The following is a 65993-nucleotide window of genomic DNA, read 5'->3' on the forward strand; positions in this document are numbered from 1 at the left end:
TTGTTTCTATCTACTGACAAGGGCAATAGAAAGTAAATCTACCCTTCCTACAAAGGAATAACATTCATTCATTCATTCATTCATTCATTCATTCATTCATTCATTCATTCATTCATTCATTCATTCATTCATTGCAAACTGAACCTTTGTAAAAACACCCGTCTTTTTAAGCAAGAGTGGAGCAGGCTAAAATGATGGAATATTAAAAAGAGGTCAACCTGATCATTCCCAAAGTTTGCTGTGATAAGCCATCCAGAAAGATGAATAGTTTTTAATAGTGTATTATTCATTCCTTCTGAGGTGGGTAAAATGAGGACCCAGATTGTTGGGGGCAATATGCTGATTCTGTAAACCGCTTAGTGTTGTGGTTAGCTCTGGCCCAGCTCCTGCCCCAAGGACTGTGGATGTGGGGGAGACATCCACATGCCACAGGCTTGTTTTGCTCCCGGTGGAATCTGATGATGAAGGCTCCTCTGACCAAGAAGACATGAGTGACAGGGAGGAGGAGAGTGTGGCAAACGGCTCAGAAGGAGATCAATTATCTCTCTCCTCCTTGGATTCGGAACAAGAGTTAATGATACAGCCACGCATGCGGAGAGCGATGCATAGGTAGCAACAACTGAGAGAGTATTATCAAAGAAAATGAAGCCACCTGTGGTTGGGTGGGGCTGCTATAAAGAGCAGCGTGTGGGTTTGGCCATTGTAGAGGATTATCTGATCGTTGTGTTTCGTGCCTGCCTTGCTTACTTCGACCTTGATGTGTTGCTTTTTCCTCGCTTTGAAACTAAAGCAGAGCAAAGGGTGTTTCACTTTGTGAAAGAAGAAGGACTGTGAATTGCCTCACAGCTGCAGGCTAAGTATCTCAGAACTGATAAGGGACTTGTACCAATTACCAGTTTGTTTGGAGACGAGTGCTCTTTGCTATACAAAAAGAGGGCTTAGTTTAAGTGAATTTTCAGGAGGATTCTACCAGAGAGCCCGACAGAACACTTAGAGAGGGCTGTAAAAGCACTATGAAGTAGTATAGAAGTCTAAATGCTATTTGCTATTGCTATTATGGTTGGTCACACAGTCAGCCAGATGTTTTATACTGGATTTGGGGGTTTTATCCACCTATTGAGTAGGGTACTTCCCAAGAACCTGGGATTAGCAGATGTGGATGTTTGATGGTGCTAAAGGTAGTAGTGATGTTAAAATCATTGCAGGCTGTAAGCTGTTCCAAATAAGGTTTTTCTTTTGCAATTGACTGATAGTGATTTTGTCAATGCTGGTGGTGTTCAAACTGTGCTCCAGATGTTTTGAGATTGACCCGAGGTGCCTATTATTATTATTATTATACTGTATTTGCTTTTGTTTGACCACAGTTGTTCTAATTATTATTATTCAAAAAATACAGCAAACCAAGCAGCAGCTTTTGTATTTTCTGAAACAGATTCACTGAAAGATTGATTTTACCTGAGAACCATAACCTTGATGGGATGAACCACTCTGCAAAGAAACAAAAAAAAATTGTCGTAAAAAAAATTACACAAAATTCTTAGTAGAAATAAAACAAGCCAATATGTTCTGTCCTTACCTGGCTACTTCCAAAACTTTGCTGAGATGATGATCCAACCTATGGGAGAAACGACAAGTGAAAGTAAATATGGAATTTTCAACTCCTACCCTCAAAATGTTGCTACTGAGCACTGTGCACCAAGACAACTAGACACAAGAATAAGTTTTTTCCCCAAATGCCATCACTCTACTAAACAAATAATTCTCTCAACACTGTCAAACTTTTGACTAAGTCTGCACTTCTATTTCTACTAGTTTTTTCTTGTCATTCCTATCATCCTTTTCCTCCCACTTTGGATTGTATGACTGTAACTTGTTGCTTGTATCCTAAGATTTTTATTAATATTGATTATTTCTTCATTGCTTATTTGACCCCTATGACAATCATTAAGTGTTGTATCACATGATTCTTCACAAATGTATCTTTTTCTTTTATGTACTGAGAGCATATGCACCAAGACAAATTACTTGTGTATCCAATCACACTTGGCCAATAAATAATTCTATTACCGGTATGTGAGTACCAAGGATTATACACTATATCTTTCTAATGAAGATGTGCCTATATTTGGCTAGGAAGTCTTAAAACAAAGTTAAATTCAGCCAATTGAGTATGGGCTGCTTTTTATTAACATCATAAGAAAAGGATGGACAATTTTGGATTCTTTGCCCAAAATATTAAAAATAGCAGAGATAGCACTAAATGAATTTGTTTTCCGCCACTTGAACAAGACAGTTATATCATAATATTCAAGCAGAGCACAATTGGTATCTAATTTGATAAGTTATCCTGTCAAATAACTTTTACACTCTTAACTTTAACTTATTTCTTCATATTGCAAAAAGTATTCTTTCTCCTGTAAACAACTTGCATTAAATAAATGTCTCTTCCTCTTTCATGACTGCATTTTTAAAAGCGAGACTGTTGGTACAGTAGCTGCTAATATTTGACCAATGATTTCCAAACTGTCTTTGTAAGCATCGCCTGCCATATTGTCTGAGCATGAAGCTATGGTTTCTCCCAGAGTGAGGGACATTTAAATAGAGTAAACATTGTTTCAAATTAGCTGGAATTATCCCATGGACAGGACATTTCCAATGGATGTTTTTGTGTAAATGATAAACCAAGATTGCTGTTTTGTTCAGATCTGTCCTATGCAAAAATTACTATGCACATAGCCTAAAATGCTAACTTGGGAAGGGAGGGGGAAATATTTGGAGCATATGGAAACTTTATTCCAAAATTTATATTAACGTCAATCCTTTATTAGGATTTTGTGATTTTTCTTGTGGCCCCAAAGGATATCTTTCTTTTTTTCCTAGTCTTAGGTTATTTATTGAACATATTGTATTAACTATATAGGTTTATCTGTCCACAGATGGCTGACTGGGACACTATTACAATGAAAATTTATGCATGTAGATGATTTATATCTTCTTCGGAGCATCCAAAGTTTTAAAAACTTATTTACTGTGAAACAGGTTCAAAGAAAGAATGTTTCTCCTGAGGTTTTTTTTAAAAAAATTGTGCAATCAATCTTGTTTTATTTACATATCAGATGTTGCTGTTTTCTGCTGAAATTTTCTCATGCTTTTCTACTGGGTTTCTCTTTGCCTTTTCCCACTTACATTTTTACATTTCTCTTCAGTAGAAACAGTACATCTTTTGACTATATTAAAAGCCAATGCTCTGAAAGCAACTGAAGTATTTTAAATGTAAAAGATCCTTTACAAGTTTTCTAATCCATTTAACCGTCCATGACATTACATAGGAAAGAACAATTTTAGGGGAACATTCTGTCAAATAAGAAATAGTTTTGGAGGGCGTAAAGACAAATATGGGAACACAGTGGCAATATCCAGCCAGAGCCCTTTTCTTTTTACTTAATATATTTTCCTGTATAATTTCACATAATAATAAAAAAATCCAATCAACACAGTTCTCAAATGTTAGAGCATAGAATTTTACATGAGCCCGTAATGTGGCCAAATGCAGAACTGTTTAAGTTCAAAGGAAAATAGTGCCCTTATTTTGTCTTTAGCATTTTTCCTTGCCCCCCCAAAAAGGACTGTTAATCAGTTAAAATATTGGGAATATTTCATCTAAAGCAATTTCTCAAGCACACGTTAGCAATGCCACCTCCTGTTCACTAACAGACTGGTGCTGCTTTTTGGATGTTTAAGCACTAGATGTCACAATGATAATTATAGAGAAGAAAATCCAGTAGTTCAAAAATCAACTGCTACTGAATCCATGTTCAGCTTGTGGCTGGTTTCTCAAGGGAAAACAATTGGCAGTTAAGGAAATTAGAAGCACATCTTCAATGAGTTTGGAGCAGGAATGGGCACTAGGTACCTTCTGACATCAAAATATATAACAAGTATTTGAAGGACCACAATTTCCTCTTAATGTTAAATAAATCTTACCGGCTTACAAGGATTCCTGCCAGGGGTATTTTCCTGTGGAGAAAAAATTTAAATAAACAACTTATTAATTGACTATCAATTAATTAAAATACAGTATTAGTATTTACAAATTTAATTAATTAAAATATTAGTATTTGCACATCTATCTGTCTGTCAATCTGTCTGTCTGTCTGTCTGTCTGTCTGTCTGTCTGTCTATCTATCTATCTATCTATCTATCTATCTATCTATCTATCTATCTATCTATCTATCTATCTACAGTTTAAGTTGAGGTGGGGAATTGCCTCAACTAAAGAAAAGACATTGCAATCATAATCAGAAACAGGAGTTCTTCAGCCCATAGATGGATTCTATGGATTCATGATTCAAAATTGTTTATACAACTTTCTTTTGAATATGATGAATTTCCACACATTACAATAATCAGAATAGATAAAACAGTCATTCATTGGATTATGGAAATAAACAGCTGGCCCTGAAGAATAGTTTAATATAATGCAAACAAGTCAGAGCAAGTTTTAAAATTCTCTTTTCTTCTTCTAATGTGGCTGGGGGGACAAAAATGAAAACCTTGCTTCTCCTTTTAAAATTAATTGTTGCTTGTGATATCATTCAAACCTAACAATTCTGTTAGCTAATTATACATTAAAGGAAGCTATTTTTTTTATTAGTCAAACATATTTCAAAGAAAATATGTATAATTTTGCTGGCCTCCTTGCAGCCATATTGGATGAGTAGGACAGGAGAGTAGATTTACTCTCTTTTCCAATTTATACAACCATGTCTTAAGATTATATGCAAGCTTTCCCAATGTCAAATTAAACTCCAGCTATTACGTTAAAATTGTATTTTCCAGAAAGTTGGGTAGGGTGGAAAGTCCTCTCTAGGAGGACATAAGAAATACTTTAGCAGGTTGTATTTGTGAGGAAAGATACTAACCTGACCACAAGGTTTGCTGCCAAATGTAGATGACGATCCAGTAGAGGGTCTCCCGCCATCAACTATAATCGAGGTTCCACTACTGCTAGCAGAAGAAGGTCTACCGCCACTAACTATAACTGAAGTTCCACTGCCACCAACTGAAGTAGAAGGTCTACCACCACCAACTATAATCGTTTCACTCTAATGAAAAAAAGACAATAATAGAACGTCTAAGGACATCATTTTTGTATGAAAATGAACATATTTCTTAAAATAACCCCAACGTCTACAAATACTGGTGTGAAAAAGGCATTGTCATAGACTATACAAAGACAAAGGAGGAGAAAATTAGCCTTCCAATTGCTAAAAGTTAAAAAAAAGTTAGCAAATAGAAAATATCATAAAATTGTTGAGTTCAAGAAGGACATTATATGTAGATGTTTTGGAGATGGATGGGTAGATGGTAGGGAGGGTGGGTGGATAGATGATAGAATGATAGATGATAGATAATTGTTCTGTCTGGGTTTTCCCAGACCTCCACACCCACTGAAAAATAGCCAGACACTCTGGTAAAATCCAAAAGTAATTTATAGCAGGAAAAAATAAGCACAAAGGAAAACCTGTCTTCACAGCAGACAGGTTACAATACTTTACAACAGGGTCCTGATGTCCAGTCAATTCCAAAAGCTTCTTGCTGGCACCCCCCCCCCCAAGGTTTCAAGAGTCCAAGGCACAAACCAGGATTGTAGCCACCAAAGTTCACAAACAGGTCTCACGAATCTCCAAGATAAAACTCCACAAGCCAGGAAGGGTGGGGCCGCCTTTTATCCTTTCCCAAGCACCACACCCAAACCCAGCTGCGACCCCTAATGCTGGAAATATCTGGCCAATTGCGTTCTTCTCTCGTTAGCTCTCCTCTGTCGCATATCTATGAAGTCACTAGCATCTTCCCCCAGGGAATCCAGGCTGCTTGCTGGGGAGAGCTCCCCCTGGTGGAACTCTGGCTGTCCTTCATCTTCAGCCTGGGATTCAGCTTCTTCATCAGTCTGCCCCTCCTGGTCCTCAGCCTCTGAGCCGGACACCGACAGCAAATCAGCCATTCCTGGAGGGGTCCCAGGCTGAACCACAACAGATAATAGACAGACAGACAGACAGACAGACACCAAAATATGGTCTCTTTTGAACAAAAATCTGAGTTGAAATGGACTCTGCAAGACTCCAGATATCTTCAGGGATCATTTAGATCAGTGTTTCCCAACCTTGGCAACTTGAAGATATTTGGACTTCAACTCCCAGAATTCCCCAGCCAGCATTCGCTGGCTGGGGAATTCTGGGAGTTGAAGTCCAAATATCTTCAAGTTGCCAAGGTTGGGAAACACTGATAGACAACTAACTTCTGCAGGCTTATCTGTGACAGTGAAGAAGTTCCCGTTACTAGTGCTCCCGGTGCACTCCCAGTGACCAGCGCGGAAGCAAAATAATGCAAAAAATCGGCGAAATCTCATGTGCGCAAGCATCCTCATGTGAGATTTCGCTTCCTGCACATGCTCAGAAGCTGAATCTCATGCGGGCGCACGCATGCACATGTCGGGGACATGGAGATGCCTGTGCACCTCCATTTTTCTAACCAGAACTGTGTACTGGACCATCCATGCAGCAGCCCACTATTGATTCTGTGAGCTAAATAAGGGATCACAAACAAAATTAGTGCCATATCCATGAAAGCTCTTGTCAATCCTATTGCTGGTTTGCATTTGACAAGTTCTCCGGAGAAAACAATTTTGCTTAGTATTTGGAGCAAGTAAAGGATTTAAAACATCCTTCTCTGCACTTATTCTTCCAAGTGAGAATTTGATAGCATAAATCAAAATTTTTAAATACATCTGGCAGTGGAATCCCAGCAGCCTTACCTACATACATGGATAGAAATCTCTGTTGATTGCTTATGTGAAGAAATTATGTATGGGGAGGTTTTATGTTTGGTATGTATGTGTTGTATGGTTTTAATTGCTGGGGTTTTATATATCTTTTTCTTTTAATATTAGATTTGTTCACTGTTATATTGTTTTTTATTATTGTGAGCCGCCCCGAGTCTTCGGAGAGGGGTGACATACAAATCTAATAAATAATAATAATAATAACAATAATTATTATTATTATTATTATTATTGTTGTTGTTATTATTATTATTATTATTATTATTATTATTATTATTATTAATTCCTTTCCATATTTATCTTTGCTCTCCCAGAAAAGGGGGTGAATTTTTATCGGAAGGAAGTGTATCACAGGTTCCTCCCACCAGACTAAAAAAAGTTTCAGAGATTTTCAGAAGTATATATTGAGGAATAATGCTCAAATTGTAGATCATATTTTGACTGGCTGAAAGTTGAGGGCATATACTGGTCCAGTATCCTGATTTTATCAATATAAACAATGCTGTACTTTAATGGTTAGATAATCTTGGTATTTGAATATAGATTTTTAAAACATTTATATTTTATTGTGTTTTACTGATCTAGGTGTTGTGAGTTTGGATTGAAGTGTTGATCAGGAGATGGACTTGACATCCATTGGCACTATTAGGGTCTGGGCCATCTTGTAGATTTGTGGCCCGCAGTAGATGAGGAAGAGAACCCTCTTCCTGTTGTCGACGAAATCTTGGAAGTTGTTTGCCTCTAGGAACATTGGAAAACAAGACATATAGGTGTGCTATTCTTCAGTTTTGGGGTCAAAGAAGGCTGGAGATGGAGATGTCTGGGTGTTCATTTTTCAAGGTTGGCCAGGCAAGTCAAGGTTTGCTGGAAAGATGGCAGTGGATGCCACGAGGTGCCTTTGTTCTGTGGTTCTTCTTCCAACACCTTCATCACCAGTGTTAGATTTGCACATAAATGACAAGGCAGGTCATAGCAATAGTTCAGCACCTTTATTAACTCTAAGCTGAAGCTAATACAGACTGCTGGCAGGCTGCAGGGAAGCCGCTTTTAAGGGCTTCCCTGAAGACTGCTAGCCACTGGCAGGAATTTAAAACTCCTGCTCCTAGATTAGCCAATCAGCGGCCAGTATGCAAATATTCCTATGTCCATCCATAACACTAGGTGATATGTGAATATGTTTTGATACTATGCCTATGATATGCCATATGCCAGGGGTCCCTAACCCTGGTCCATGGACCCACCGGTCCACAGCATTCTAGCCACTCTTTGGTGCAAAAAAGCAAAGCCCCATCTGTGAGATGTAGGTAGCATATGAAACCATGCCCTGTGGTCCATGAAAAAATCTTTCTACACAAAACCAGTAAAAACTCCAAGTGAAGCCAACAGGACTCATGTATGATAAAAGAAAATTTACCTGAGAGACAGAAGAACCACCACTCTGAGATGAAGAAGACTGTATTATCTGTTAAGAAAGTGGAAATTTATTTTGGAATTATAGATCCAAAGCTTGGAACATTGATATGAAAATTAAAATGGATGTACTGAATATGGACAGGAACAGAAACGATAATTCCTCAGAATTAGAAAGATTTTCAATCTTGGGATCCTTATGTGCATTATTTTGCATTGTTATATTTGCATTGTTTTCCATGGTCAAACGTTGACCATGGAACATCAGTCTTTCCATTATGCTGGTAATGAAGAGATTGATTTTCCATGGTCAACGTTTTGTCATGTGTTAAAAATAAGGCTGAATTTGCTGTTTCTCCTTCTGCGTTATTCTCTTTCCATACCTTTTTTTATATTAAAACAACACTTTTTTAAAAGGTGCACAAAAGATACACACTGGATAGTGTGTATCAAATACCAAATGACCCAAAAGGAGTAAAAATAGTTTTAGTTTTGAGAATATATTTACCACTTTGCAGGCTTGGCTGTTGTAGGAAGAAGAGGTCTGTTTATTAAAAGGAAAAAGAAAAAAAGAGAATTATTTGGAAATGAAATGATGGAATTATTAGAAGTCAGATAGTATGTTGGATAACCATCTGTCTGAAGTAGTGTAGGGTTTCCTGCCTACACTAGGGGGTTGAACTAGAAGACCTCCAAGGTCCCTTCCAACTCTGTTACTGTTATTATTATTTGCAGTAGTACTTCTACCTCTGTCATTTGTACTTCTATAACTGTCTGGTTTGGTTCTGCAACCCAACAAGACCGACACAGACTTCAGAGGATAGTCAGAACTGCAGGAAAAACAATTGCTGCCAATCTGCCTTCCATTGAGGACCTGTACACTGCACGAGTCAAAAAGAGGTCCGTGAAAATATTTACTCTACTAAACAAATAATTCCCTCAACACTGTCAAACCTTTTACTAACTCTGCTCTTCTATTTCTACTAGTTTTTTCTCATCATTCCTATCATCCTTTTCCTCCCATTTAGGACTGTATGACAGTAACTTGTTGCTTGTATCCTAAGATTTTTTATTAATATTGATTATTTCTTCATTGCTTATTTGACCCCTATGACAATCATTAAGTATTGTACCACATGATTCTTGACAAATCTATAGTTTCTTTTATGTACACTGAGAGCATATGCACCAAGACAAATTCCTTGTGTGTCCCAATCATACTTGGCCAATTAAGAATTCTATTCTATTCTGTTCTGTTCTGATCTAATCTGATATGCCAGAGGTGCACAGAATGTTATTACCTTTGTGCCAAAGTGATACCTATTAATCTACTTGCATTTGAATGCTTTCAAACTGCTAGGTGGAAAGGAGCTTGGTCAGGAATGGGAGCTCACCCTATTGTGCGGCACTCACGTCTTGAGCCTCGGTTGTCCACTTTGCAGCCAACAAGCCCCAAGCCATCGTATCCCCAAAGTATATGTATGTTTTAATATTTCATATTTTTTGTGGAATCCTCTCAGTAATGTTTTACAGCTGCAGTAGTCCAACATTTCTGTTTTGTTACACAGATGTTCTGTTGACAAGTTAATTTTTGAATATCCTATCCAATAGTTAAACACATCTTCCCTATTAGCTTGGCTTTTAATGGGGAGCCCAATTATCCTTGATTTAGTATCCTTTGGAATATTGCAGGATGCTAATGTTCAGTAGCCTCCATATCGCTTCCTGGTGTTACCACCTTCACCACTAGCTATAATTCGGCAAGGAAAAGTAGACAGTTTTGCCTCTAATCATGCTTTCTTCATCTACTAAAACAAGGAAAAGTAGCTGCCTGTCTTCCTTACCCATATATTAATGTTATCCTAGAGAGACTACTTCCTGCTTGTGGATCTAATCACAGTCTATAAATAAATAGTTCAAAGCTGAGCTTAATTGCATGTTGCCATTTGTTGCCACATCAGCTGCACCTAAGTCCAGATGGACCATCTAACTAAGCCTCAAAGCAAGAATTTTGGAAAATTAATCCTGGCTCAAAGTTTTTGAGGGTGGGAGTACCCTTGGACCTAGTTTAGACCAACACTTTAACTATTACATTGCACTCATTCTTTAGTAATAGCTAGTTAGACATTTGACTCTAGACCAGTGATTCCCAACCTTTTTTTGTCCATGCCCCACCTAAGCATCTCTACAATCCTCATGCCCCCCCCCATGTCTTATAAGTCTTACTACTCAAAAACTGAACGCCTACTCATGTGGAGGAAGCCTAAAAAGGCCATTAATGTGGTTTAAACAAGGTTCCAGTTGCCCCTATTAAAAATCAAATTGTCCCCCTGTGGGGCATGGGCCCCATGTTGGGAACCAGGGATCTAGACTTAGCTGTCCAGCCTGGCAGCGATTTATCCTCCTCTAATTTGTCAACTCATCCTTCAAAATTAGAGGGATACCCATAAAACTACACTGATTCAGTGATGCTGACAGCAAAAGAGTGCTTACCTTATCACAAACTTTCATAGGTTCTCCACTCTAGGGAAACATAACAGAAGCCATTTTAAAAACAAAAAAGTATTTCACGTAGAGGTAGTCCTCAACTCACAACAGTTCATTTAGTGACCATTTAAAGTTACAACATCACTAAAAAAGTGACTTATGACTTTCCCCCGCACACATATAACCACTGCAGCATCCCCATGGCTGCATAATTGGAATTCGGATGCTTAGCAAGTGGTTCATATTTATGACATGTGCAGTGTCCTGGGGTCATGTGATCTGCTTTTGTGACCTTCTGACAAGCAAAGTCAATGAAGAAGCCAGATGCTCTTATCAACCATGCTACTAACTTAACATGTAATGATTGACTTAACAACAAATGGCAAGAAAAATTCATAAAATGAGGCAAAACGCATTTAACAAATGTTTCACTTAGCAACAAAATTTTTGGGGTCAATTGTGGGTGTAACACGAGGACTATCTGTCGATATGTTACAAATAATATATTAGAAGAATATATTTAAAAAGGGAAGGGAAAGAAGAGTTGAATTATTATAGGGTAGGGGATAAATTCTATAATTGGCTAAAACAGAGAAATGTCCAACCAAGTGAAGTAAAACAAAGGGCTTAAAAAGATTAATAATGGATTTTTAAATTTTTATTCTGGTTTTTCTTTGATTCTTTTTATGAACATTAACAAAACAATGCAAAAATGTATATATCTCTGTCTGAGCTTCTGATAGAAACTGGGATGTAGATTTTTGGTGTGTGTTTCCTGTGTGTTTTGTTTTAAAAATAAGAAGAATATGATGGAAGATCATCTGATACAGTATGTAATTGTGATTGCTTTTCCTGTTAATCAAACCTAATCTCTTGAACATAAACTTTAACTGGGTCTATTATGTTCAGTGTAATTAAGAAGCTTAATAGAGAAGCAAGGGAGGTCTTTTCATGTTAAAAAAAAAAAATTCTGTGAAAGGACTCCACAGCGGCGCTGCAAGCAAAGGGAGGTCTTTTCATGTAAAAATAATTTTTTTAAATTTTTACATGAAAAGACCTCCCTTGCTTGCGGCGCCGCAAGCGAAAGGAGTTGGGGAATCCCACCGGCAGGTTGCTAAGGACGCCAAGGTGATCACTTCCTGGATTCCGGGGGCGGCAACTTGGCATCCTTAGCAACCTGCCGGTATACGTGATGTCAAAGCTCCGCCCCCGGAATCTCTGTGGGATTCCCCAGCTCTTTTTGCTTGTGGCGCCAGAAGCACAGGGAGGTCTTTTCATGTAAAAATTATTTTTTTTATTTTTACGTGAAAGGACGCCGCAGCGGCGCTGCAAGCAAAGGGAGGTCCTTTCACATAAAAATAAACATTTTATTTTTACATGAAAGGACCTCCCTTTGCTTGCGGCGCCACTGCGGCATCCTTTTGGGATTGTTTTATGAATTTTTTAATTTAAAATTGTAATTAGATTGGTGGGAATTGGATTTGTTACTATGTACTGTTTTTATTATTGTTGTGAGCCACCCCAAGTTTCTGGAGAGGGGCAGCATATAAATCCAATAAATCTAACCTAATCTAATCTTTTTGTAAAAATAAAAATAAATAAAAATAAAAAATCTGTAAAAATAAAAAACTATGGGATTCCGGGGGCGGAGCTTTGACGTCACGTATACTGGCAGGTTGCTAAGGACGCCAAGATGATCACTTCCTGGATTCCAGGGGTGGCACTAGAATAATGGAGGGAGGATGGAATCCAGGAAGTGATCACCTTGGCGTAATGTCAAAGCTGCACCCACGGAATCTCTTCGTGAGATTCCCCAGCTCCTTTTGTCCCTCCCTCCCAGCCTCCTGACCAGCCGACAGCTCCTCGGTGATCGCCTTCCTCCGCCACCACCGGCGTCCGGCTCCTCCTCCTCTTCTCAGCAGATGAGGAGGAGACAGTGGCACTTCGCAGTGCTCGGCACGAATGCCGAACCAGAGCACGATTTTTTTAAAAAATTCGGATTCAGGTCCGGTGTGCCGAACACTGCAAAATTCGGTACGAACCCGAATTGTGCAGGTTCGGTTTGCCCAACACTAACTATGATTTATTTTAATGATTTATTAAACAAGTTCTGCTGACCTGAACCACATATTCTGGAAGCCCAAGCCAGGTGACATTACGATTTAGAATGTGAATTTACTTGATGTATAATATTTGTGGTGAAAAGAGAGTCATGATATATTTTTGAAAATAGGATTTGCAGGTTAGTGATCCAAGGGACATTAGCAGGAGACATAATTTTTATGATTTTATCAACTGAAGGATTGAATACAAATAAATAATAGTTACCTGAATTGTGATACGGATATCACTTTGAGGATGTGAACCCTGTAGAAGAAATTTTACATACCATTAGTTGTAGAACTGCAACTATTTTATAGAGTTTAATCAACTCTTCCCAGCCCTCAATTTTTGCAATTACCAATTAGGATACCTAAGGGTTGTAGGATTCTAACAAACCTCTGAATTTTTTACTATTTAACCACAAAATTTGTCATTGCTAAATGTAAACAAATAAGTATATTTTCCTAAATGCAGATATTAATTTTAGAACATCACCCAGAAGATGAGTAGTAATTTTTAACACTAACCTGCCAAATTTATGACTTAATCAATCAAATAGTGTTAGACTCCCCACCCACCCACATTTGGTCTTTAAAAGTGGCATTTATCTCTATTCCAGCAATCCATTTTTACAGTTTTATCGAAAATTCCAGTAACTTGGAAAGACAATTGTTAGTCTCTGTTTGGGGTATCTTAGACTGCGAAGACCTACATTCACAAGTGTACAAAATTAAGATCAGAATAATCAAAACTGATCTAAATCTAGAGCCCCCAATTGACTAGACCTGCAATCAATATTTGAGATGTGAAAACATCAGTCAATCAGGACTTCACCTCACTTACAAATAGGAATTTATCAGGGGGTTGAGTTTATCTTAAGAGTCAATGTCACTTGATATAACAAGTAGGTCCTCTCTCAAATGAATGAATGAATGAATAAATGAATGAATGAATGAATGAATGAACAAACAAACAAGCAAACAAATAATTTCTTTGCTGCACCAGGTGCTGTTCAGCTACTGTCCCTGTAAAATATATTATCTGAGAGTAGAGCAAGCCAGCATATAGTTATTTATTTTATTTATTTATTTTGTCAAGCACATATTGGTAAGATACATAGATATAACATTGTTTATATCTATAAGATGGGTATTGATGAAAGGGAACATTAGGACAGGGATGGTAAGCATGTCAGTAAACCTCTTACTGGCCCCTTAGAAATGGGGTGAGGTCAACAGTAGGTAGGGAAGTGGGGAATTGTAGCAGGCAATCTTTATTTATTTTATTTTTAAAATTTTTGTATTTGTCATACAAATATAGTATGACAAATATTGTACCGTGCTTCCCCAAAAATAAGACACTGTCTTATATTAATTTTTGCTCCAAAAGTTGTGCTACGTCTTATTTTCGGGGGGTGCCTTATATTTCTCAAATAAGACAAATTCACAGGCAGAAAAGCTGACACCCCCAAAGAAAGTGTACCGTACAGTACACTGATTACGATACGGTACCTGTCAGTATGGCACCCACACACACAAATGACGGCACTTATATGGTACAACAGTATACTCCCGCTATTGCAGCTTCCGGCCACCAGAGGAACTACAGTCTACGCACTGTAGTGGAGACTGTAATGGCGGTGAGACAGCAGCAGACTGTACAAAGCGATGGAAGGGGCCAGCTGGGGATGCCACATTATTATGAACAGCTTTGAATGGTACCATATGTTTTTCCACCATAACGTATGTAAACTTCACTATGTCTTATTTTCAGGGGGTGCCTTATATTAGCAAATTCTGCAAAACCTCTGACATGCCTTACTTTAGGGGTACGTCTTATTTTCAGGGAAACAGGGTAGTATGTTTAACATAATATAAGGATAAAGTAGAGAGAGAAAAGATAAAAACACATTAGGACAGGAACGGTAGGCACAAAGATGCACTTATGCACGCCCCTTACAGACCTATTAGAAAATGGGAGAGGTCTATTGTAGATAATGTAAGGTTGAAGATGTGAAAAGAAAAGATGATCCTAAATTTCATAAAATCTTCAAAAAGTGATTTAGAACTGGAGTTTTAGGTCATGCGGGACATACATATAACAACAGCCTGAAAGAAGATCATCTCAGAGAAAATTTACATGGCAAAAATAATTCATATAGTAATGATTTCTCCACTCAAAAAGAAAGAACATTTTCCTTTATCGGTTGAAAATGCTATTTATATTGTCATATGCTGAAATAATCTGTGAGGCAAAAAACTATTCATTGCCTTCCATTTTTGGGTGATGTATCAAAGGGGCTTTGTTTTCTGTCATTTAACCATAAATCATTAATTACAGATACAAAAAAAATGAAAGCAGCCTTCCTTTTATCTGAGGTCTTGTGAACGAAATGAATGGGAGTGGCAAAGCCTAATTAGGCTTCTCTGCAGATGGCACTATTTCTGGGAGAATGAAACAATTCCCTCTTTTTTCTGGTGTCTCCCACACCCCTTCAAAATCTCTTCCATATGATCCCCCAGGCTCTGTTGCCGATTCTGAAAAGTTAACAGGAGGTCACAAGGGTGAGGGTGGAAAAGAGAAGTTCCCTCCCTCAGATTTCATTCAAAATTATGTACTAGTACATTGTTTCCATTCTGAAATTTTTAATTTAATCTACAGTACTTCCTCTCCTTCAAAACTATACAAAACAAAAAACACACAACCGCTGCTAATGGAAACTTGCAAGATTATCAGCTAGCTGCATCCACAAGTAAGGTTGTAGTCCAGGTAGCTTACTCCATGCTCCTATTGTCTCAACTCAAGATAGTAATTTGCCATGTGATTAAAGAATGGAATTTAACTATCTATTTTTATCTGTAATTTATGATTAATATGTGGTTAAATAATTTAAATAGTTGAAAGGGATACGTGAGGAAAGAAATCATACCTGGTTCTGGATCTTTTCGCCGTATTTAGTGTTCTGCAAAAGGACAGATATTAACAGTTAATGATGGTGTTTTCTGCCAGATGAATCTTTGTGTTGTGGAAATATATACTATATGCATTTTACCCCAATTATTATGAGTCTACAATAATTTTTTTTTACAAATGAGTAGTCTTTTCATCCTTGGAGATAGGTAAACAGATGATAGATAGATAGATAGATAGATAGATAGATAGATAGATAGATGGATGGATGGATGGATGGATGGATGGATGGATGGATGGATGGATGGAGTGATGGATAGATGGATGAATAGATAGATAGATAGATAGATAGATAGATAGATATACAGATAGATAGATAGATAGATAGAGATAGAAGATAGATGATACATGATAGATAGACAGAGACAGAAAGATGATTAAATAAATGATAGATAGATAGATAGATAGATAGATAGATAGATAGATAGATAGATAGATAGATAGATAGATTCATGACTAAGGTGGGACTAGAACTCACAGTCTCCCAGTTTCTAGTCTGGTGCCTTAACCAATACACCAGACTAGAAACTGGGAGACTGTGAGTTCTAGTCCCACCTTAGTCATGAAGCTCATTGTTTGACCTTGGGTCAATTACTTTTTTTAGCTCTAGAAAACAGGCAATCTTACTGAGAAAACTGCAAGAACCATTTTGGTTTAGAGCTTAAAATGTAACATTAGAAACCAAGAGTTCTAGTTAGGCATGAAAGCTCGCTAGATGACTTTGGGCCAGTCATTCTCTCTCGGACCACAATGTTTGACCCAGGCAACAAAACTGTCAGTCAATCCCTGTGGCAGCCAATGAATCAACATTGTTACACTTGTAGAAAACACTAGAAAAAAAAATAAGGAAGTGCTATGAGCAAGTGTTTACAAGTTAATCATTCAAAATATGAAACACTGATTTAATCCTCCTTTTCAAATCTGCCAATGAGCATTCTGCATCAACAACTGATATTATATTTTAAATAAATCAAAGGAAAAAATGTTTACCTGAATATGCTTGTAGGAGTTGGCAAATTTCTATAAAAAATTAAGAAAACAAATCTATCATTTGAATTTTCTACAACACTCTAATAATGTTTCCATGTATGTTGGCAGCATGGATGGTTGTAAAAAAGTTAGTGGTGTAAACTAGTAATGGGTTGTAAAACCTGTTGCTACCGGTTTGTGCATACTCTCACACATGCACACAAAGCTTCGGTGCATGCGCAGAACTGTCCGGGGTGGGTGGGCTCTACTGGTTCTATGAACCAGGAACAACCGACCACTGGTGTGGGGCCCCCTTTCCCCTTTCCAGATACAAGAAATATTTGTGCAGAAGGGTTTATTTAGCCAGCTGCAGCAATTTATATATTGCAAATTTGTGCACACATTTGCTTAGAAGAAATTGCTGTTGATTCTCTCATCTTGCTTCTTATTTGTAGTGTGTTATTTGTAACTATTAAGATAAGGAGGATGATTCACCATTCCACTAATCTAGCACTTTTGAAAGAAGGGGAACAGCAGTTGCCTAAAAGCAAAGTTTTCATAAATAAGGGGACGCTTCCAAAGTGTCGAAATATGTCATCAGACCATCCCTGGTCACTGTTTAATATAGACTCTACCTTCCTTAAAAATATTCTTGCCAAAGGAACCATCTAAAGTTATAATCAAGTCACCAATAAGCTGTGCTATCAAGTCCTTCCCAGGCATCTTGTTTATACTTGCTGTATCTTAAGTAAAATATAAAACATTTTTGTACATTTGTTCCCCAGATAGTTTGAACCTTGGTGTGTTTCCAATATCTCAAAAGGTTGCTCTATAACTTTTGACTCTTCAGAGGGTCTATCTGCTGCTATCCTAGGGGTTTCTGGCATGCTGAAAGGATTTGGACTGTTATATTTTTCTCTGTTAACTCTCTTAATATTTATTTAATAAACCCCACTTTGGCATTTTACTCTGATCAAGCCTATAGTTTTTGCACTAATGCACGGCCAACGGCTTAACCGCCGGCCGAAATTACCTCCGGGGCCGGGGGAGACGCTGCCGGCAGCTCTTTCAGGCTCCGGACTTCCGGGTTCCTCTGGAACCCGGAAGTTCGGCTTTTGGCAGTGCGCCAAGGTAGCGCGCTGCCTGCTGGCTGGGGAAGGTCCTGAGTCGCCCTATTTAAGGGCGATTCAGGCGGTACCTCCCCCTCGCCCTCGGCTCTCCTGAAGCGAACACCCGCCCACCCTCCGCTATCAACAGTGTGTCCTGAGGAGGTCGCCTCGGGGCCGAATAGGAATTTTTTGCGGCCTCCCTTTTAGAGATGGCCGTTTTTCCGCCTATTCCACAGTGACGGCGCGGACTGGAGTGGTTAGGGGGTGCGGCGCACTTAGATGTCAGCATAGGCCTCCCTCTGGTCATTGGGGTTTGGCAGGTTAGGGGCGGAAATGGGCATTTAGAAGCAACTGCGCATGCTCCTTTGGGCATCCTTTCAAAGGGTGATGGACCGCCTCTCTCCAGGAACTAGAGGTTTGAGCAATGTCGGGGATTGGAGAGAGGATGTTCATGGGAATCACCGGATCCAATTTCCCACGGGGATTGGAGGGTGAACTCCTCCCACATGACCAAGGGGCGTGGCTTGGATCCAGGTGAAGGTGGCTACCTTCACCTGGTTCAGCATGGAGCTTTTGCCCAATGTTGCCAAGGAATTTTCTGGTAGGAATTTCCGCCCCGTTAGTTTTGGCCTCTGCAGGTCCTTAGTTCGTTCTGAATTTGAATATTTAAATTGACGTATTTAAATTTATTTAAATTTATGTTAATTCAATAAATGACCCGTATTTAATCCACTACATGTCTCAGCGTCGTTACTCCGCCTCCGGGGGTAATAAGGAACCTGCTGTCTCTCATCTGGCCACCAGGTGCCCAGACACAAGATAAGAAAGTGGTTCTGGGAGAATATTTTCATAGCAATTAGATGATAACTTTGGAATGAATGAAAGGAAATGGAGCTTTTCTTTAAAAATGTGACTTATGCTTAATTGCAACTCACTTCATCTGTTACTAATGTACTTGAGTGTTTAGACTCAAAATAAAATGCACTATGCAATCTATACTTTTTCCTTGAACACCCTGCAAATCAGTATACTTTCTTAAATGCAGCAATAAAATTTTATTTTGCTTGTTAGCTTCTTACACGTAGCCAATGCAGCGTCTTTGTGTTTTATATTCATGTAGCATAAATCAAGTACATAAATGTATTGCCATTTACAGCAAAGTGCATTCTTTGCAGGAGTTTGTGAACCAGTTTCTAACTAAGTTTGAAATACAACTGTTTTTTTAGTTCTAGGTTCAGCCTGGAAATATTGTATGTGAAAATTTGGCATACAAGTGCTATAAAAATGTAATGTATGTAAAGAATGTAGGGGGAGGGAAATGTATATTACCATTTTAGAAGTCCCCAAGCAGGCAGATCATTTGCAGAAATAATTTTGCAGGACCAGAAAACTGAATGCATGAGTTTAAAAAAATAATTATTTCCAGAAGAAACTTTTATGGTGCACTTACTTTGCCTCATTCAGTGTTTTTTATTGTAAAGGAATGTGCGTGTTTCAAGATAGCATTATTTCCCATTCATAATCTTCACATGGTTCCCTATTTTGTCCTTTTTTTTTCTTTAGCCCAGAAAGATTACAGAAGAAAAGATGGAAAGGCTACCCAATATATTTTAAATGGAAGTACTGTATTAGAAACACATTGACTTGAGCCCAACTGGGGAAGCAAGCATTCTTACCGATGAATATGTTTCACGCTGTGAAAAAAGAAAGGATAAAAAAGAATAAGTAAAAACAATAGTTACAAGAAAAGCTCTAATTGACTAATCAGCAAAAAGTTCTATGCATGATCAATGAGCTGCAATTAGACATTCACTTTGCATTCTTTTACAGTAATAAAGTTAAAGAATTAAATAAGTAGGGCTTACTTCAGGTGGGAAAGGCTGCGAAGGAGGATATACTATGACCTGTCAAAAATCATAAAAGAGAAAAGTTAGATTTTGTTTAATAAAAAGTCTTTTAGAATTTATTTTTCTCTATTATAAATTTGTTGCAAAAATTAAATAAATGGAAAAATATCATTTGGAAAATCCCTCTTGTAAAAGCTTTTAATTTTTTAAACCGGGGAAAAAAACTCTACCAAATGGGAGAGTGATTCAAAACTATTCTTCACTGATAGCTGGAAAATAAGAAGGAAAACCCTATAATCATTTCCATTTTTCTGCCCAAATGAACAGACTATTGTTAGTGTCATTTTACATAGAATAGTGGCAGGCTGCCTCATGAAAATCAGTGGGTGCCTAGCAGTGTTCCCTCTAATTTTTTTTTGGGGGGGGGGGGGCGGAAAAGTATAGTGTCTGAGCGGCAGTCCCTTCGGGACTGGGCAGCACAAAAATAATAAATAAATAAACAAACAAACAAACACACAAACAAACAAACAAAAAACCCACCCTGTTTTGCCTCAGAGAATTTCAAAATAAAATACTGTACTGTGTGTCTATAACAGTGAGCTCATAATAGGGCAACTCTATCAATATCAAAATGCCACTTAAATAGTTGAGTTAGCTTCAAACTAGATTTTGATTTTCTTTCTCTCTTCCTTACTCCCATTCTTTTTCTTTCTCTTTTCCTTCCTCTCTTTTTTCTATCTGTTTCTCTCTCTTCCTCTCTTCCTCTCTCTCTCCTTCCCTCTGACTCTTTCCCTCTTGGCTTCTGGGCAGGTTTGGAAAACTCTGAGTTGATGATGATTTTTAAGTGAGCGATTGCTCACTGCTCAGCTTAGAGGGAACTATGGTGCCTAGTCACTAATTTAAATAAGAAAGTAGCTGTGCGTATCAGATAGTAGTGTCAATGAACAAACTGCATGAACAAATATCAAATGTGCATTTGTATCTACATTAGCTACCTGTCCAGGAGTTGAACAGGGCAGGGAAGGCTAATTTGCATCTAGACCGTGACACTAAAAATGCACAGTATAATAAATTAAGTTTAGGGGCATAGCATAGCCTTTTGCCTGATATCCCAGGTTATGAGTTCGTCACAATATTGTAATTGGGTAGTGTTGCCCCATATCCCATCATCTTGGTGCATGGAAACTCATTAATAATAACACTATATTGAATTTATGCCTTGACTGGAGCCTTCATTGCCACTAAAGGCAGATATTGTGTCCAATAAGGATTGTGGAATAGCACCAACTTCCTACCTCTGGGTTATATGTTGAAGCTGAAATGACACTTTTTTTGATAGACCAATCCCTTGAGGTTCTAGAGTCCACCAAATGAGACCACTAATTGGAGCTAAGATTCTGTTTATGCCAGACCTAAACTAAAAGTAGAGGAACGAGGAGCTTCTACTATATATTGTAAAAAGTATTATGGAGGAGAGGAAGGAAGGGGCAATTTATAAAATTGGCATATTATCCCCAACAATCTGCATCCTCATAATACCAACCTCAGGAGGATGGAAGGTTGAGTCAACCTTGAGCCTGTCAGGATCAAATTCCTGGCAGGGAGCAGTGAGTTAGGCGGCAATACTGCATTCTAACCACTGCACCACCACGGCTCTTAATTCTAAGGATAGTCTGAAAGAGAATGTGAGGATCAATCTCACACAACTTCTGATTTTGGGGACCATAAAAGGGCAGCAAATTAATGGCAATGGTATCTATTTCATGGGGGAGGGGTGTTCTGCTTCATTTATCCGGCCTTAGATTCTATGCAATTTGGTGTGGCTGGGTGGAGGATTTACTACTCGATCATAGGCAACCAAATATCTTGGCTCATCTTTGCATGAGCCTAATGTTAGTCAATCCACTTCTAATTTTAGGTTTAAATAGAGAAGCAGGAGAATGACTTAGATTAAAAACCAGAGAAGACAAGTTTGTTGCAGAGAATGGTTGCATTTTTAAAAGAAGATCCTACATAAGAATATTTCAGTTGTTCAGAAAAAGAACTTACCTTCCCTTTATCTGAAATAGTTGAAACAGACTGCAAGAAAAACAAAAAGTAAGAATTATATTATGAAAGCTTAGAACTACATTGCCTAAAATACGATCTAAATATTGCCCACAAGATCATATGCTGCAAGGTTCTACCTGTCAATGACTACTTCAGCTTCAATCGCAACAACAGAAGAGCACGCAACAGATTCAAACTTAATATTAACCGCTCCAAACTTGACTGTAAAAAATATGACTTCAGCAACTGAGTTGTTGAAACATGGAACTCATTACCTGACTCAGTAGTGTCAACCCCTAACCCCCAACATTTTCCCCTTAGACTATCCACGATTGACCTCTCCAGGTTCCTTAGAGGTTAGTAAGGGGCGTGCATAAGTGCACCAGTGTGCCTTCCGTTCCCTGTCCAATTGTCTCTCTTTATCTCATTTATCTTTTCTTCCTTTCAAATTTGTTCACCTATACTTTTATATCTTTTCTTCTATTTGTTTCTTTAGTTATATTACTACATATCTATTCTCTTCAATGTGTATTATCTATTGGACTAAATAAATAAATAAATAAATAAATAAATAAATAAATAAATAAATAAATAAATAAATAAATAAATAAATAAATAAATAAATAAATAAATAAATAAATAAATAAATAAATAAATAAATAAATAAAATTGTGACTAAATTGTGACTAAATAAATAAACAAATAAAATAAATAAAATTGTAACAACACCAGGGGGCGCCCTGGAGCCATTCATGCCACCCCTTGGACAACAGTTCCATACAGAGGGATTTCCAGGAGCAGAGGGCATCACACCGTCAATGCCCCCCTCTTTATAACTCCCTCCTTGTGGAAATCCCTGGTTTCATACAGGAAAGAATGAAGAAGAACATCAGTACAGCCCTGCCTTGATCCTATTTTATTTTTAATTGGGAGCGAGGAAAACAGAAACAGTCAGCCTTCCCACATTCTGCTTTTGCAATATAGCCTATTATCAATAAGGTAGACTTATATTTCTTTTCTTTTTTTTAAAGTCAGTATATATACTGTACATTTAAAAAAGATCTTTTCTCAATCATTACAACCCAAGACCCAAGTGATACATTGGAAAGATGGGGTATTGGTCATTATCATTTGATCAATATTCTGTCTACATTTAAAAACATACAAAAAAGAAGAAAAACAGAAAAAGGAAAGAAAAAGAACTAAGGCATAATAAAAACAGCTATATATAAACACAACGACCACCCAATTCTCTTTGACAGCTTAATCTATACTTTTAAATTATTCTGTGGTGCACGATACCAATGATTAATATTCTGTCTTATGTATAACCTACTTTCAAATTGATTATCTCATTAAGTCCTATTTTCCTGTCTTCCTGCTTCTATATTTGATTATTACAATGTCTTTAGGTTTACAAATCTGGTACTTTTAAGACTTTTACACATATTGGCCTTTTGGCTAAGATCAAGGGTAGACCTATATTTCTTGTGGCATCTGTTTCTTGACATGGTCTACCCTGAAAGGGTAGCAGTATACCAATTTAGGAAACTTCTTTCCTTGGCTGCCTCCATATTTTGGAAACATAGCAAACATAGCAATTGATTTCATACCTGCCCATAACTGCTGCCGCCACTAGTGTCTGTGCCTCTCTGCAAATAAAATAAAATAAAACCAACTGTAAATAGGACTGGCAGAATTTAAGAGATTTATAATTTAAACATTTATAACAGAGTGTTCTTGTTCATTAGTGTTTAACTTAAATCTCTACCTAAGTTAGGATCGTAGACATTTTTAGATGTATCTGGACTACAATTCCCACAATACAGTGGTACCTCATGATGCGAACTTAATTGGTTCCAGGAGGAAGTTCATAAGGTGAAAAGTTCGTAAGACGAAACAATGTTTCCCATAGGAATCAATGTAAAAGCAAACAATGTGTGCAAATCCTTCAGGAAAATCCCAAACTTTAGAAGGGAGGCGAACAGAGGACAGGGAGGAGCAGCTAAAGGGGGCGGGTGGAAGAAGCAAGGCTAGGCTAAAGGGTGAGTGGGAAGGAAGAAAGGCAAGGGGGGGGCGCCCCTCCCTTTTCTTTCTTCAAAAGACACTCTTTCAGTGCCTGTGGCTGTTCTCTGCAAAGTCTTTCCCCCTCCAAGCCGCCCCTCCCTTTTCTTTCTTCAAAAGACACCCTTTGCTGTTCTCTGCAGTCTTTCCTCCTCCAAGCCGCCCCTCCCTTTTCTTTCTTCAAAAGACACCCTTTCAGTGCCTGCAAGCACGCTGTTCTACTTTTGTTAATGCAAAGTCTTTCCCCCTCCAAGCCGCCCCTCCCTTTTCTTTCTTCAAAAAAGGGGGGGAAAAGAAACCCCTTCATCCCAGCAGCAGTTCGTAAGGTGAAAATAGTTCGGAAGAAGAGGCAAAAAAATCTTAAACACCAGGTTCGTATCTTGAAAAGTTTGTTAGAAGAGGCGTTCATAAGATGAGGTACCACTGTACTGATCTTTGGCTATGGTTGCTTATTGAGACCAAAGAGAGTGGGAGTCCATCTGCAATCAAGGAACCCGCAGCATTCCAATTCCAATTTCCAACCATGAGAACAAACTTTGGAAAATCATTGGGAGAACTTGTTAGAATACTAAATGGAATGATGCTGAACATGCAACATCAAGATACTTGCCATCCAATATTTTGCACTCTTTAGGACTGGATCTGGACCTATCTGATCTTATGATGACATTTTGGGTAGGGACAGTTGATTCATTTCTGACTGTTCTCTTATTCATTGGAAATTGCAGCACATTTGGCTTTTCTTTTTAATTGTTTCAGTTCTGCACATTTTCGGGATGGCCCATTGGCCCATTTCCCAACTCTTATTTTGCTTTCTGGACCCAGGTTTGCAGTACTTTTCTCAAGTCTGCAGATATTACAAACACAGGAAGTGGGTGCTAAGGACCACTGGCAACTTCTTCTGTTTTCCTTTGGAAAATGTAGTCTAGGTGATTTCTGTTACTCCAGGACCATCCTCCAGTTGGAGGGGAGAAAGCAGGCTACTGGATGCTACTGTTTAACTGGGAAGTACATTCTCTTTGCTTCAGATTTCTTATGAATGTTTGGGGAAATGAAATACTAGTGTTGATGTGCTCATAGTTTGTATGTGTGTATGATAGTTTTATGGATTTCATATTTATCAGTTGCAACACAAATCGTTAAGCATATGTATAATTTTAAAAATTAATTTCTCACTGTACATTTGGGAGGGAATTCCATTTAGTGGGACTCATTTTCAGAAAAATAAGAGGAGAATTATAGTTTGAACAGACTGAAAAGCACAGGACAGTTGAACGGCATAAATGCCACCAACAGCATCATTCAAACAACAGAAGGAGACTTACATCACCACAGCCATATTTGTTGTAGACATCTGCAAGTCCACCCTGTATGAAAAATAGAGAATTAAATGAAGACAATTTACAAAATAGGAATATTTTGCATCTAGAATGAGGCTTTCATTGTCTTCAGATAATGCTTTTGCTATGAAAATACCTGCTTTATTATCAAAATATAGGCATCATGTAGGAATGTTGCCTATATTTTCTAACTCTCTTCTGTTTGCCACAATTTCTGTGATCCATTCTGAAGAGTTTTTATTTTTTTTAAGGTGCAAATAAAAAAAAGTGTCACTAGGTCTTGATTGCTAAGACTGGAAGACATCTTTCTGAAAGCATCATTTGTGGATATCTTTTGAAAGAGGAAATTTCTGGAAACGCACTTTCAAAATTGTTACTATTCTTGGAAGACCAAACAATGCACATTCCAAACTCTATCACATCTATAAGTCAAAAACAGTATCCTCCACTAAACTAAGAAGGTAGAGAACTGGAAGCCTATGCAATACAATGACACTGCTGAAGTTATAGCAATAGCAATAGCGCTTATATATTGCCCCACAGTGCTTCTTTGGCTGGTTTACAATGTCAACCTATTGCCCTCAACATTCTGGGTCATCATTTTATTGACCTTGGAAGGATGGAAGCTTTGAGTCAACCTTGAGTCCATCAGGATCAAACTCTAGACTGTGGTCAAAGTTAGCCTGAAGTACTACATTCTAACCATTGCACCACTAAGTCTCTTTGTTATGCTTTCCAAAGACTTAGTTTTTATAAAAGAACATAACTTAAATAGATGTGCCAAAACTTCAATATTATTATCTGGTTTCAATTACAGCTATTTGAAGGCTCAAATTAAATCATGGACAGGCAGATTTTGTTGTTTCTGTTATTGTTTTGAAGTCAAGTGGTAGTCTTATTTTATTCATGTATTTCGTAGATTTCTATCCTACCGTTTTTCCCCAGGATCTCAAGGACAATCCCATTGCCTATCCCCCCCCCCCTCCAAAACAACAACAACATTGGTTCAACGTCATCTGTTGAGCTTTCTTGACTGAAGGTGGATTAAAATCTTGGCCTTCCTGTTCCTAATATAGTAATTTAACCACTATTCCACAGTGGAAATGATGTCATCAAAACAAGTAAAGCTAGAAAACATTCAACTTTTTCTTTTTGGGGAATTGGGAGATTGAATAAAATGACTTGGCAATATAATCTTGGTGGGATTGAGGAGTATAAAAAAAGGCGACCAAGCAGTTTTATGAAGCTTATGAGCTGTGAATGGCCCATCTTTAGCCTAAATAGAAATGAGAAAAGTACAGTATATACTTACACCAAGGCATCCAACCCTTTTAATGCTTCCACCTTGGTAGACTAAACCACCCTAGAAAAAAGCAGAAACAGGTTATTCCTTTACCAGTGATTTCACTTACTATGTCGAAAGAAACTACAAGGTAATAGCAGAGTTTTACTATTGTTCATCTAACAATAGTTAGAAAAAGGCTTCATTGAGAATAATTGTTGGTGACCTTGACAACAAGGTGTATAATTTATAAAGAAACCAAAATTGCTGATTTTGGTGCAGAAAGGGAATTAAATTAAATTATTGCCTGGGTTGATTTATTTGCTGTGCAGGTAAGGAAAAACTAGGATGAAGGTACAGTTTATTTATTTGTTTGTTTGTTTGTTTGTTTGTTTGTTTGTTTGTTTGTTTGTTCGTTCGTTTGTTCATTCATTCATTCATTTATTGATTGATTGATTTGATTTGATTTGTATGCCGCCCCTCTCTGTGAACTCGTTACCCTTAATCTATTTTCCAATATTTAAAATTAAGCATTCACAAATGGGGAATTCTGATGATCGAATGCCAAAGGGATGGCACTGCATGTTGGAAATATGATCATAGAAAAGAGTCATAGTAAACATGGTTTCTGTATCAGTGAGGGACTGACAAATAGATCATGGAGGGATCTGTCAACCCATTGGGTGCACAAGCATTTTACTGACTGAAGCATATGCACAGCTAACCTAACCATATGCAGTCATCTTTTTCAGGTAAGTCTATTGAACACCTTAATATTCTTTCTTATAAACAGTTATGCCAATTTAGCACTGCCTCCCTACAATTCTTTCTCCATTAGTTATCCAAGCCAATTTTCTTCAGGTTTGGTTCTAAACAGTTAAAATGCAGATCTCCACAAATAATTCTGCTTGGTATCTTTTGCTAATGTTATATTGAGCATCAGTTGTAAACTCTCAGTTGAGCTATAAATATGTTTTCAATATACTGTATCTTTGTCTTATATTAAACTTAGCATTTATCTTTTAAAAGAGATCACTAGTAATTTTACAGATCCTTGTCACACAACTCTGGAGGGAAACATGAGAGAGAGAGAAGGAGAGAGAGACTATGTCAGGTTTAAACTGTCCTATCCAGGGTTGCAGAACAGAAAGAAACAAAATCTGTGGTTTCAGGCCCTTAATATTGTTTTCTGAATGCAAGAATGTGGAAAAATAAAAGTAACTAGTGTAAAACAATGTAGGTATAATCTCTTCTTAATGATCCTAAAGATGGTTCCATATAAATTTGTACATCTCTACATGGGGCTACCTTTGAAAAGTGTTCGGAAACTTCAAATCATGCAGAACGCAGCCTCGAGAGCCATCGTGGCGCTTCCAAGATTCACCCACGTTTCTTCAACACTCCGTGGCTCGCATTGGCTGCCGATCAGTTTCTGGTCACAATTCAAAATGTTGGTCATGACCTTTAAAGCCCTACATGGCATTGGACCAGAGTATCTCCGGAACCGCCTGCTACCGCACGAATCCCAGCGACCGATAAGGTCCCACAGAGTTGGTCTTCTCCGGGTCCCATCGACTAAACAATGTCATTTGACAGGCCCCAGGGGAAGAGCCTTCTCTGTGGCGGCCCCGGCCCTCTGGAACCAACTCCCCCCGGAGATTAGAACTGCCCCCACCATCCCTGTCTTTCGTAAACTACTCAAGACTCACTTATACCGCCAGGCATGGGGGAGTTGAGACACCTTTCCCCCTAGGATTTTTTATACTTTGTTTTATGTTTGGTATGAATGTGCTGTTTGGTTTTTTTAAAATAATGAGAGGGTTTTATATGTTTTTTAATATTAGATTTGTTCCACTACTATATTGTTTTTATTACTGTTGTGAGCCGCCCTGAATCTTTGGAGAGGGGCGCCATACAAATCTAATAAATAATAATAATAATAATAATAATAATAATAATAATAATAATAATAATCGAGAAGTGTGATACTAATTAGGGCAATTAGTATCACTCACTGTTTTTCTCAACAATGCTTCTAATATTATGCCTTTGCCTAAACATAACTAACATTGGAGAGGAGAGGAGGAGTAAATTCTTACCTGTGATTGACCGCTACTACTCTGCGAGGAACCCTGCAAAGAATCAGATCAGTAGTTTATTCATTTAAAAAAAAACACCTATATACTGATAATAGCATAGTCAATATTTCCATGTCCTATTCTTTCTAGTAAAAGTCAAACAATATTCAAGACAAATAAGCTGCTGTATATGCCCTTTTTCATTTTCTTATAGCTTTCAGTTGAAAATCAGAAATTTATTTTTAATGCTTTTTTAGCTATAGCTATTTTGATCTTTTTTAAAGGACAGTATAATGAGGTCATAGTAAGGTCCAAGAATGACCCTCACTAATTTATTCATAGTAAGTAGTTTACAATCCCACCCCTCCAAATTTGTTTTATATGTCAAAGGATGCAGAGAATTATATAATTTAGCTTATCTGATTTGACCTCCACTAATTGTTTTGAACTACAGCTTTGGGAATTGCCTGCCAATCTAAGCAACCCCAGTCCAACTGGGAACCATAAGTTTCCCAAATATGCCTAGGGAGCAATTGGAAAAACACGGTGGCCTAGTTGGGTACTCCACCAAGTTTACCTGTGAAAATACACCAAGGATTGGGTTGAGATATATTGAAGGAATAACAATGCTTACCTGGACACATTCGCCGCCACTTCCATAAGAACCACCCTAAAGTAATAAAATACTATTGAAGTTCTAGAGAATTTCCTCAACACAATGCAACTTCAGGTTCAACAAAAAGCATAAATGAGAAATAGCTTCCAAAATATAGTCTGCATTTGAAAATACAAATCAAGTCTAAATACAGTAATATTTTTTTCTCTATCGCCCATCTTTTTTCTGGTGTTCTTTTGTGAATTAAAGGATTGCATACTTTACCAGAGTGTTATAGGTATTTTATAATGCAAATTGCACAGAAGCACATAAACAGGAAATAGGATTCATTTTGCCCCACCCCTTATGTCTGTTTAGGAATCTTGCTTCTCTTCTTGTGCCATGCTGAAAAAATGCAATATACTAATATATTTAGCAGAGGAGAGGTAAGCTGTTATATAAATAGATTAAGAGTATCTTGTCATGCAATATATGTATTGCTTCTAAGAATTGACTCTGCACCTATGGGATCCATTGCTACTGCCAGTTTGGCAACCAAACCCATTCATTTTGGCCTGGACTGACTAGGAATTATAATGAAGACAATTTCCAATGGAAACATTGGAGCTCTACTGAGATTTAAATTGGACTATTTCCCCTGGCAATAATTTACATCAACTTGCTTTACAGAGGGTTCCCAATTCTTTCTCTTTCGGTAGGGATTAGGTACAGAAAATAATTTCCAGATGAAGCAGAGGGATGGCCTACTGTCAATGTGGCAGTCCATCTCTTTGCAAATGTACAGAATTTAATCTTTTCAAATGTACATAATTTTTGCAAACACAGAATGAACTAAATCTAGAGTAGGTGGGGAGTGAGAAAGAGAAAAATGAATACAGACTGATAATTGATTTATAAGATAGGGGTGTTGCTATAAATACAAAAAAAGATTACTTAAGAAATATATAACTATGTAATTATGTGTGTCTCTTAGATATATGCAAGGTATATGCATTGATATTTGTATGAATAGGAAATGGGAAATATTTTTTTAAAGAATGAACTAAATCTGACAACAGGAAGCAGAAAAGACATTAATTGGATGTTGGGTTTCTTTTTGCAAAATTCCACTGGTCAGCTCAGGGGTGGGCTACTGCTTGGATGGGGGAGGAGGAACACAGTGGGCGTAGCGAAAATGGAGCTCCACCCCAGAGCACCCAATTTGCACTGAAAGATATTGAAAGAAAATGCAGGGTGTCCTGCATAAAGCCACGCCCACAGTGTGGTGGTAAAAATTTTGGTAGCCCTTCACTGGGTCAGCTGCAGAATGCAACCTTCATCTCATAATATATTCTGTATGCTGATGCTGACTGGAAGAGGATAAACGCAAATCTCCTTGAGCCTATTTCTGATTTAAAACAATGTTAAAAAGACTGGTGTGGTGCAATTTAATCTGGTTTCCCCGGAGGTAGGAGCAGCATTCTGGAGGACAAAGAGGCTGCAAAGCTTGGAAAGTTTGGTTGACAGGAAGAGGGTTAAAAGGATTCCTCTCTTGCAATTGCCAGAATATATCTTCTATAGTTATGCATATGATTGCTTTAGTCAGGCAAGATTCTGTCTGAAGGCGAAAAACAATAAAGGAAATTACTCAGAAATAACTTTATATGTTGTTCTCCATTCTTGGGGCCTGACTCTAATGGGCTCAGATTTAAATATATTTACCATACAAATCAAAGCTTCCATGAATAAGGGCAATTGTATGAAGAGAATTTAATCTGGAAATTGTTCAAGAATTCTTACCTGGCCACAGTTTACTCTTACAATAATGTTAGAAGACTGTAAAGACAAAATTAAAAAAAACTTTTTAATTAGGTAAGAAGCTTATGCCAAAATTTCCTATGGAGTCTGATTTATTTGTTTTGTTTTAGTATACTTATTTGTTTTTTAGCATTTGATTATATATCTGAGTTGAAAATTCTAAGGAAAAAAATATATACTGAGTATTAGCCAGAATGGGTATGCCTGGAAATATTATAATCATATCATTCTGCAAATAATATTATAGCCATAGTCATCTTGCACCAAATCACTTTGTACAGTATAAGTGATTTGGAATATATACAGTATATAGTATAATTTATTTTTGTACCTCAATGCAAGGAGACTCTGAGCATAGACACCGAGTGATGTATATGAACATTAAGCAATAATTCAGTCAAAACTGAACATGATTAATTTCAGCTAAATAAATAATGTTTAAATTATGGGAGATTTAAGTATAGTTAAGTCTCTATGTCAGGGGTGTCAAACTCACATTGTCATGACATATCAGGACTCCCACACCTTTGTTAAACTAGGTGTGAGACATCCAGCCTGTGGGTCGGGAATTTGATAGCTCTGTTCTATGTTGTAATTGGAATTAAGAATGCTTACTTACATATAGCATGTTAAGTCTGAGTTATTTCTACAAACCTTCTTTCTACTTCTTCGAGATCCGCTGGTTTCTTTGGCTACATCAGCCACTTTGTTGTTATCTCCTGTTACATTGGAATCTCTAGGTAAGAGGATTTTGTCGGATATAATAACCCAGTATGTTTCCGGATCTTGAAAAACAGTGGCTCTGTAAAGACAATATAATTTGGAGTATGATGAATTTCTGAATTATGTTTTGTTCAACATTTTTTTTAGAATCAACACACCATACAAAATGAAATATGTTATATAACAGTGATGGCAAAGCTTTTTTAACTCGGGTTCCAAAAGTGTGCTCTCCCATGCTCACACCTATAATGTAATGCCCTCCCCCATGTATGCATACACCCCCCCCATACTGCACACCGCCTGCACATGAGGCTTTTCTGAAACCAGAAGATGGTGAAAACAGCCCAACAGGTGAACCAGATGTTCATTTCCAAACTTCTGTTTGGCCTGTTGGGCCATTTTTCGACATTACCAGGTTTAGGAGACTTTCTTGAAGCCTGGGGAGAATGAAAATGGCCTAAAAGAAGGCAAAAATTAACTGGCCAGCGTATGCATGGATGCCGGATCTGACATAGAGCAATGCCTCATGATATATCAGATATATCTCCGTGTACCACCTGTGGCATGCATGCCATAGGTTCGCCATCACTACTATATAATAGTTGAGAGTCAGTTTGGTCTAGGGCAGGGATGTCAAACTCAATTGTCACAGTGGCATCACATGATGTATTGAGATTCTCCCCCCCCCCCCTTAGCTAAACCAAGCCTGGGTTTGGCCAGCATATAACGCATCCGGCCCATGGGCCAGGAGTTTGACAGTCCAGGTCTAATGGTTAAGTCACCATGCTAGAAACTGGGAGACTATGAGTTCTAATCCTGATTTAGGCATGAATTTAGGGTGGGTAGCTTTGGACCAGTGATGCTTTCTCACTACAATTCACTTCACAAGGTGTTGTGAGGAAAATGGAAGGAAGAAGTTGTTTAGATATGTTTGTTGCCTTGAGTTTTTAATAAAAATAATAAAGGCAGGATAGATAGATAGATAGATAGATAGATAGATAGATAGAGAGATAGAGAGATAGAGAGATAGAGAGATAGAGAGATAGAGAGATAGAGAGATAGATAAAGCCACAACATTTGAAATTCTACTTTTTCTACTCTAAAGTTATTTCTTTTATTTGGTTATTTATTTCCTTATCTTAAAATTATTTCAGAATACTAATATTATTTTATAACTACAGTGTTCCCTCGCTTTCCGTGGGGGATACGTTCTGAGACCGCCCGTGAAAGTTGAATTTCCGCGAAGTAGAGATGCGGAAGTAAATACATTATTTTTGGCTATGAACAGTATCACAAGCCTTCCTTTAGCACTTTAAATCCCTAAATTGCAATTTCCCATCCCCTTAGCAACCATTCAGATTATTACTCACCATGTTTATTTATTAATAAAGTTTATTAAAAAAAATATTTATTAAAGGCAGACTAAAGTTTGGCGATGGCATATGACATCATCGGATGGGGAAAACGGTATAGGTATTTTTTCCCTATAGATGGTATAGGGAAAAAACCCGCAAAGTATTTTTTAATTAATATTTTTGAAAAACCGTGGTATAGACTTTCCACGAAGTTCGAACCCGCGAAAATTGAGGGAACGCTGTATTTATTCTACAAAACACTTACCATAATTTGATAATTTTTGCAACCTGTTATTTATAATAATCAAGATTTCCTTATACGATGTCTGTGATGGTAGATTTCAAATCTATTGTTTTCTTTTAAATGACCAGAAAGCATTTATATATTTTTGATCTCCACAAAATACATTCTTCCTGTAATGTTTAGTTTCATCATATAGCAATACAAGGGGTTTGGCGCAGATTAATTGTAATGAAAGATCACATCTACATATTTTTGCTCTGTTTACCTTTTTTTTACAATGCCATATTAAATAGACAAATAGGTGGCAAGCAATTTGTGAACAGACAACTCTAGTTGACAGCTCTTTTTTATTTTACTATACCAAATTCAAAATTCCAAATATGCTCCAGTTAAAAATCACTGACTACCTCTGATGTATGTAATAAATAACCTCACCAGAAACATCTGCAAAGGAAAATTAAAAAAGGGCAAGATGGCAGCCACAATGGCCTGATTGTGGCTGTCATTTTGGTTTATTCGATAGACACAGTCACAAAAACACACACACAAACAAACACAATGCAGATGCCCCAGCATCTCTGTCTGAGACACAAATGCTATATGCTATTAAGACAATGTAAATACTTGGCTATTATTGTAAACATAATTAGATAATGTTTCTGTTTCTGTCTTTGTCTATGCCGGTATAGACGTATGTATGCATACGCACATAGGTCTCTACACATCAACACACATACCAAGTATATAAATATTTCTATTCTATAAACAGAATAGAAATTCTACATTGACATCAAGTTTCCTAATACTGTAAGTACTTACACAAACTGAACCTTCTTAGCCTCTGGTGAAATCCAGATAGATGTAACATTATATTTCTCATCAGAGCTCTTGTGGATTAAAGTTGAATTCTAAAAAGATAGATATATATTAGAACTGATGTATTATTTAGATTAGTGCTTCAGAAATGGGTAGGCCACAAATATAGAAACATAGAAGTCTGACGGCAGAAAAAGACCTCATAGTCCATCTAGTCTGCCCTTATACTATTTTCTGTATTTTATCTTAGGCTGGATATATGTTTATCCCAGGCATGTTTAAATTCAGTTACTGTGGATTTATCTACCACGTCTGCTGGAAGTTTGTTCCAAGGATCTACTACTCTTTCAGTAAAATAATATTTTCTCATGTTGCTTTTGATCTTTCCCCCAACTAACTTCAGATTGTGTCCCCTTGTTCTTGTGTTCACCTTCCTATTAAAAACACTTCCCTCCTGGACCTTATTTGATTTGGATATTTGGATATTTGATTACTAATACAATATGCCAGTGGTTTTCAACCTGGGGATGGGAACCACTTTGGGGGTCAAATGATCTTTTCACAGGGGTCGCCTAAGACAAATTTGCCCATGGTGTTAGGAACCAAAGCTTCTATTCTGGTGCCTTCGAAGATATTTTTACAATCTGACCAATCAGGCGTTTACAGTGTGGGTGTCCCTCTGACCTGGCTGCCAATCAGCTTAAAGCTCTGTTGGAAGAATTGGTGCTAGACTTATGGTTGGAGGTCACCACAACATGAGGAACTGTATTAAGGGGTCGCGGCATTAGAAAGATTGAGAACCGCTGCAATGTGCAGTCAGCATCCTAATTGCTACATTCACTAGGGATAAGGAACCTATGCATATAGAATTATTGCAACTTGATTTGCTTTTCTAAATTTAAGAAATGCCGCAGACAGATGCTCTGAAGGTGATATAGGAAAAAGTGGCTTTCACGACCACTGCAAAGTGTTTACATCCCAGCATTGTGACTCAAATATAGTTTTCTGCCTCATTAGCTTTTGTGAAAATAATTCATGTTCTGCTTTCTGTATATTTTTCTGTCTTTTAACAAAATAGGCCTATTTCTTCAGTCAGAAGTGCCTAGGCCCATGATGGAGAACCAATGGCATGTGTGCCACAAGTAGCACGCAGAGCCCTTGCTGCAGGCACGCGAGTCATTGACCAGCTCAGCTCCACTGCACATGTGCGAGTGCCTCCCACGAGCCAGCATTTGTGCATGTGCGACAATGTCCGCGCACACGCTTTGGGCACCCATCATTGGCCTAGGCCAGGGATAGGCAAAGTTGGTTCTATTATAACTTATAGACTTCAACTCCCAGAATTCCTGAGCCAATTATACTAGCGCAGGAATTCTGGGAGTTGAAGTCCACATGTCATAGAAGAGCCAATGTTGTTTACCCCTGGCCTAGGCAATCTTAAAATAAAAAACTTCATGCAGAACCAATAAGTTAATTGTAGATAATTCTAGGGTACATTCCAAATTCATGATTTGTTGGCCTTCTCATGTCCTACGGAGCCAACTGCATGACTTCCTGAGATATGATAATGGTAACTTTTAAATGCTCCATTTGTGTAATTCATAGTGTTGTATAATTCAACACTTCTACCACATAGTGAATTCTGGAAGCCTTACCCACACATTAACTTTGACAAAACCCCTGTGCTTGGAGACTAATGACTACTACAATCTGAGATAAACAATGAATTTTTTCATTGTATATTTTTTAACATATGCGAGCAATACACATTCTAATTTAGAAACATAGAAACATAGAAACATAGAAGTCTGACGGCAGAAAAAGACCTCATGGTCCATCTAGTCTGCCCTTATACTATTTTCTGTATTTTATCTTAGGATGGATATACTGTATGTTTATCCCAGGCATGTTTAAATTCAGTTACTGTGGATTTATCTACCACATCTGCTGGAAGTTTGTTCCAAGGATCTACTACTCTTTCAGTAAAATAATATTTTCTCATGTTGCTTTTGATCTTTCCCCCAACTAACTTCAGATTGTGTCCCCTTGTTCTTGTGTTCACTTTCCTATTAAAAACACTTCCCTCCTGGACCTTATTTAACCCTTTAATATATTTAAGTGTTTCGATCATGTCCCCCCTTTTCCTTCTGTCCTCCAGACTATACAGATTGAGTTCATTAAGTCTTTCCTGATACGTTTTATGCTTAAGATCTTCCACCATTCTTGTAGCCTGTCTTTGGACCCGTTCAATTTTGTCAATATCTTTTTGTAGGTGAGGTCTCCAGAACTGAACACAGTATTCCAAATGTGGTCTCACCAGCATTCTATATAGCGGGATCATAATCTCCCTCTTCCTGCTTGTTATACCTCTAGCTATGCAGCCAAGCATCCTACTTGCTTTCCCTACCACCTGACTGCACTGTTCACCCATTTTGAGACTGTCAGAAATCACTACCCCTAAATCCTTTTCTTTTGAAGTATTTGCCAACACTGAACTGCCAATACAATACTCAAATTGAGGATTCCTTTTCCCCAAGTGCATTATTTTACATTTGGAAACATTAAACTGCAGTTTCCATTGCTTAGACCATTTATCTAGTAAAGCTAAATCATTTACCATATTACAGACGCCTCCAGGAATATCAACCCTATTGCACACTTTAGAGTCATCGGCAAATAGGCAAACCTTCCCTACCAAACCTTCCCCTATGTCACTCACAAATATATTAAAAAGAATAGGACCCTGATAATTGCTGATAATGTAGCAACAGTGAGTCTATCACATACAGAATTCCTTAGAATTCTACCATATTCTACCCTGACTAAAGTTAGCATGCAATGTAAGATAAAAATGGAAACGAGGAAAGGAAAGCCCTTTCTTAATTTCTCCAAGTCAAAAAGATGCCATTAATGTTTAAATAACTATACTAATGTGCAGAGATTGTGTCCCATCATTCAATGCTAATAAATAAATAAATGCACACATTTATTACAGAAGGAACTGTTAGATATGCTGCCCAGTTACCTACCCAGTTACAGGGTAAAAGTCAAAAGTTCAGATTTGTTTATTGAATGTTGATTGGTTGGCCTCTTTTGGCGCTAAAAATGTATCCATGTAAAAGCTGCCTGTTGCTGGGGCTAGTTTGTATAAATACTAAGAGCTGTCATTGTATTGTGCTCTCAATACACAATTGCTTTTTGATTGAATTGAGCTTCCTTGTCCTGTCAGAGCAATAAACCTTGCCTTTGATTCAACCTATTTTTGAGAGTTATTACTTATTACAGGAACCAATTTTTTAAAATCATATCACACAGAGAAAGAGAAGGAATAAAGATATACCAGCAAATTGTAACAGTCGTGGTTCTGTGTATTGGGGTCTATAGTTAGAAATGAGCCAATGGGGACATTTTTTTCAATGTCTCGAGCTTGTAGCATGAACCATTTGAATCCAGCACCTGACGTTCCTTCCAGATCCACTAAATGAGAAAAAGACATTCATAAATATTATGCATTATATGTTCTATTCCAGTAGTGCCAAAAAGATAATACATTCCATGAAAATTTGGAAAACTTTATCTGAAGCAGCTATATTTTCAATAATGAGTTTATTATTTAGTTGTGTGGCTACTAAATTATATTTCTTTTAAGCCTTAAATATAGGAATGTGAGATAATCTGATGTTTGTTTAATGACTTGGAAATTGGGAAGACCATGCACACCCTGATTTGCCTCTTTGAGTTTCATTCATGAATAAAGGTTCATAATTTTGATTATAGAATGTAAGGAAGAGCCATTTAAATCTTAGGGGAGCCGTTTTGTATTCTACAATTACAACAGTTTAGTATGGTGGTTAAGGCACCTGACTAGAAACTGGGAGACCATGAATTCTACTCCTGCCTTAAGCATGAAGCCAGTCACTTTATCTTAGCCCTAGGAAGCAGGCAATAGCAAACCACTTTTGAAATGTTACCAAGAAAATGGCAGAGACTAGTCTAGGCAATTGCTAGGAGACAAGATTGACCTTTAAGTCACCCCCACTCACACCCCAATTACAACAGTAGCAGAACAGAGTGCTGTAATAAATGAGTGGATGGGTTGAAGCCAGATTAGCCTTTTGTATTCAGAAAACATTGGGGTCCAGGAAAGTTTGGAGGAAGTGAGTAAGAAAGCAATTTTTGATATCTCCAATTCTTCTGGAAACATGGTAATGCAAAGGGATTCCCCAAACCTTCTAGAGCTGTTTTTGTAAGGCCTAGTAGCAGAGGTGAGTTCCTACTGATTTGCATTGGTTCTATAGACATCACTATAGACCTGGTGATATCACTGAACTGGTCTGTGAATGCCACCATAATTTTTATGAGCCCCCTTTTTTCCCTTCTGAGCATGTGCAAAAGCTGTGCATACACCAGCACTGTGCATACAATGCCATCTTGTTTTTGGCTTTGGGGGGGAATTTGTTCAGATATTTTAGCATTGCACATGCACATACATACACACGTGTGTGCAAAGCAAATGGGCAGTCACATGGTACAGGTGGAAGCAAACCAGCAGCAAGATAAGTTACAACCCAACCCTGCCTAGCAGGCTGCAGGGCCTGTAAATGCTCTTCTCTAATCAACTATCATGTTTGCCCAAAAATAATAATAATAATAATAATTATTATTATTATTATTATTTATTAGATTTGTATGCCGCCCCTCTCCGAAGACTTGGGGCGGCTCACAACAGTAATAAAAACAATATAGTAGTGGAACAAATCTAATATTAAAAAACATATAAAACCCTATCATTATTTTAAAAACCAAACAGCACATTCATATAAAACATAAAACAAAGTATAAAAAAGTCTGGGGGAAAGGTGTCTCAGCTCCCCCATGCCTGGCGGTATAAGTGAGTCTTGAGTGGTTTACGAAGGACAAGGAGGGTGGGGGCAGTACTAATCTCCGAGAGGAGTTGGTTCCAGAGGGCCGAGGCCGCCATAGAGAAGGCTCTTCCCCTGGGGCCCATCAAACGACATTGTTTAGTCAACGGGACCCGGAGAAGGCCAACTCTGTGGGACCTTATCGGTCGCTGGGATTCGTGCTGTAGCAGGTGGTTCCGGAGGTACTCTGGTCTAATGCCATGTAGAGCTTTAAAGGTCATGACCAACACTTTGAACTGTGACCGGAAACCGATCGGCAGCCAATGCAAGCCATGGAGTGTTGAAGAAACGTGGACAAATCTTGGAAGCCCCACGATGGCTCTCGCGGCTGCGTTCTGCACGATCTGAAGTTTCCAAACACTTTTCAACAGTAGCCCCATGTAGAGAGCCCTGTAATTCTGTGTCTTATATTTTTTTTTGAACCCTGAAATAAGTGCTTGGCCTTATTGCCATGCACTCATAAGCCCGCTTGGGCTTATTATCAGGGGATGTCTTATTTTGGAGAAAACCGGGTATTTTTAAATGCTGGGTGTTTTGGTATTTTTTTTATCAGATTGATCTAATCAAATATCACATTGAAATATTTTATTCTCCACCAAAAAAAAAAAGACTGGAAAAAAAGAATGATAAGATGCAGAAATCAAGTTATACATTATATGGAAAGTACCTTCAACTTGACTTCCTGGGTTATATTCCCCGGATGATACTGAAAGGCGATAGGGTGGTGCAGATTCCTCTGGTTTAGTTAGGTTTGTTGACATCGTTTCACAGTCTATTGAAAAATTTGTGTATTGAAGGCTGAGGCCTCCAGAGATTAAGACTCCGCTCAACAGAAGCACAAAGAAATGGGAGCTCCCCATCTGAGAAAAAAAGCAGAGGACATCACAGTAGGTGAACAATACTGAGAGATAAAACAATTAAGATCATAACATAAGAAAGATAAGATGGCCCTGAGAATAAGATTATGCTAATATGATTGTGGGTGTGTCTCACCAGTGACAGCCCGTCATTACATATTTGACTGAAAAACTATGCAGGATAACTTTTAGAATTTGTTTTTTATTTATTTTATTTGTATCCTTCCTTTATTATTTTTACAAATAACTCAAGGCTACCAATGTATGCAATATATATGCATATACACACACACATATATATAGCCCAAAGTCATCCAGCTGACTTTGATGCCTAAGGAAGGACTTCAACTCATAGCCTTCCAGTGAAGGGCTACCAAAATGTTACTACCACACTGTGGGTGTGGGTTATGCAGGACACCCTGCATTTTCCTTCAACATCTTTCAGTGCAAATTGGGTGCTCTGGGGTGGAGATCCATTTTCGCTACCACCCCATCCGCGCAGTAGCCCACCCTTGCAGCCTTCTGGTTCCTAGTCTAGTGCTAGGACTCACTGCTCACAGTCACTCATGCCCTCATCACCTCGAGGCTCCACTACTGTAACGCTCTCTATATGGGGCTACCTCTGAAAAGTATTTGGAAACTTCAGATCGTGCAGAATGCAGCTGCGAGAGCAATCATGGGCTTTCCCAAGTATGACGATGTTTCACCAACACTCCGCAGTCTGCATTGGTTGCCGATGAGTTTCTGATCACAATTCAAAATGTTGGTTATGACCTATAAAGCCCTTCATGGCATTGGACCAGAATATCTCCGGGACCGCCTTCTGCCGCACGAATCCCAGCGACCGGTTAGGTCCCACAGAGTTGGTCTTCTCCGGGTCCCATCGACTAAACAATGTCATTTGGCGGGACCCAGGGGAAGAGCCTTCTCTGTGTCGGCCCCAGCCCTCTGGAACCAGCTCCCCCCAGAGATCAGAATTGCCCCCACCCCCCTTGCCTTTCGTAAACTTCTCAAAACCCACCTCTGCCGTCAGGCATGGGGGAATTGAGATATCTTCCCCAGACCTATATAATTTATGTATGGTGTGTTGTGTGCATGTTTTTTAAATTATGGGTTTTTAACTTCGTATTATTCGATTTGTATTGTACATTGTTTCTATCACTGCTGTGAGCCGCCCCGAGTCTACGGAGAGGGGCGGCATACAAATTAAATAAATAAATAAATAAATTGAACAGTCTTCAGATTTCAGCACAAGAATATTCACCACTGCCTGACTCATCAGCCCTTCTGTTCCTTCTGATGATTGTCTCAAACTTTCTCTGCATGCATCAGATACAGTAGCACTCGCGGTACAGGTTGGCACATAATGGTGCCAACAAAAAAAATCTACTTCTGCATCTTTTTCAGTTAGCTCATTAATAGGTAGTGATCTCTATCATTTGCCCATCTCAACTGGCTTGATTTAAGAAGGTGTCTCTTGATTTGTTTCTCCTAAAATCTGCCCAGAATGTGAATGATAATGAATGGGATTGACATCTATGTTCTAACCTGTATTCAAAATATTGTTGACTTAATAAGACCATACCTGAAATATTGCATCTAGTTTTGGTCACCATATTACAAAAAAAGATGTTGAGACTTTGGAAAAAGTGCAAAGAAGAGCAACTTATATAATTAAAGGTCTGGAGACTAAAACATATTAAGAACGGTTGCAGGATTTGGATCTAGCTAATCTAGAAAAAAGAGCTAGATGAGACACAATGGCATTATTCCAATATTTGAGAGGCTGCCCCAAAGAGGAGGGGATCAATTTATTTTCTGAATCACCTGAGGGCAAAACCAGAAACAGTGGATGGAAACTGATCGAGAGAAGCAATTTGGAATTAAGAAGAAACTTCCTAATACAGTAGTCCCTCACTATACCGCGCTTCACCTACTGCGGCTTCACTTCATCGCGGGTTTTCAAGAAATATTAATGAGAAAAATCATTCTCGGATCTTCGCTGGTTCGCGGGTTTCTGAGGAAGTCGATCAGCAGATTTAAACAGCCCGCCGAACTCGATCGCCAGGTTTTTCAAAAAAAATATATCTAAAATTGTAAATACTGTATTTAAATACTGTATCTAAAATAAATACTGTGTGGGAAGGGTTTATAAACACTTAAAACAATGAAAACTTACCAAACAATTACAATATAAATACTTAAATAAGTACTATCAGTCGATAAATTCCCCATCGCAGATTTCACCTATCGCGGCCGGGTCTGGAACGTAACACCAGCAATAGGTGAGGGACTACTGTAGTGAGGACAATTAACAAGTGGAACAGCTTGCCTCCAGAAGTTGTGGATGCTTCATCACTGGAGGTTTTTAAGAAGAGATTGGACAGACACTTGCTTGAAATAGTATAGGATCTCCTGTTTAGGATCTCCTTTCAGCCGTATTTTGGTGGATTGATTGATTGATTGAATGACAGGGCCTTGATGCACTTTCTAATTGTGTTTGTAAAAATGACATTAAATCCATTAAGTCTAATGCTGTAGAAAAAGACTCTTATTTATATGATGGGATTTTCCCATCTTCTCTTCTGCTAATTCCTTAACCCTCCAAATCTAAGGTATACTAAAAGCTGCATGAAAAGAAAGAATAGGTTTCTCTTTAGTCCTCCAGATTGGTCCTTTTCTCAGTGGAAATGCTCCTCCCATTAATAGAATTCAGTCAACATTACTTGCTAAGAATTGGTAGAGTGATGACACTTCCTATCCCTTCCCCACAATTTCTTCTCCGGATAATTTTTTTTACAAATTTTGCCTGTATTATTTTAATAAATTATAAATAACTCAAGAAAGCAAACATACTGAATACTACTTCCTTATCTTGTTTTCCTCACAACAGCCCTTTGAGGTGGGCTGGGCTGTGAGAGAATGACTAGCCCAAAGTCACCCAGCTGGGCTTTCATGCCTAGGGTGGGACTAAAACTCCCAGTCTCCCAGTTCCTAGTCTGGTGCCTTAACCTCTAGAGCAGTGTTTCCCAACCTTGGCAACTTGAAGATATTTGGACTTCAACTCCCAGAATTCTGGGAGTTGAAGTCCAAATATCTTCAAGTTGCCAAGGTTGGGAAACACTGCTCTAGACCAAACTGGCTCATAAACTTAAAAAAAAAACTATTAAAAAGAGACAGATGAAATAGACACAGCATCTTTGAAGGAAAATATTTGTAATCCACCAAATCTTTATTTAAGACAATTTGGCTCGTGGAAAAAAAAGTAAGGGACATTTGAGGTTTGTAAGAAAATATACTGTAAAAGAAATTACTGCAGTAGAAGACAAGCTGTGTAAGGCAGAAATCAGAGAGGAAAAAGTATGCAATCTAAATGGTGATATTTATAGTGTCTTAGCTTTCGTAAATAATTTGGCCTTTTTCTTAATTCTAACAAAATAAGAAAACATTTTGTTATTGTCAATGTCTTAAATACTTCTTCAGTACTATCCATGTTTCCCCGAACATAAGACCCTGCCTTATATTTTTTTAAATCCTAAAATAAGCTCTTGGCCTTATTGCCATTCACTCAAAAGCCCAATTATCAGTCTTATTTTTTTGGAAAACAGGGTAGATATTTTTTCAAAGATTCCTATGAAAATATCAGTACCATTTTAGAGCATTTGATTAACATACTGACTGTTGCACTCAGTAGATACTCATCTTTCTTCATAAGGTTTCTATCTTTCTCTTCAATGAGGTCTGTCAATGCGTCATACTATCTGCATAGTAGACAGTCATTAAAAAAGACATAGACCTAAACTTGAAGTATTGTATTATCTGCTAAAGCCCAGATTCAAATGTACGAGTACACTTTCAATAGTGAGATGTTTTGTGAAGTGGAATGAGAGAAATGCACATACAGTTGGCTTTTATGAAATTAGAATGCCGAATTTTTGTTCCCTTGATTTTAACAATCCTGTGAAACTCTCTTCACATGTGAAATTTAATGGGTAATTTACTGTGACTTTCCTAGCCACCCCCCTTTGAATCATTTATGCCACTTTTTTCCCCCTCAGACTCACAAGAACTGCTTCAGAAACTGCTTCCCTGCTATCTTTTCCAATGTGCATAAAGTCAGGAGCAATTTATACAGAATTGGAAAAAGACACAGTGCTTTATTAATTTGAAGAAAGATGTTCCATATGTGTTTACCCAATCTAGGACTAGGGAGGTACTAATACCACTCTACAACGCCATAGTTGGACCACACCTAGAGTATTGCATCCAGTTTTGGTCACCAGACTCACCACACTACAAAAAAGACATTGAAATTCTAGAGAGGAGAGCAACTGGGATGATTAGGGGACTGGAGACTGCCTGTCGACGACTACTTTAGCTTCAACCACAACAACACAAGAGCACACAACAGATTTACATTTAATATTAACCACTCCAAACTTGACTGTAAAAAATATGACTTCAGTAACCGAGTTGTTGAAGCGTGGAACTCATTACTGGACTCCATAGTGTCATCCCCAAACCCCCAACACTTTACCCTTAGATTATCCACGGTTGACCTATCCAGATTCCTAAGAGGTCAGTAAGGGGCGAATACAAGTGCACTAGAGTGCCTTCCATCCCTGTCCTATTGCTCTCCTATATCTCCTATACCTTTCTTCTATTCCTATATCTTTTCTTCTATTCTTTCATTGATATGTTCTATTACTATACCTTCTTTTCTATTCTTTCTTAGATATATTTTACTATGAGTATCTCCTCTATAACCTTCATCATGTATTTTACTATGGGCATATAGATATATACCCACTAAAATCCTCATTGTGTATTGGACAAAATAAATAAATAAATAAATAAACAAACAAACAAACAAACAAACAAACAAACAAACAAACAAACAAACAAACAAATAAATAAATAAATAAATAAATAAATAAATAAATAAATAAATAAATAAATAAATAAATAAATAAAATATACAAAGAGTGGTTGCAGAAACTATGGCCAGCCTGGCGAAAAGAAGGACCAGGGGAGACATGATAGCAGTGTTCCAATACTTGAGGGGTTGCTACACAAAGGAGAGGGTCAGACTGTTTTCTAAGGCACCAGAAGGCCAGACAAGGAATAATGGATGGAAACTGACCAAGGTGAGATTCAATTTGGAAGTAAGGAGAAACCTTCTGACAATGAGAGTGATCAACCAGTGGAACAGCTATTTCGTTATTCTAGTTAGATTTATTAGAATTCTAACATACAGTCCATCCAACAAGAAACAATAATGGTCACACACATTTCAAGAGTATCTAAGATACCGGAAAAAGTAATGTATCCTGTAAAGTCTAATAGCTGTTACCAAAACAATCAACTGCTGCAATTTCACAAAATTTCACAAATTTCCCAATTTCACAAAAAACACAAAAAAACACGAATCAAAAAAGTGTAAGAACAGTCCATGAGTTTTGCTACCTTAGATTGCCCATATAGAGAATATTGGGAATATTAATTTGAAAGTGGAATAATCACTAGAATCCTTGGGCTCTCTGTTTTTGCTATTAAATATTGCTAATCAGACCTAATAATACAGTTGCATCTTAAAATCTTGACGATCAACCAACTGGTGGAAGAAGCAAGGCTAGGCTAAAGGGTGAGTGGGAAGGAAGAAAGGCAAGGGGGTGCCCCTCCCTTTTCTTTCTTCAAGACACCCTTTCAGTGCCTCTGCAAGCACTCCATTCTCCTAGCTTTGTTAATGCAAACTGTTAATAATTTATTAGATTTGTATGCCGCCCCTCTCCGAAGACTCGGGGCGGCTCACAACAATAATAAAAACAATTATTGTTTTGGGAGGAGTTGATTCCAGAGGGCTGGGGCTACCACAGAGAAGGCTCTTCCCCTGGGGCCCACCAAACAACATAGTCAACGGGACCCGGAGAAGGCCAACTCTGTGGGACCTTATCGGTCACTGGGATTTGTGCAGTAGCAGGCGGTTCCAGAGGTACTCTGGTCCAATGCCATGTAGGGCTTTAAAGGTCATAACCAACACTTTGAATTGTGACTGGAAAATGATCGGCAGCCAGTGCAGACCACGGAGTGTTGTAGAAATGTGGGCGAATCTAGGAAGCCCCACGATGGCTCTCGTGGCCGCATTCTGCACGATCTGAAGTTTCCGAACACTTTTCAAAGGTAGCCCCATGTAGAGAGCATTGCAGTAATCGAACCTTGAGGTGATGAGGGCATGAGCGGCTGTGAGCAATGACTCCCTGTCCAAATAGGGCTGCAACTGGTGCACCAGGCGAACCTGGGCAAACGCCCTCCTCGCCATAGCCGAAATATGGTGTTCCAATGCTAGCTGTGGATCGAGGAGGATGCCCAAATTGCGAACCCTCTCTGAAGGGGTCAATAATTCCCGCCCCAGGGTAATGGACAGACAGATGGAATTGTCCTTGGGAGGCAAGACCCACAGCCACTCCGTCTTGTCTGGGTTGAGTTTGAGCTTGGAAAAACTGCCCAATTTACCCATCAGGATAAAAAACAATGACTAAACCGATCAATGAGTTTATTTAGTTTCATCTCAAATTCTCAACTTTCTATTTCCGATGCAAAGCCCTTAGCAAACAAGAATCAATGGATTACTAAACACTTCCAGAAACGATTCCAATTCTGCATTTGAGGCATGTGAACAGAAACCAAGGACACAATAAACCACTGTCAGTAGTAATTAGATGCAGAGATTGTGAAAATTCTTGAGTAAGGAATTAAATTACCCCATGGGTGGTAGAGCCCAAGAAGAGTCGCTTAGGCTTTGCAGGTTACATAGTCAATGCAAGGGAGTGAACACATCAGATAGTTGTAGAAACAATTGCTCCTGTTAGGAGTGGGAAGGACTGAGATTGTTTCACCTGAGGTTGCCAGGAGAAATGACACTCACGTGGGAGTTTTGGCTTGTGTTTATTCGAGTATCAGTGCAATGGGTGTGGTTGCTCACTTTCCTGCAGAGATATTGACCTGACCTGCTTCTAACTAAAATTTAAGTGTAGCACATGGGTACTGGTCTATTACAGGCTGTGATAAACAATGACTTAATACGAGCTTGTCTCTTGTTATTCAGATCTTTCTTTCTGACTCATAATAGAAGTACTGTAATATATTCCTCTCTTCTTTTCCAAAATGTAGCTTGAGAGCAAAGTGACTTGAGAAATAAGAAGTTTAACCATTAATTTCATCCAGGGGTAAAATGCTCCCCGTTTGCTCATGCCTGTCAGTCATTGAAGGTAGCATGAGGCTCCGCCCACCCACCCAGACATCACCATTTGGGTTCTTTTACCCTCTGTGCATGCACAGAATACTTTGCGCATGTGCAGAGAGTAAAATAACCCAAATTGTGGTCTCTGGGCGGGTGGGCGGTGCCTCGTGCTGCCTTCGCGACTGGCTCTCTGATGACCAACAGCCATAGGGTTGATAGGTCATTAAGCAGGGAGATTGTTCTCGCACATGTCATGTTGGTGTAGGGAAGCAATAATTGTCTGAGCTGGCTAGGTGACCCACAACAATGGAAGGAGAAGCCAATTAAGGAGAATGTCCATTGACATAATTGTATGGAATCCTATACGGCAACAACATACGGTTTTTATAGTCTAAATCACTGTAAACAGAACAATTATCTCTACAACATGTAGTTGTAGATATTCAAAATCTGAATATTGCACAAACCTGTACATTTATCAGAAGGCCATCTGAATAAAGCTAATGAAGATGTTTGCAGCAGGCCTTCAAGTTATTTTACAGTAAAAGATTATTGTGCCACCTTCAAGACTCATACTGATAAATTCTTAAAATCTTACATTTTCTGAGAACTCCAGAGGAGAGGTTCTTCTTGTCCTTTTATCTTCACAGCAAGCCTGTTTAAAAATGCCTAGAAGTTAAAGTTTTGCCATGTTTTTAATTGATTTGAATTTTTTACCTCAGGTTTACCTATATTTAATTTGCATGGTCATTCCCCTCTCTTTTTCATTTGTTTAGTTCTAGACACACATTTGCCATCTCTAGAACACGAAGGCTCGAACCCCTCGTCGCCACTGTTAAATCAGAAGCTGGAGGCCAAGGAAGGTTAACAGCTCTTTATTAGGCAACAGGAACAGTAGAAGTGACCAGCTCGCAGGTAGGAAAGTGACTACTGGCTAACGGCCAAAGCCCCGCCTTATATACCTTTGCTTGGCGCGGGGAAAGCGGTGTGTTCCTCTTTTTAAAACTTTCGCGCCAAGGTTTCCCTTGGCTGCGTTTAAGCCAATCAGCAGTCACTTTTATTTAAATGTACAAACATAACACCCACCCTTTTTGTCTATTTTTTAAAACTATTGTTCCAGTAACTGCTCTTTCTCCGATTCCCACATCTCCATACACTTAGATCAAACCATCTCACTGATGTCAGTAAATATATTGTAACTTATTATAAATATAGTGGTGGAAAATTTTAGAGAAGCACGTTCTACACATCTGAAAGCTACAAGATTGAGGATGGCTAAAAACAAGGAAGAACTTTTATTTAGCTTTATTTAGAAAACTGGAAGCAAAGAAAATTCAACAATCTGATTTTTTTTTTTAAAGATCTCTTTTGCACATGAAGAAGATCTGAATGGAACATTAACAGTAATTTAAAAATTATTGAAACATCTGGCTATCCTCCTCTCAGAATTATGTGAGTGAGATTGGTGGCATATAAATTTAATAAATAAATAAATATTTTCTCACCTTATATTCCTCAAAATCTCTGCCTATAGTAAATACTAAGACTGCTAAACTAGCCAGGTTTGCTAAGATTAGCTGAAATAGCTATTCCAAATGGGAACTCTGAATTTTCATTTATTTGCTCATGCAAAAGATATTGTGAAAAAGTTCTCTCTTATATGAAAAGCTTCACATACTTGAAATTTAAAGAATGCAAAGTGAAGAACCTTAAGAAATTACAATTCCTATGAAAGTAAGAATTTATATAAAGTAGAATTTTTGCATAGAATTACGCATGATGCTTGCAAGCTACAGTATTTTCGAATTCTTTATTTAGACCTGAAAAGAAGAATTGACAAATAAAAAATACAAGACGTTCATACTTTTCCTTATAAACTCTTTAAGTAGATGAGGCTGGGAACAGAATATAGGCATTAATTTTTGAACTCTTGTTAGAGTTAATAAATATGACTAGGAAACATGCCATACATTTGCCTTTCATTTTAGAACTTTTAGAGCTACATATGTATCTTCTTGCCCCTACCTTTTCTATTATCAAACATCTATACTAAACATGCACCCACTTGAAATTTAGCCTGACCTTGTACAATGCAAAGTAATTAATACTTTAGTTATTCCGGTGTAGGAAGGTCAGCTATAAATATTTTCACCTCTATCAACAGACTCCCCAAAAAACTACAGAAAAGAGTCCATTGAAATATCACCATGATTTAACCTAAGTTTCTTCCGATTTTTACATTGATCCAAATGCAAAGTTTAGACTTTCAAAAACTATCCAATTCTCTGTTCAGTTTAAAAATTTCTGATCCTTTTGGAAACCTTTTGGAATAAAATCACTGCAGATATCCTGCAAGCAACATGCCATTTTGGGAAACCAAAGCCAACCATTGAAACTGAGATGCTTGCTACTCTCATCACAATGATTCCACCCAACATACCTTGTTTCTGGAATCCCGATCAGCAGGCAGCAAGCCTTGTGGTCAGTGTGCAGCCCTGGAGTGCCTGAGCCTCAGGAAAGGATGGCAAAGAAAGCATGAAAGAAGTGGCCGGATCTACCAATCACAACCAGGGTGGAGAAAGGCAGCCAGCCAATCAGTGTTAGCAACTCCTGGAAAATTAGGGTGGAACATCCTTCATCCCTGTGTGGCAAAAACCATTCAAATTGTTTATGAGTCATGCTTTTTTTTCTCTCTGAAATTAAACACCTTGAATTGAAACTCATTAGATTAAAATGAATGAAACAAGGAATTTGTATGGCTTGTGGAAAGCAAAGTATCTCAGATAGTTAACTATTGCACTGGGACATGACATGGACAATGTTTTTCAGACCTGCATCCATTTTGCAAATGGAATTTTATTTTATTTCAGTATTGTATTACTGTATATTGTATTAAATTATATTATTGTCTTCTCTTCTCTTATTTTAAATTTATGTGGCTACCCATCTCAGCCTCATGGCTCTGGGCCATGAACACCAGTTAAAAACATAGCAGTAGCATACAGTAGCACCAGTGGCTCCTGACCTTTTCCCCACCAGTGACCAGTTCAGTGGAGAAAGGTGTGGTTTTGCATATTACAGATGGGGCTTCCCTTGTTGTGTGGGCCAGTTGCTGGTGCCAATCCACGGACTGGGGATTGGGGACCCCTGCAGTAGATAGCCAAGAAAAAAAATCACTATAAAACCATCAGAATAATCTCATGGACTGTCCCATATGTTTCAATCCCCATACTTGGTGGAATGGAGCCTGCCACAAAAGGCCAACCAGATTGAGACTATCATAATCCCTGGCAAAGAGATGGATAACGTTCAAAAGAATAGTTACACTTTCTTCTTGGGTCCTGCCAGCTTTCAAGAAAATGACCCCTCCTGCCAAATCTGATGGTGTTTTGCTGCCAGAATAAAGAATACGGTTAATTTCTATTCCTCACATTTTCTTTTACCTCTTAATTTGGAGATATGACTTGTAGACCATTTCATGAATCAGAATGCAAAAAGAGGAAAGGAGAAGGTCCAGTTATATTCAATGCAACGTAAACATCTGGAAATGAGCTAGCGAGGTTTTTAGACAATACATATTTTATTTTATTTATTTATTTATTTATTTTGTCCAATACACAATTATTCATTCATTCATTCATTCATTCAATTTTTATGCCACCCTTCTCCTTAGACTCAGGGCGGCTTACAACATGTTAGCAAGAGCACTTTTTAACAGAGCCGGCATATTGCCCCCACAATCCGGGTCTTCATTTTACCCACCTCGGAAGGATGGAAGGCTGAGTCAACCTTGAGCCGGTGTTCAGATTTGAACCACTGACCTTCAGATCTACAGTCAGCTTCAGCAACAATGAAGGTTATAGAGGATATAGTAGAGAAGAAATACAAGATATAGGAGAGACTATAGGACAGGGGAATGTTTAAATACTATATTGTACTTGCTATCACCCTGAAAATCTGTAGCTTATAACTGTTATTTTAGCCCTAGTTGTTTATCTTTTTACAATTTATTGTAAACTTACATAAAAACAAAACTGGAGTACCCCTCAGCAGTTGGGTTAAAAAGGAAGACTTATGTTCAATGTATCAATATCACATAATGAAGTAACCACAAAACAGTGTTTAAGTTCTAAAAAACAAAAATTATTTTAAACATGGCAATAGCATTTAGATTTATATACCGCTTCACAATGCTTTACAGCCCTCTGTAAGCGGTTTACAGAGAGTGAGCATATTGCCCCCAACAATCTGGGTCCTCATTTTACTGACCTTGGAAGTAACTTGCAGTACTGCACTCTACTCACTAGGCCACCAAGACTCTTCCCCCAAGAAAGACCTTTATCTGTTGCCAAGACTAGAATATAATCCTGTCATAATGGCATGTTACTGATCCCAAAGAAAAATTAGCTCCTACTCCACATTGATTTTATGCCATCAGATTATGTGGTCAACTCTGATTGACCACCTAAATTCCAATCCACATAGAGATGGCTAAATATAGGGAATCCATGGAGAATCAGATAATTGAAGCTACATACTGTACAATGGAAGCTACATATTCTAGTTATAGTCTTTTCCAATACAGTGGTCCCTCGATTTGCGCGTTCTCGATTAGCGCGAAACGCTGCAACGCGGTTTTTCAAAAAATATTATTAAAAAAAATAAAATATTAAAAAATAAATTTTTTTTTATTCTGTTCCCTGAATGGAGACCGCCGGCCGCTCAATCGGGCCGGCAGGGAACAGAATGGAGCCTTCCGCGGCGGGGCTGGCAAGGGGGGGAGCCGAGGGGGGAGCCGAGCCCAGCCCCGTGGCATTCGCTTTCCTCCCGCTCGCAGCCGACTGATCGTGGGCTCCTTCGCAACCTCGGAGAGCTTCCTGGTTTTCGTGAGCTTTCATGCCCTGGAAGCTCTCCGAGGTTGCGAAGGAGCCCATGATCAGTCTCGGCTGCGGGTGGGAGGAAGGCGAATCCCCCGTGGGCTCCGTTACATCTTCCGCTGCCAGCCAGGCCATGCTGGCGGCAGCGGAACAATCGCTGGCTGTCAACTTTTCTTTTTAAAACTGGGCAGGAGCTGACTTGCCTCCCCAGTGCTAAAAAGAAAAGTTGACAGCCAGCGCTGCGACTGACGGAATGCTGGCGGGAAGACCAAGGGAAGGTTCCTTCAGCCGCCCAACACCTGATCCGCTCCGCAGCGCGGCAACGGGGAAACCCCATCTTCGGCTCCTCGCTGCTTCCGCGCTGCGGAGCAGATCAGCTGTTGGGCGGCTGAAGGAACTTTCCCTTGGTCTTCCCCGCCGCCCACACGCAAACTCCACCATCTGCGCATGTGCGGCCATGAAAAAAATGGCGCACATGCGCAGATGGTGTTTTTACTTCCGCATCCAGTATAACGCGGAAATCGGTTAGCGCGGGAGGTCTTGGAACGTAACCCCCGCGCTAACCGAGGGATCACTGTATCCTTGGGAACAGCAGTGCTCAGATTTAATAAGCTAAGGGGGTCTTCATAAAAAGAGGGAAAGCCGATCTATTCCACATAACTTAGTAGAGATGGTGTGATTATGATACTTGAGCCTACCCATAAGCTTATTTGGGAGATGTTACAGCGCAAGCAAGTATAGTCACTTCTTGAGCACCTGAGCTGGTATATCAGGAATGAGAGCCAGATTCCACGTTAATTTATTGTTTTGAGGAGTTTTGCTGCAAAAAGAAATGGGAAGCAGCATTTTTGTGTATGCGTTTAACTTTAGGTACTATTGACATAGACTTATTATTTAGTTTTAATCAAAGGTACGGCGATACCTCTACTTAAGAATGCCTCTACTTAAGAACTTTTCTACATAAGAACCGGGTGTTCAACATTTTTTTGTCTCTTCTTAAAAACCATTTTCTACTTAAGAACCCAAGCCCGGAAAAATTTCCCAGGAAATTTGAGAGTGGCATGAAGGCCTGGCCAGTTTCCTGCCCTTCCCCCTTTAATCCCAACCATCTCAGACTTTTCTGGGCTGCCAGAGGAGCCTTTCAGTGGTGGTTAAAGAGGCTTTGGCAGTCCAGAGTGAACAAAGCATTTTCCTTTCTCTGGGCGCTTGGAGAGGGAATAAACCTCTGCCAACGCCCAGAAAAAAGAAACATTCCCTTCGCTCTGGCAACAACTGTCCTCCTCCTCCTCCCACCCAAATTCTGAGCTTTTATTTCTTTTCTAATGGGTTTGCATGCAATATTTGCTTTTACATTGATTCCTATGGGGAAAATTGCTTTTACTTACAAACTTTTCTACTTAAGAACCTGGTCACGGAACGAATTAAGTTCTTAAGTAGAGGTACTACTGTATATGGGTACTCATCTCGATGTAGGACTCTAGGCAGGTTGGAAAGTCCAATACAGAATATGTTTTTGTTTAAGTGGCAAAACCATGCAGCAATTTAACACAAGAAAAACAACATAAAACCATGTAAAAAGATCTATAAGAACAAAATTCACATGAGGGATGGGAGCGTCAAATATGGCTCTATGTCAAGCACACAAATATCTTGAGTCTGCCCTGTATATGGTTAATTCATAAAGGAATCAGCCCAAGAGGTTTAGTTGGATTCTGTGTAATACTCAATAGTTTTGAAATATATAACAGGTTGGAAGAGACCTTGCAGATCTTCCTACTCAGGCAGAAAATACTATTTCAGACCAACAGTTGGTCCAGTCTCTGCTTAAAAACCTCCAATATTAGAGGACCCACAACTTCTGGAGGCAAGTATTTCCACCGATTAATTGTTCTTATTGTCAGAAACTTTCTCTTTCCATAATCCTTTGATTATATATCAAGTTATCATCTTTTCACATGCTTCTGCAAGTTGTATCTCAGACCTTGTGAACTCTGACTGGTCAGAGGTTGGAAATTGCTGCAGACACACCCATTTTCAGAAACAAACAAGGGGTGGAAGTGGAACAACAATGCATTTATGACACCAATTCTCCTAAACAAAAGCAACCTGTGCTGCTGCTGCTGCTTCTTCTTCTTCTTCTTCTTCTTCTTCTTCTTCTTCTTCTTCTTCTTCTTCTTCTTCTTCCTCTTCTTCTCCTCCTCCTCTTCCTCCTTCTCCTCTCCTTCTTCTTGTTATTATTGTTGTTGTTGCTATTATTACAGTATTATTATTATTATTATTATTATTATTATTATTATTATTAGTAGTAGTAGTAGTAGTAGTAGTAGTAGTAGTAGTAGTAGTATGTCGCCCTTCTCCAAAGACTCAGGGCGGCTCACAGAATACAATGTAAACAATACAACAACAAATCTAATCAGTTAAAAATTACAAACTAAAAACCCAATATAATGATCTAATTGCCCCATGCCTGGCGACATAATTAAATGAGTCTTAAGACTCTTACGAAAGGCAAGGAGGGTGGGGGCAGTGCGAATCTCTGGAGAGAGCTGATTCCAGAGCACTGGGGCCACCACAGAGAAGGTCCTTCCCCTAGGCCTTGCCAGACGACATTGTCTGGCCGACGGGACCCAGAGAAAGCCAACTCTATGGGACCTAACCGGTCGCTGGGATTCATGCGGCAGAAGACAGTCCCGTAGGTAATCTGGTAGGTAATCCTGATGCCATGTAGGGCTGAATTCATTTTTCACTTTTTTGTTGTTGAAAAATTAAATCTAAAATATATATTGGATTCAGGATTGGCCCAAGAAAATTTGAAGTATTTTCTATTTCAGCACAAAAAGAAATTGACTAGACTTATCATATTTATCTCAATTCTAAGACAACAATTTAAGTGTCTAAGAAGGATTTTAGAAGTAACTTGGAACAGTTGCCACTACTGCCCCAACATCCATCAACTGAGTTGTCTCATACATGGATCAGCCCTGCTGAAATTATAAAAATTGACATCACTGCCTGCACTAGATCGTGTTGAGAGTATCATCCTGTTATGAAGTGATCTATAAAGGTGTTGGAGCTGTGCATTCCTTTGTGCTGTGACATTATGAACAAGCTAGGTGAGGCTTAAGGCACAGAACTCTTCTGGCTGTATCAGCAAATTTTAAATATTTGATCCTCTTCTCTAGCTCTTACCCTTCACTTTCATTATGCAGTTTATGGTGGCAGCATCTTTTTTTTTTTTACCATGACTAGCTACTCTGTATATTAAGAAAAATCAGATTATGGCTTTCTTGTTAGGACTTCTGTTATGTCCCTGAGAATTCAAAGTGCTTTACTATCATCAATAAGGATGATCTAGTCTTTCTGAATGAGTGGATTAATACGCTTTGTTAATCCCAAATTTACATTTCAACACACGACTCAGCCCTGAAGCCTGGGCTAACCCGTGATTAAGAAGTCTATCATATTCCTTCCTGTGTGTGAAAAAAGGGGGGGTTCCTCCCTAAAATGATCTTTCTGAGGGATCATTCAGAGGATCAAAGATGTTTCCCTCTTTCCTTTTTCTTTACAAATGGCTACCTGTGCAGCAATATATTCCCAATTTGAGCAGATTTCAAGGGAACTGATGTGAAGAAGGAACTCTGGGACTTGTATGAATTGGTTAATTTTGGATCAATGAAACTGGGAGGTTTTCTAGAGGTTACTCAGTAATCTGGACAAGTGAAAGCAACGTAGCTCTGGGTGTTAACAATTATATCAATTGTTGTGGTTGGCTCTGGCCCAGTTCCTGCCCCAGGAAATGGGGAGGTGGATGCAGGGGAAACTTCAACATGTCACAGGCCTGAGTTATTGCCGACAGAATCAGTTCAGAGTTTAGTTTCCTCGGACGAAGAAGAAGGTGGGAGTGACTCGGCAGAGGAGGGCTTGGCACACAGCCAAGGCAGTCAATCTTCCTTATCTTCTATAGCTTCAGATGATGACATTTTGGACCCACGCAAGCGCAGAATGATGCGTAGAAGAGACCAACTAGAAAGGGAGAAAATAAGGGAGGCCACCTGTGTTTGGGTGGGGCTCCAGTAATTAGGGCTGCTGCTATAAATAGCAGCATGTGGGTTTGGCCATTGTGGAAGAATATCTGTTGCAGTTTCGTCAGAAATCTTGTGTGCTGGACTTTGTTGCTTTTTCACGCCTTTGAAACCCAAGCAGAGCAACGTGTGTGTGTGTCTCACTCTGTTGGAAGAAGAAGGGGTGTGAAGTTTCTCCACAGCTGCTGGCTAAGTACTTAATGACTGCTTAAGGGACATTGTACAGACTACCCGGTTGTTTTGGGAAGAATGCTCTTTGCAATACAAAAAGAGTGCTTAGTTTATTTTGACTTTTGTGATAAAGAACATTGTTTTGAATTTTCGAACGTGTGTGTGTCTGAAATTTGTATCCTTGAATTTTTGGGAGGCTCCTATCAGAGATCCCGGCAGAACACCAATGTCTAGTCTTTTTAGCATTTATACGACTGTTATATTTGGAGCTGTACAGTACTTGAAGACATTCATGCAAAAAGAGCCTATTTTACTAACAAATTGTAATTAAATATAAAAATAGGCTAATTCTATTGTTCATTTTCCTCCCTCCCTTATTCTTCCAGATGCTCTTTTTTTTAATTCAAGGGATATATTTTAAGGGTACTCTATATCCTTGCAGTTTGTATGAATTAAATATCATAAGCCTTATCCAAGGCCACAACGTTTATCTAAATCTATTCCTTTTGAAATCACTAAAGAATTATGGCGTTTAATAAGATTTGTATAGTTGCAAATATGGCTAGGTGCTTGATTGCATTCTTGAAAAACTGACCCAATACATTTCAGTCTGCAGGGACAATAATAGTACAACTGAATCTGTCTGAATTGGAAATAGTGATTTTAAGATAATAATAATAATAATAATAATAATAATAATAATAATAATAATTTATTAGATTTGTATGCTGCCCCTCTCTGAAGACTCGGGGCGGCTCACAACAACGATAAAAACAATATTATAATGGCACAAATCTAATATTAAAAAACTAAAAACCCTATCATAATTAAAAACCAAACAACACATACATACCAAACATAAATTATAATAATAATAATTTGCACTAAGATGCACTGATCCGAAGATAGATTGAAAAGCTACTGAGTGAGTAAGTTAGTTAGTAAGTTAGTAAGTAAGTACTAAGTAAGTCTAAAATATAGTATTTCACTTCTACTTAACATAAGCAATGATGCCCTGCAGGAATTCCCCCCAGTATAGTAGTGAGTTCATTGACTCTCAGAAATGTTAAACTGCAGTTCAGAAAGTCTTAATCACATTTTTGGGCAGCCCTGTTTAAAGACAATGACATCAGCAGTAAACTGTCCTTCAAACCATCATTCACACACTGGTCACCCTTATGATTTGACTGCAGCATCACGCTCTACACGAGGCTGCCGTTGAAGTCCACCCAAATTCAGCTGGTCCAGAATGAAGTATGCAGGCAGTGATGGGCACACCTTAGTATGCTCTGGATCCTACGAAGAGTGCAGAGAAGAGCAACAAAGATGATTAGGAGACTGGAGGCCAAAATATAAAAAGAACAGTTGCTGGAATTGTTTAATGAAAAGAAGGGCTAGGGATGACAGGATAGCAGTGTTTGAATATCTCAGAGGTTGCCACAAAGAAGAGGGAGTCAAACTATTCTCCAAAACATCGGAGGGCAGGACAAGAACCAATGGATGGAAATCAATCAAGGAGAGAAGCAACTTAGAACTAAGAAGAAATTTCCTGACAGTTAGAACAAGTAATCAGTGGAACAACTTGTCTCCAGAAGTTGTGAATGACCCAACACTGGCAGTTTTTCATAAGAGATTGGACAACCATTTTTCTGAAGCGGTGTAGACAGGGGTAGGACTCAAAAATTCTAGCAACCCGTTCTCTATCCAGTTGCTAAGTGGGCGTGGCCATGGTGGGTGTGGCCTGCTTGGCCTCCTGTACTATGGGGAGGCGTTTTTGCCCTGCCCAAACTCCGGGGGCTTTCCTCAAGCCTCTGGGAGGGTGAAAACAGCCTCCCAGGGCTCTGGAGGCCCTCTATAGGCTGGAAATTTCTAGACTTCTGGAACTTCCAGTAGGCCTGTTTTTTGCTCTCCCAGAGCCTCCACGCAGGCCCTACACTCACCTAGCATCCAAAATAAGCCACGTGGAGACTCATGCAAGGGGACGGGTGGTGTGGGCAGGCTCAGCCAGTCCTTGCAACTACTGGTTCGGTGAATCAAAATTAGCATCCGGTTCACCCAAACCAGTCCGAACCGGCTGAATCCCCTACCCCCTGTGTGTAGGGTTTCCTGCCTGATCAGGGGGTTGGACTAGAAGAATTTTATGGTCCCTTTCAACTCTGTTATTCTGTTCTGTTCTACCTACTCTGTTCTGTTCTATTCTATTCTATTCTATTCTATTCTATTCTATTCTATTCCATCCCATCCCATCCCATCCCATCCCATCCCATTCCATTCTATTCCAGGTCTGCGGAGAGGGGCGGCATACAAATCCAATAAATAATAATAATAATAATAATTATTATTATTATTATTATTATTATTATTATTATTATTGCTCTGCTTCCAGGTGCAAACTGATAACTGGTGCAGCTTCTGAAGCAGGGGTGCAACTCAAGGTGCTAGTTGTTTCCTATAAAGTCTAATTGGCATAGGGCCTAATTACTTGTAGGACCAACTGTCTCACATAGAATCTGCCTGGATAACTTGATCCAGCAGGTTTGGTATGTTTCAGACTCCTTTGATTGAACAATAGCATCTATTAAGACCCTTCGCCGCAGCATGGAATAATGATCTGTGAGAATGTCCTTGAGAGACAGGAAGAGGAAGAGCCACAGGTTAGGCAACAGCAAGATAAGAGGCAGCTCAACCTACAGAAGGAATGGGGAAGTGGTAGACTTATCAGAAAGGACCCTCCCTGGTGTCTTGGACTATAAATGTGAAGGGACAAGAGATATTGCAAGATTCTGTTGCTACCGAATAATCTTACAACAAAGATGGCATTAGTACACATGATTGGTGCTTCGTATATGGATTCCTCAAAGGGCTGACACACAGCCTGATCTCTGGTGAAGTTGCCCTGAGATCCAGGTGCCCCCTTCTCTGCTATTGTTTAGAAGGGCCCAAGCTTTGGTGATCCCAAGTGAACCCCACCCACACAGCTTTTGGACTATGGGGGTTTCTTTCTTTTTGTTCCCATCTGTTTTGTCACCATCTGCACTCTTTCGTAAACTACTCAAGACCCACCTATACCGCCAGGCATGGGGGAGTTGAGACACCTTTCCCCCAGGCTCTTTATATTTTATGTTTGCTCTGTATGTGTTGTTTGGTTTTTAAATATGATAGGGTTTTATATGCTTCTTTTTTAATATTAGATTTGTTTCGCTATAATATTGTTTTTTTATTATTGTTGTGAGCCACCCCGAGTCCTCGGAGAGGGGTGGCATACAAATCTAATATATTATTATTATTATTATTATTATTATTATTATTATTATTATTATTATTATTATCTATTGTTGTATTTTCCCTCCTGTTTTTAACACTTTTATTTCCAAATGTCCAGAATCATTGGAAGTTGATCAGCATATGCATTTAATTCATCATCATCATCAACAACATCTAACTGGAAAAAGGATTCCAGATCCATAGTATTTATCACATTACATCTAACTGGAAAAACTATTACAAATGCATAGTATTTATCACAAACTACCTTCGGGACAGTCGTCTGCCTCATGTATCCCAGTGGCCAGTTAGGTCCCACAGAGTTGGACTTCTCCAGGTCCCATCGGCCAGACAATGTCGGCTGGTGGGGTCTAGGGGAAGAGCCTTCTCTGTGGTGACCCTGGCCCTCTGGAACAAACTTCTTCCAGAGATACGTACCGCCCCCTCCCTCCTGGTCTTTCATAAAGCTCTGAAGACCCACTCTGCTGGCGGGCATGGGAATCATGAGTGACGAGATTGTTTCCGGACGATATTTTGACTGATTGAATTGGATAAATGTATATGACTGTATATACGGTTTTGTAATTACTTTTAGTAATTTTGTATAATTCTTTTAAAGTAATTTAGATTTCTTTGTATATATTGTTGCATTTATCACGTTGTTCATTGCTCTGAGACGCCTTGAGAAGAGCGGCATAGAAATTGAATAAACAAACAAACAAAACAAACAAACATTACAAAGAGCAGTGGTTCTCAACCTTTTTAATGCCGCAACCTCTTAATACAGTTTCTCATGTTGTGATGACCCCCAGCCATATGTCTAGAACCAATTCTCCAAACAGAGCCTGTTTGTCAGGAAGATCAGAAGGACACTCTCACTGTAAATGCCTGGTTGGTGGGAAATATGTTCCAAGGTGCCAGAATAGAAGCTTTAGTTCTGAACACCATGGGAAATTTGTCTTTTCCCATGCTCTTAGACAATCTTTGTGTAATGGTCATTCAATCCCCAAAGGGGTCCTAACCCCCAGGTTGAGAACCACTGACATAGAGGGTATCAGAGTAACAGAACAAAAAAAAACAATGTTGGAAGGGACCTTAGAGGTCTTCCAGTCCAGGGGTTCCCAACCCCTGGGCTGTGGCTCTCTCCTGGGCCTTGGAACCGATTTATGGAAATGGTAGATAAGCACACATGAACACATCCTCACTTGCCCTCTCCTCCTCCCTGCCATTCTGCAAATTTTTGGAAAATTCCGTTCTGGTCCAAACCCGCTGCTCAAGCAGGATACCCTATATCAGTGATGGTGAACCTTTTTTTTCCTCGGGTGCCGAAAGGGCGTGTGTGCATGCTATTGCACATGTGTGAGTGTCCACACCCATAATTCAATGCCCGTGGAAGGTGAAAACAGCTCCCCTCCCAAGAGGCCCTCTGGAGACCGGAAATGGCCTGTTTCCTAACTTCTGGTGGGCCCAGTAGGCTCGTATTTTGCCCTCTCCAGGCTCCAAAAGCTTCCCTGAAGCTAAGGGAGGGTAAAAACACCCTCCCCCATCTCCACGGAGGCTCTTTGGAAGCCAAAAATGCTCTCCCAGGCCCTTTGTGTGAGCCACAAATCAGCTGGCTGGCACACACAGAGAGATGGGCTGCTGCTCGGATGGGGGGGAATGCAGTGGGTTAGCAAAAATGGCGCTCCACCCCAGAGCACCCAATTTGCACTGAAAGAAGTTGAAAGAAAATGCAGGGCATCCTGCATAAGCCACGCCCACAGTGTGGTAGTAAAAATTTTGGTAGCCCTTCACTGCACAACCATGCACATTGGAGCTGAGCTAGGGCAACAGCTCATGTGCCAGCAGATATGGCTCCACGCTCCACCTGTGCCCCCCCTGCCATAGGTTCGCCATCACTGCCCTATATCTAATTAATAATAATAATAATAATAATAATAATAATAATAATAATAATAATAATCGATCCAAAGTGCAGACTCTGTAAAGAAACAGATGAAACAATCGATCACATACTCAGCTGCTGCAAAAAGATCGCACAGACTCACTACAAGCATAGACATGATGCGGTGGCACAGATGATCCACTGGAACGTGTGCCGGAACTACCATTTACCAGCGGCAAAGAACTGGTAGGATCATAAGCCTGAAAAAGTGGTCAAAAATGAGCAAGCAAAACTACTGTGGGACCTCAGACTTCAAACTGACCGAATTCTGAAGCATAACACACCAGACATCCTAATTGTGGAGAAAAGGAAAGTATGGATCATCGACATCGCAATCCCAGGGGATAGCAGAATTGAGGAGAAGCAGCTAGAGAAATTAGTGAAATATGAAGATCTAAAAATCGAGCTGCAACGACTCTGGTATAAGACAGTGAAAGTGGTCCCAGTGGTACTTGGCATGCTGGGCGCAGTGCCAAAGGATCTCAGCGGACATTTGAAAACCATTGGAATTGACAAAATCTCCATCTGTCAATTGCAAAAGGCCTCTTTACTGGGATCGGCAAACATAATTCGCCGCTACATTACGCAGTCCTAGGTGCTTGGGAAGCGCCCGACTGGTGATGAAATACGAAATCCAAAATACGAAATAATAATAATAATAATAATAATAATAATAATAATAATAATAATAATAATATCTTTTCTGACAAATGGCTGTCAATAAACTGCCTAGTGTTCTTTGTTATTTGAACAGTAGCTTTCATCAAACATTTGCTCTCGTTTCTTAGGGATGCATAAATAGATTCTTCATTGTAGAGATCACAATAATGGTTCCTGCTTCTCTGTATTTCATGAATTTTAAAAGGTGATACAGCACTACATGCTATTTTCTCTAGGTGCGCACCTCTCAGATATGGGTGTAACGAGAATACATAATTGAAGATATATCATAGCACTTAATTATTTATTAGGAATTACTGATTTATTCATACAAAACCATTTACAGCCTGCGTAGTTTCAACCCTGAAGAGAGCCTCCAGGCAATTTATAACCATAGCAATAACAAAAACAATAGCACGAAACAAAAACACTGTAAAGGAAATAAAAAGTTACACAAAGCAGGGCCATATTTACATACTAAACAAAAAGTACCTAAATGAATTCAGGCCGGGTGGGGTGGGGGTGGAACCCTGCATTTTATATTTCCAAAGGGTTTAAAACACATTGGAATTGAGCTGCAACCAAGAAGACCATACCCTGAGTCATCTTTATATCTGAAAACGAGAGGCAGAACATGGCTGCAGATCTAAAGCACCACAGCAGGCAAGTGTGCATGAGAGAAAAAGTATCTGAAAGAACCTTTATCACAGATTGTGTTTTTAGATACTGGATTTGTACATTGTTATTATTGTTGTGAGCCGCCCCGAGTTCTCGGAGCAGGGTTGCATACAAATCTAATTAATAATAATAATAATAATAATAATAATAATAATAATAATAATAATAATAATAATAGTTGTTGTTGTTGTTATTGTTGTTGTTATTATTGTTATTATTATTATTATTGTTGTTGTTGTTATTATTATTATTATTATTATTATTATTACTTATTAGACTTGTATGCCTCCCCTCTCCGAAAACTTGGGACGGCTGTTTGAGGGTCACCCAGAAAGTAATGCACCACTTTTTTTCCCCTCAGCCTACAGTAATGGTACAAATGTGAAACTTTAGATATTGTCAGGAGTCTGTGTGTAAATTTTGCGTTTCTTCAGACAGATAGCGTAGCTGCAGCAGTGTTTTGAAATGGTATCTGTAAATGATGTACATTACAAGCAGTGTGTTGTCATATTATTATTATTATTATTATTATTATTATTATTATTATTATTATTATTATTATATAATGGTGCATAATAAATATAGTTTCCCTTCCGCTACATTACACAAGGTAACAAAAATGCCTGAAAATTAGGTACACTGAAATTTATTTATTAATCTATTTATTTATTTATTTATTTATTTATTTATTTATCAGATTTGTATGCCGCCCCTCTCCGTAGACTCGGGGCGGCTAACAACAATAATAAGACAATGTAAACAAATCCTAATTTTCATAAGAAAATTGAAATTCTGAGAGGGTTGGAGTTTGATCCTTTCATAAAAACTTATCTATTAGTTTGTATCTATTTGTATATGTTATAAAGGTAGACCTAAACTTCCAACCATTTGTTTAATGACTTTTCAAATTTACAATGATGTGGAAAAAAGATGACTTACGATTGGTCCTTGCACTTATAAATGTTGCTGTGCCCCCCTGGTAATTTAATACGCGGCCTGCATTGGCTGCCGATCAGTTTCCGGTCACAATTCAAAGTGTTGGTTATGACCTATAAAGTCCTACATGGCATTGTACTGGAATACCTTCAGGATCACCTTCTGCCGCATGAATCTCAGCGACCGATTAGGTCCCACAGAGTTGGACTTCTCCGGGTCCCGTTGACAAAATAATGTCATCTGGCAGGACCCACGGGAAGAGCCTTCTCTGTGGAGGCCCCCGCCCTCTGGAATCAACTCCCCCCAGAGATTAGGACTGCCCCCACCCTCCTTGCCTTTCGCAAACCCACCTATGTCGCCAGGCTTGGGGAAATTGACATACCCCTAGCCATTCCAATTCATGTATGGTTTGTTTGGATTGTATGACTGTTTTATAATGGTTTTTTTTTATAATTGTTTTTAATATTAGATTTGTATATCTGTATTATTTGTAGTGAGCCGCTCCGAGTCTTCAGAGACGGGCAGCATAAAAGTCTAATAAATTGTTATTTATCATTATTATTATTATTATTATTCACACTTTGGGTGCTTGGCAACCAGCATGTATTTACAATGGTTGCAGCATCCAGGGGTTAGGCAATCGCCATTTGCAATCTTCCCAGCCAGCATCCAATAAACAAAATCAATGGGAGAAGTCAGATTCACTTTAACAACTATAGCAAAAAAAAAAAGCCTTAAATTTCTTAGTGATGGAAGTTCTGGCACCGGTTGCAGCCATATGTTGAGGATACTTGTATAAGAATACCTTCTTAAAGTGATATACATCATTCTACATTTAACTTGTGCTGGATGCAGAATAAGAACACGGACACAGAGAGCTGGAAGTAACGGGTCACTTTATTAAATAACAATTTAATTAAACTGATTATTAACTAATAATCAGGACCTGCAAAGGCCAATCAGAAAACGGGGCGGAAATTTCTGTTGGTAAACCTTCTTGGGCAACTATTGGTGTAGCTCCTTGCTGATCAAGGTGAGGGGACAAATCCATCATCATGTTCTAAACCACGCCCACAAAGCATGTTGTGGGGCTCACCATCCAATCCCCATCAGAGAATAGGGTTAGGTGAGTCCCAAGGGCATCCCTCCTCCATTTGCTCAGGCCATTCCTGCTCGAAGTTCCTGGCGATGCCCTAAAGGAGAAAGCACAGGTGCTACTGCTGCCCATTTCCACCCCTTACCTGCCAACTCTTCACTGGGAGAGGCAGAGGTGAAAAGAAGGAGCCTCCGATGTGAAGCCCTATTTATAGGGCTCGCACACCATGCCTCTGGCTCTCCTGCAGCCTCTGGAGAACGGCGAGGCCAAGGGGAGATCTCACGCGATCTCGCGAGATCTCCCCTACCATATTGGTGTCCATGCCAGGAGCCGCGTTCCACCGGCCCCGGCACAACTTTTGGCCGGCCGTTTAATCTGCCGGTCGTTCAATTTTTTCTCACAGTCATATGTTTTTTTCAATCATAATAATGTCACTATTAACCTGGTTTATACAATTTGAAAAAGTCAGATCTACCAGAAAAAGACATTTTCTTAGGAATACTTATAATCAATGCATTATTATGATTTGAACAAATGACAAAATCCCAGTTTACATGATTCCACAAAAGTTTGGTGGCCAGTGGGCAAATATTAGATTTCTCTAATTTACACACTGAATATTTACCAAATTGCTGTACAGTCCCCACAGTTTTAGGGATGTGTTAAAGGACCAAATATAGTAACACACACTTGATCTTTTAATAGATACTTGTATACCTTGAACATCATATAATTATCTGATAAGTCAAAGATTCCAACATCATATTCAATGTAGGAGGACATAAGGGACTTCCTTGACTACAAATGATAGCCTTTATACTTTGCAATTTATTCAAGTTACGTATGTTTGTGTAAATAGATTTTTAAAATATCTGGTTCCAGATTGTTATCCTTGGTCAGACCTGTTTTGCCTAGGAGAAAAGACAGTACAGTGGACGAAGGACTACATATGTATGCCTGCCACCACCTGAACTACTGTTTGCATGTTAATCCAGCTCAACAATCCTCTTTGCGTGATGTAAGAGACCTCAATAGATATTTAAAATGTGCCATCTCATATGTCTGTCAGCCAACTCTGTCAATTCTATTTTGCCTCTCAACTCATAATAACGTAACAAAAGTGGAGAAGGCTGCACTACCGTCTAACAGGAAAAGGACTGTTAGG

General features: G+C 38.8%; 1 protein-coding gene and 3 long non-coding RNA genes across 4 annotated transcripts; all 4 read right to left on the reverse strand.

The window, feature by feature from the left end:
• Positions 1-1454: 1454 nt before the first annotated feature.
• On the reverse strand, positions 1455-4020 carry LOC139165788 (uncharacterized). The gene is made up of 3 exons (XR_011558804.1): positions 3985-4020; positions 1577-1615; positions 1455-1488 (listed from the first exon to the last, which is right to left on the reverse strand). It is a non-coding gene; the product is annotated as an uncharacterized lncRNA (long non-coding RNA).
• Positions 4021-4245: 225 nt separating this feature from the next.
• LOC139165381 (uncharacterized) lies at positions 4246-16459 on the reverse strand. Its single transcript, XM_070748570.1, has 8 exons — positions 16439-16459; positions 15771-15803; positions 13067-13105; positions 10745-10774; positions 8760-8795; positions 8256-8303; positions 4923-5105; positions 4246-4272 (listed from the first exon to the last, which is right to left on the reverse strand). Exons 1-8 carry the CDS (start codon positions 16457-16459, stop codon positions 4246-4248), a joined length of 417 nt encoding a protein of 138 aa, XP_070604671.1.
• A 3104-nt stretch (positions 16460-19563) lies between these two features.
• On the reverse strand, positions 19564-21819 carry LOC139165789 (uncharacterized). Its single transcript, XR_011558805.1, has 3 exons — positions 21786-21819; positions 19755-19793; positions 19564-19583 (listed from the first exon to the last, which is right to left on the reverse strand). It is a non-coding gene; the product is annotated as an uncharacterized lncRNA (long non-coding RNA).
• A 6762-nt stretch (positions 21820-28581) lies between these two features.
• LOC139165790 (uncharacterized) lies at positions 28582-31679 on the reverse strand. Its single transcript, XR_011558806.1, has 4 exons — positions 31617-31679; positions 30945-30980; positions 29184-29219; positions 28582-28603 (listed from the first exon to the last, which is right to left on the reverse strand). It is a non-coding gene; the product is annotated as an uncharacterized lncRNA (long non-coding RNA).
• Positions 31680-65993: the final 34314 nt, after the last annotated feature.

This window comes from Erythrolamprus reginae, chromosome 3 (assembly GCF_031021105.1).
Source record: "Erythrolamprus reginae isolate rEryReg1 chromosome 3, rEryReg1.hap1, whole genome shotgun sequence".
NCBI lineage: Eukaryota > Metazoa > Chordata > Lepidosauria > Squamata > Dipsadidae > Erythrolamprus > Erythrolamprus reginae.

What these genes read in the sequence shown, in the direction of transcription:
- LOC139165381 (XM_070748570.1), bottom strand. Translation starts at nt 16,459, where the DNA reads ATGGTTCTTGCAGTTTTCTCA. An exon ending in GCGAAAAGATCCAGAACCAG is followed by an intron (nt 13,106 to 15,770) that starts GTATGATTTCTT and finishes TTTCTTCTACAG; the next exon opens with GGTTCACATCCTCAAAGTGA. An exon ending in ATATCCGTATCACAATTCAG is followed by an intron (nt 10,775 to 13,066) that starts GTAACTATTATT and finishes ATGTTTCCCTAG; the next exon opens with AGTGGAGAACCTATGAAAGT.